The sequence below is a fragment of the Muntiacus reevesi genome, chromosome 4, assembly GCF_963930625.1.
Source record: "Muntiacus reevesi chromosome 4, mMunRee1.1, whole genome shotgun sequence".
NCBI lineage: Eukaryota > Metazoa > Chordata > Mammalia > Artiodactyla > Cervidae > Muntiacus > Muntiacus reevesi.
This window is the reverse complement of record NC_089252.1, coordinates 17,377,045-17,449,133: the sequence shown is the minus strand read 5'-3', so window position 1 is coordinate 17,449,133 and position 72,089 is coordinate 17,377,045.

Genomic DNA, 72,089 nt, shown 5'->3' with positions numbered 1-72,089 from the left:
GGCTGAGTCTGGAAATGAACCTGACAACAGCAGTTTTATAGGAGAAAAGATACAATTATATTTAATGTAAATTTTGCATAAGAGAGCAGACTTTATAAGGAAATGATGACCCAAATAAACAGTTAGACCTGAATATTTTATGAGGAGTTGGCAGTCATGGAGGCCCATGATGGGTTAAGGAGTATGAGGTGATTGTAATAAACTGGGGGAAACTTAGCAAGACCTGTCTGAATTCTTCTTGCTGTCCTTTTGTTTCCAGAGATGCGTGCTCTTTCTTCTTGGTTTAGGGGAGACACCTCTCACAGGAGGGTTCTAGGACCTGCTCCAAGGAAGAACAGCAATAGGGTGGGAAAGAGAAGGGCAGGTGCCAAGTCAGAGTGACCTTCTGGCATCTGCTATTTTCTCAAACTTTCTCGGCTTCAATATGCCAGGGACCATGTACTGAGGTAACATATCCTGAACTCCCTCAGAAGAAACAAAGACTCAGGCAGTTAGCTGGTCCATTCATTCATTTGAAAAATATTTACTGAGTCCTTACTAGGTGCCAGGCACTGTTACATGTGGAATACACCAGTGGAAGTCGGGATGGGGGAGATTACATTCTCTTTTGTAAGGGTCTTGTACTGTCATGGAAAAAGTCACCAATTATAGTCAGCGGCAGAGATAGGTTTTGAACAGTTTTTTCCCCCATGTTTGCTAAATGTTAACAGTTACCAATCAGTGATGCAAAGTCAGGAAGTTCATTTACTATTAAGCCAAGGTCTTTCTACAAAAATGGCCCAAAGGTCCATGATTCTAGTAATGTAGGATGGAGGAGGAAGCACATACATCTGTTTTCCCTGGCTCTGTAGGTCTATTTCCTTAGGCCTGGGTTTCCTCTGGAATCTGGTTCTAGATATTGAAGTTAATTTGCAACTGAAAGCAAAAGGGGACGGCCAGGGGAGCACGCCTGTGCTAATGGTCCAGGTCCTGCAGTGTTTGGGCTGATGGGAGGATCCAGAAGGGTCTGGTTCCCCCACTCAAAGGATGCCTCAGCCTTGACCTTCATTGTCACCGATGAGCTTCAGGGACTGTATTTTCTTCTGCTTCTGAGCAGCAGCACTAGGGAAAACTGTCCTGCCCCATTGGAAGGTTTTTGTGAGGAACTTCCAAATACTGCATTTCCTCTGTATTGGGGTGAAGCAGAATGGAGATTATTAGTAAATCAGGGGTGAATTGGAGTCTTGGAGCTGAATATTAGTGAGCCTGCTGGTGGGTTTTATAGACACAGGTGTGCCCAAACTCACTCACACCTACACACACATACAAACACACACACACACACACACTCTCACATACATAACCCTGGGTGGAGAGGGGAATTAGTCAGCGGAGGCCTGACAAAGTGCTTCCTACACATGCTGTTCTGTCAGGCGGCACAGCTTCTTGGGCTTCAGAGGTAATTACATGGATTTTCTGTCTTGTACTTGCAAAAACACAGCCCAGCACAGCGCTGCTGCTACCGGCTCGTCACTGACGAGGCCTTCGGCGCTGGCAGGCAGCAGGCTGCAGGAGAATGTTTACATGCTCTCTTTTAAGAATTGAAACCCTGAGAAAGCACGGGAGGTACCAGTGGAAGGAAGAGGGCAAGAGTCAACACAGTGGGGGAAAGATGTGAAGTTTCTTTTGGATAACCAAGAAGGACACTCCAGAGGAGGTGGGGGTGCGTAAAAACGGGGAGATTGCTGGAGAAAAGGCTGTGGTCATGAGTGTATTGATGAGTTTTATTTTCTTTCCCTTCATCCATCAACATAATTAGTTGACCAGTAATGTCCATTTTGCTTTCAGTGAATATACCCATCAATCTAACACTTATTAGACCTGTGCGTCCCAAATTCCAGGCTGGGCAATCCGTGCTTTCCTGTGGTGGGGATCAGGCATAAACCACAGCCCCTACTCACAAGGACCTTACATGGGAAATGGGAAGACAGTCACTCATTTCAGGAAAACCGAAGAAAAGGTGGTCAGGGATTTGTGAGCAATTGGAAATGGAGGGCAGACCTGATATCAAGTCTGTACCTGTTGTATGGAGATGTTTGCTCTACTAGTCTTTAGTTTTACACAGATTATAGCTAAGAAATAGAATGCAGAACCAGGGATAAATAGGAGGCAAAGGTATTTCATCTTATCATGAGCAAAAAGGAACAAGGTGTAGATCGCAATAAGTAGAAAAACATCCTGAAGATCTCCTAGGCACCTGAGAGATGGCCAGCTAATGCCGTGAGGAGTGTCAGAATCAGCGCGTGGTCATCCACAGGCACCTTCCCTGTAAATTGCGTCGGGGACTGACACATAAGATGAGTGAATGGAAGATCCCAGATCTGAAGCAGACCCATCTTCTGCCTGCAGAAATGACTCTGGCTATTATATCAAGACAAGGTCATAGATACGAATGTTGACCACGCATGGGTTTCTGAATTTCCTATTCCTATTGAGTTAAGTTTGGGGGCTTCTATGTATCCCTGCTTATCCTTGAAATGCTGACCTAAATCCTGTGGAAACCTTGAAATCATCCATAGCATAAAGAGTTAGAGGCTTGGATTTAAGGATAGGTTTAGGACTTTGCTAGTCATTGACTCTGTGATCCTGAACAAGACACTTTCACTCTCTGAACTTCTTTTACATCCTCAAATCATTTAGGCATTCTTAGCCCCCCTTCACATGTTTGCCATGACTGGTAGTCTTTTCTGACATAAACAACTTGTCAGTCTCTTGAATTTCCAAGTTCATAGCCCTCTCTGAGTCTTCTCTTAAAGTGTTCTCCTCAAATGCTTCCCACTCTTTCTTAGTCTATCAAAGCCTGGACATGTTTCTGGGCTTGACTTAAGGTCACTCCCTAGCTGCAGCTTCACCATCCCTTCCAGTCTGCATTTCCCTTCCTCCTCTGAACCCCTAAAGTGATGCCTTAGTTCAAGGACAGGAAGTCTCCTGCATATGAACCTTCAAGTTGTGAACTTTCAAATCTGTGAATGTGCATTTGCAAGTCCAACTGTGTAAGTTAGTTTACATGTTTGATGAACATTGTCATGTGTGTACATCCTCTACAAGTCTCTCTGCTTTTATGTACTTTACTGTTCAGAACTATATAAAATATAGTACAGTATCTTTATTTCAAACCCAGGATATTCGGAAGCAAGCATGAAAGTCAGTGGTGATGTAGCTGGTACTGTACCATACCTTTCAAGGTACTATACTGTAAGATTAAAACTGTTTTCTTTATTTTGTTAATGTATTATTTATATGAAACATATTATAAACCTATTACAGCACAGTACTAAAACCTGATTGTTCTGATTGTGCTAGTTGGGTACCTAGGCTAACTTTGTTGGATTTACAAACAAATTGGACTTACAAACACAGTCTTGAAATGGAACACGTTCACATGTAGGTGATGTACTGTAGTTAAACCCTAGAGGTCACATGATGTTATACTTTAATAGTTATACTTGTGATTTTTTCTTTATGCTTCTAAGAGTACATGGCATATTAAAGGACTGGGTACAGACTGAAAAAATTGTTATTGATGTTTTATATTGCATCTCTCAGGGGATGGGATGTGATTAGGAATAGCAACCAGAATTAGATTAGGAGATATTTGTACTGAACCAGGAAAAAAAAAATGAACAATGACAGAAGTCATGGTTTCTTGTTAAATGATTCTTCCCCAACCAGTCTAACAAATTCAGACTTCTTATTCATTCTCTTTCTCTGCTGATTATCTTGTCTTTCTCCTTAGAGATTTCTCAGCTTTATCAGTAACATAATTTAAAACAAAATGATTGAACCTCAAAGTTCATCGAAAGATACATGTTTTGCCTTTTGATAATTCGTCTATCTATCTATCTTTGCAAATTGAATCCTTAGAAACAGATTACTATTTCAACTTATCAAACTTTATGGATCATGATTAGTTAATGAAATAGTTGCTATTTTACTCCCATCTTAAGGATTATACAACTAATGCACAGGAAGATTAGGTAACAGCTTCAAATTTATGTGGTTAATAGGGTTTTTTTTTAATTAAAATCTAGGTTTGTCTGATTTCAGTCTCTTCATCACTCAAAGTTCATCAGTTTAATAAATATAAAAAGCAGAATTAAGTATCCCCTGAAATATACAAATAAAAAATCAGAAATACAATGGGAACATTTTATACAAAGATGGGCACATTAAAGGACAGAAATGGCAAAGATCTACCACAAGCAAAAGACATCATTCAAGATGCTCCTATTGTTACTTTTTCTGCACTTGATAAAATATTCTCAGATAAATGTTAATATATCTCACTATGATTATATATTTATTTTCCTTTATGTTTCTTCTGATTTTCACCTTATGTATCTTTGTTTCTTGGTTCTTAGGTGTCTAATGGTTTACAATGTTTATCTTCTTTGTGAATTGTGAATTGTACCTTAAATAATTAAAATATTCATCTTTGCTTCATTTAAAAATAAATGTTTTTTTTTAAAAAACTAGTATACCAAATCAAAGAAGAAAAAAAAAAAGATGTGGCAAAAATACAAAGAATATAGTTCATACAAAAAAGTTTAATGACATGGATAACCATAATTGTATAGTCACTCATCAAGTGGCCTAGTGACTAAGGCAAAGAGAGGGGAAAACAATGCAAACAGTAACAGACTTTATTTTGGGGGGCTCCAAAACACCGCAGATGGTGACTGCAGCCATGGAATTAAGACACTTGCTCCTTGGAAGAAAAGCTATGATCAACCTAGACAGCATATTAAAAGGCAGAGATATTACTTTGCCAATAAAGGTCCATCTAGTCAAAGTTGTGGTTTTTCCAGTAGTCATGTATGGATGTGAGAGTTGGACCATAAAGAAAGCTGAGCACCGAAGAATCGATGCTTTTGAACTGTGGTGTTGGAGAAGACTCTTGAGAGTCCCTTGGACTTCAAGGAGATCAAACCCGTCAATTCTAAAGGAAATCAGTCCTGAATATTCCTTGGGAGGACTAATAGTGAAGCTGAAGCTCCAATACTTGGGCCACCTGATGTGAAGAACTGACTAATTGGAAAAGTCCTGATGCTGGGAAAGATTGAAGACAGGAGGAGAAGTGAATGACAGAGGATGAGATGGTTGGATGGCATCACCGACTCAATGGACACGAGTTTGAGCAAGCTCTGGGAGTTGGTGATGGACAGGGAAGCCTGGTTTGCTGCAGTCCATTGGGTTCCAAAGAGCCAGACATGACTGAGCAACTGAACTAAACTGAACACTCACCTAGAACCAGACATGCCAGACTTCACACACCAGAAGTGTGAAGTCAAGTGAGTCGTAGGAAGCATCACTACAAAGCTAATGGAGTGATGGAATTCCAGTTGAGTTATTTCAAATCCTAAAAGATAGTGCTGTTAGTGCTGTACTCAATATGCCTGCAAATTTGGAAAACTCAGCCTAGTCGTAAGATTGGAAAAGGTCAGTTTTCACTCCAATCCCAAAGAAGGGCAATGCCAAAAAACATTCAAACCACTGTAAAATTGCACTCCTTTCTCGTGCTAACAAGGTAATGGTTAAAATCCTTCCAGCTACCTTTTAGCAGTATATGAACCAAGAACTTCTAGATGTATAACTTGGATTTAGAAAAGGCAGAGGAAACAGATATCAAACTGCCAACCACTATTGGATTGTAGAAAAAGCAAAGGAATTCCAAGAAACATCTACTTCTGCTTCATTGACTACACTAAAGGTTTTAGGCTGTGGATCACAATAAACTATGGAAAATTTTTAAAGGGATGGCAATATCAGATCACCTTATCTGTCTCCTGAGAAAGCTTATGCAGGTAAGAAGCAACAGTTAGAACCAAACATGGAACAATGGACTGGCTTAAAATTGGGGAAGGAGTACAGCAAGCCTGTATATTGTCACCCTGGTTATTTAACTTCTTTGCAGAGTACATCATATGAAATGCTAGGGTAGATGAATCCCAAACTGGAACCATGATTGCCAGGAGAAATATCAACAATCTTAAATATGCAGATTTGAGTGCAGATTCTGCACTCTAATGGCAGAAAGTGAAGAGAAACTAAAGAGCCTCTTGATGAAGGTGAAAGATGAGAGTGGAAAAAGCTGGCTTAAAACTCAGCATTCAAAGATAAGCTGTCCATAGGTTCGTGGATTTATCTCTGGGCTTTCTATTCTGTTCCATAGATCTATATTTCTGTCTTTGTGCCAGTACCATACTGTCTTGATGACTGTGGCTTTGTAGTAGAGTCTGAAGTCAGGCAGGTTGATTCCTCCAGTTCCATTCTTCTTTCTCAAGATTACTTTGGCTATTCAAGGTTTTTTGTATTTCCATACAAATTGTGAAATTATTTGTTCTAGTTCTGTGAAAAATACCGTTGGTAGCTTGATAGGGATTGCATTGAATCTATAGATTGCTTTGGGTAGAATAGCCATTTTGACAATATTGATTCTTCCAATCCATGAACACGGTATATTTCTCTAACTGTTTGTGTCCCATAAATCCACGAACCTATAGACAACTTATCTTTGACAAAGGAGGCAAGGATATACAATGGAAAAAAGACAATCTCTTTAACAAGTGGTGCTGGGAAAACTGGTCAACCACTTGTAAAAGAATGAAACTAGAACACTTCCTAACACCATACACAAAAATAAACTCAAAATGGATTAAAGATCTAAATGTAAGACCAGAAACTATAAAACTCCTAGAGGAGAACATAGGCAAAACACTCTCCGACATAAATCACAGCAAGATCTTCTATGGCCCACCTCCCAGAATATTGGAAATAAAGCAAAAATAAACAAATGGGACCTAATGAAAATTAAAAGCTTTTGCACAACAAAGGAAACTATAAGTAAAGTGAAAAGATAGCCCTCAGATTGGGAGGAAATAATAACAAATGAGGAAACAGACAAAGGATTAATCTCAAAAATATACAAGCAACTCCTGAAGCTCAATTCCAGAAAAATAAACGACCCAATCAAAAAATGGGCCAAAGAACTAAACAGACATTTCTCCAAAGAAGACATACAGATGGCTAACAAACACATGAAAAGATGCTCAACATCACTCATCATCAGAGAAATGCAAATCAAAACCACAATGAGGTACCATTACACGCCAGTCAGGATGGCTGCTATCCAAAAGTCTACAAGCAATAAATGCTGGAGAGGGTGTGGAGAAAAGGGAACCCTCTTACACTGTTGGTGGGAATGCAAACTAGTACAGCCACTATGGAAAACAGTGTGGAGATTTCTTAAAAAACTGGAAATAGAACTGCCATATGACCCAGCAATACCACTTCTGGGCATACACACCGAGGAAACCAGATCTGAAAGAGACACGTGCACCCCAATGTTCATCACAGCACTGTTTATAATAGCCAGGACATGGAAGCAACCTAGATGCCCATCAGCAGATGAATGGATAAGGAAGCTGTGGTACATATACACCATGGAATACTACTCAGCCGTGAAAAAGAATTCATTTGAATCAGTTCTAATGAGATGGATGAAACTGGAGCCCATTATACAGAGTGAAGTAAGCCAGAAAGATAAAGAACATTGCAGTATACTAACACATATATATGAAATTTAGATAGATAGTAGTGATAACCCTATATGCAAAACAGAAAAAGAGACACAGAAGTACAGAACAGACTTTTGAACTCTGGGGGAGAACGTGAGGGTGGGATGTTTTGAAAGAACAGCATGTATATTATCTATGGTGAAACAGACCACCAGCCCAGGTGGGATGCATGAGTCAAGTGCTCGAGCCTGGTGCACTGGGAGGACCCTGAGGAGTCGGGTGGAGAGGGAGGTGGGAGGGGGGATCGGGATGGGGAATACGTGTAACTATATGGCTGATTCATGTCAATGTATGACAAAACCCACTGAAATGTTGTGAAGTGATTGGCCTCCAACTAATAAAATAATATTAAAAAAAAATAAAAAAAATAAAAGATAACTTGAATTAAAAAAAAAAAAACAAAACTCAGCATTCAAAAAATGAAAATCATGGCATCTGGTTCCATCTCTTCATGACAAACAGGCAGGGAAAAAGTGGAAACAATGGCAGATTTTATTTTCTTTGGTTCCAAAATCACTGTGAACAGTGATTGCAGTCATGAAATTAAAAGACATTTGTACCTTGGAAGAAAAGCTATGACAAACCTAGACAGCATATTAAAGAGGAGAGACATTACTTTGCTTACAAAGGTCCCTATAGTTAAAGAGCCTGGTGGCCTATGGTCTATGGGATTGCAAAGTCTGACATGACTCAGTGACTAACCCACCACCACAGTTTATACTGTAGTAATGTACGGGGGTGTGAAAGTTGGATCATAAAGAAGGCTGAGCACCAAAGAATTGATGCTTTTGAACTGTGATGCTGGAGAAAATTCTTGAGAGCCCTTTGGACATTGAGGAGAATAAACAAGTCAATCCTAAAGAAAGTCAACCCTGAATAGTCATTGGAAGGACTGATGCTGAAGTTGAAACTCAAATACTTTGGATACCTATGGAAAGAGCTGACTCATTGGAAAAGACTCTGATGCTGGGAAATATTAAGGGCAAGAGGAGAAGGGAGTGATTGAGGACGAGATGGCTGAATAGCATCACTGACTCAATTGACATGAATTTGAACAAATGCCAGGAGATAGTGAAGGACAGGGAACCTTGGTGTGCTGCATTCCATGGGGTCACAAAGAGTCAGACATGACTTAGCAACTGAACAACAACAACAGCAGGCAGAATTCAATAATTTATTAAATGTACAAAAGCATGAGTAGAGGAATTAGTGGTTTAGATTTCAGAAAATGAATTGAAGTAGAAACAATGATTTGAGTGATTTGGGAAGAGTTTTGCAGAAGTGAGAACTAGGTTTCTATACTACCTAAACAAATATATAAACAGTACATTTTTGTAGTATAAAGACAATGAATATATTTAAGATACAAAAGAAAGTTCCTCAAGTTAAAAATAGCAACAACAAAATAGAAACTGCGGAAAGTTTCAAGTCGACACAGAGAATGCAAAGTTTTACAAAGAGGAAAAGATTCCCTTTGGGTGCTGTGATCAATCGGTACTCGCTAGAGTCCCATTTGTAGTACTGAAGAAGTAACCTGACATAGACTGCAATAGTAAATGACTTTGCTACGGAGCAATAATCTACGGGTATGTTCATTGCTTGCAATAGCAGTTTTCAAAGCAATTGTGTTTCAGGTTGTCTCCCCCTCCCTCTCCTCCCCTCTCCCTCTCTCCCACCCTCTCATTCCCTTCACTCTCTCTCTCTCCCTTGCCTTTCCTCTTAGTCTGTTTCTGTTTAAAATAGTTTCCCTGCAAAGGTGGTAGCTAAAACACAACCATTTATTTCTTCTCTCTGTTCAAAGTCCATTAAAGTGACAATTCAGGAATAAGTCGACAAAAACCAAAGAAAATTAGGCAGGATGAAATACCAGACTAGAACTGTCAACAAGATTTTTTGAATGAACAGATTGGCAGATCAGAGCACATTTAATAGATTTAGAGAATAAGCCTGATTACTCATATGTATTGTCCAATGCTTAGTCACTCACTCATGTCCGACTCTTTGTGACCCCGTGGTCTGTAGCCCACCAGGCTTCTCTGTCCATGAGGATTCTCTAGACAAGATTACTGAAGTGGGTTGCCATGCCCTCCTTCAGGGGATCTTCCCAAACCAGAGATTGAGCCCAGGTCTCCCGTATTGCTGGTGGATTCTTTACCAGTTGAGCCACCTGGAAAGCCCATGAATACTGGGATGGGTAGCTTATCTGTTCTCCAGGGGATCTTCCCAACCTAGCAATTAAACCAGGGTCTCCTGCATTGCAGGAAGATTCTTTACCAGCTGAGCTACCAGGGAAGCCCAATTCCTAGTATAAGGGGGAAAAAAAAACATATAAAGAAATTTGATTCACTCTGCAAAGCCCAGTTAGTAACTGGAGTCACCAGATACTTTTGAGGTTGAAGATTTCAGGCTAGATTTTAAAATTGAGTCAATTTGTTGGAATTTATAAAGTGAGTAGTTAGAAACCAAGGTTCCATCTCAAAATCCATTCTCTCAGGAGAATCTGCCTCCTCTAGTCAGAAGAATAAAGGAAGTTTACTCTTGATAAAAGATGCATAACAGTACACTTGGCTCAGAGATAACAGGCAAAGTTGAAGGATAAGGTCTGTCTTGAAAATGAAAAAAAAAATTATTTTTAATCTTAGATATATTGGGGTATTTCCCATGTCTACAGTTCTCTTCCCTTAACAAGCTTTCCAAATTGTGAAAGCCAGGCTTCTAGTCCACAACAGAAGACTGGAATATTATTCTAAAAGAAAAAGAATACAATCCTCAAGGAATATTATTATAAAGAGGCTCTCTAGCCTGAGAGAAAAGGTTTATAGATACTGACCAAGACAGTGGGACAGAAAGCTCCCCATCATATCACACGGTAGTGATAGCCACATCCAACAAACCCTGACCATGTCACTGATAGTTTTGATCAGGTGATTTTGGCCTCACTCTTGAGTATAGATAATATCCAAGTTTCACCATTTACTTGTTTTATTTTGGTTTTAAGTAAAACATCTTACATGAGAGACAAGGACAAAGAGAGAAAACAAATATCAAGACAAACTAAATGAAATAGAGACAAAGCAGGAATCAGCAGAAAACTTCAACTGAACTCTAATTGAGTCTTCCAGGAAGCATAATTTATTTATTCATTCAACAAATATTCATTAAATGGGAGCATAAAGCATCTATGCGGGTCAGTGTTCTCATTACTTGGGATATGTAGATGAATAGCCCTTGCTCTTTTGTACCTCATATTTGGTAGGTGAGAGACAGTATGAAAACCCATGAAAACGTGAATCAGATGTTATAAACAGAATTATTTAGAAAACAGTTAAATATGCTTGAAAATGCCTACATTACATAAGAACAATAAATAGAAGAGTTGGAATCAAAGTTAAAAAAGTCTCTTAGACACTTAAAATTATAAAGAGACAGAAAATATAGAAAGATGCAAGATAATGAAACACTCAAACCAGAAGGCGAACTATTCAACGGGAATACAGAAAGAGAGAAAAGAGAAAGTAAAGTATGGGTGGGAAAGAGGAGTTATCAAAATGATAATAAATTAAAATTTCCTAGAATGGAGGGACATGCTTCCAGATTGGAAGGAGTCATTACATCCAAGACAGGGCATATCTTAGTGAATTTTCTGAATACTGAGTATGGATTTTCTGAATACAGATCCTGTAAGCTATCAGCAAGTAACAGCTGGTCCCATACAAAGGACTGGGAGTTAGAAAGTATGAGATTTTGCAAATGCAGCATCAGAACTGGGAAGGCAAGAGACATGCTTTCAAAAGTCTGAGGGAAAACTATGTATAACTGGAGTTTACTCCTGGCCAAGCGATACATCAAAACCGAGAATGGAATGAAGATTCAAAAGTGAAAAAAACTCAAGTAATTTATTTCCCATGTACCCTTTCCTAACAGGAAACTGAAGTATGTGCTCATTTGACCTAAAGAAATGAAAACAGATGGAAAAAGATATGAGGACTGTTAAAAAGTAGACAATTAACAATTTTAAAATATCTTATTTAATTATAAAATAGTGGAATATGGCTCAGATAGTAAAGAATCAGCTTGCAAAGCAGGAGACTGGGATTCAATCCCTGGATTGGGAAGATCCCCTGGAGAAGGAAATGGCAATCCATACCAATATTCTAGCTTGGCAAATCCCTCTGACAGAGGAGGTTGGCAAGCTACAGTCCATGGCGTTGCAAAGAGTAGGACATACCTGAGTAACGAACACACACACATTTATCCTATAAGACATGCCTCAGATCAAATCACAGTTTTAATATTGTATATACTCTTATTTTCTGTCAAGTTAATCTTTCAAAGAAAGTCTCTGACTCAAAATCTTACTGGTGCACTGTTTGAGGATGAATCTACCCTCATCAAGGTGATTTTATAAAATTTATAATCATAAAAATTTATGGTTCACCTCTCTTTCCTTCACATCACCCAGTGACTACCTTTTGTTTAGTTGCTAAGTCATGTCAGACTCTTTGCGAGCCCGGGGACTGTAGCCTGCCAGACTTCTCTGTCCATTGGATTTCCCAGGCAAGAATACTGGCATATGGAATTATTAATACTGTGGCTTGTGAAAGTCACCCTGCTTCCTACCTTGCAGTTGCTGGTTCCTCTTCCTGGAGCAGCCGCCCTCCTTCCTGGGTGGCATCTTCTTGTCTGTTAGGCTCAAGACAAACCCCATCTCTCCCCGAGGGCCTCTGTCACCCTCAGCCCTGCTCAGCCCTGACAGTGGCACGTGTCCCTTCTTGGCTCTCATGACACACGTATTTCTTTTATCGAGGCATGCACTCACTTGGTGTTAGTTTATTTTTCTTCCTCTTCCAAAAGAATGCGATCTTCTAAAAGGCGAGACCCATGTTTTATTAGTTGACAAATTCTCTTTTCTCAGCATATTATCTAAGCTCCTAATAGTTTCTTATTTAATCCTCAAAATGATCTTGAGAAGGAGGAATCCTTTACCACACAAGGAGCCTGAAGCTCAGAGAGAACTACTGCCTTGCACGGTATGAAACTCTAATAAGTGATAAGATCAGATTTAAATGCAGATCAGGACTCTATAGTTTTGCCTTCACCTTGCTAGGACCTACTAGATGCCTGAGTAATGAATCTTTACAAAAGAGCCCCAGGGTGGAATACCTTGGGCCTAGTTTTGATCTGACAACAGCCGATTATATCATATTTAGCAGATCATTTTGTTTTCCTTTTACAGACTCCCCACCGGGTCTGAGGGCCATATTTCTCTAGCTTACATACCCGTTTCTTGTCAGTGGCATGCTACTTGACACAATGATTGTGAAAGCTCTGTGAAGTGTCCGAAGCACACAATATGAGGTGGTGGGTTTTAATTGCAACCTGATCTATATTTGGATGCTTGAAAAGGAATTATCTTTAATATGGGCCTTCATGCTTATATTCTTCCAAACAATTCACACTTCCTCTCTTTGACATCTGCCTTCTAGCCTGCCACATACTTCATTTTCACAAAGATAATGTTATGTTTCTGTGTTATTACTTCTTGACGGTTTGGATGAAAATAAAGGAAGACTACTATTAATATTATTAAAGCCATTCAAATTACATCTCCATCTTAAACATTGCACAGATTTAGTAGAGACAATCAATATTAGAAGATGGCAAGACGCAAAATTAGGCAGGCAAGATGTTTTATTTGAAAACTTTTAACAAAGGATCTTTAATAGGTGGGAACTGAAAAAATTAAATCATGTTTTGACAGTATTCGTTTAATACAAAGAAATATGGTGGAGTATATAGAAAAGTCATTTTTAAAGACAAAAGAAATTTGACACAATATAGTTTAAAAAGATTTATTTTTGTTGAAAAATGGAATTCTCTCTATATTATAGCTCTACATCCTATTACTTCCATTTGATACTGAAAAATGGAAAAAGATAACTCATATCTAAAGAAACATTGATTCCAATGCATTTTCAATTCAAACAAACAGTCTTCTCTCAACAATGAAATTCATATAAAAAAAAGTGCATTTTTTCTCCTTTCCTCCTTTTATTTATATACCCACAATTGGACAAGCCATAACACTATCTAAACAACTGTCTGCATTAACAAACAAACATAGATCAATAGCCATAATTTGACACACATGCACCGTTCTCTATGAAAACATCAATAGTCTAAAAGCTGAGTGGGCATAGCTGGAAAAAATATGCTTCACAGACACAATGTTGGCAGAAGATTAAATAACCAGATGTCAGGGAGAAAAAAAAAATTCAATGAAACTAAACACATATTGGAAATGTACAGGTATTCTGTAGAGCTAAACTGTTCAGGATTAATAATAAGAAAATTATCTTCTACTTGCAGTCATTCAATTACTGTGTGTGCAAATATTTTGGATTGGATGTTTCCTATTCAAATATATTATTATCTACCTAAGGAACCCTGTTGGGAGTCAAGGCGGAACTAGGATATGAGTTGCACAATGCAGTCCAATCTGAAAACAATATCTTAAGTTGCTATAGAGCTTTTCATAAGCAAAACTGCAGATGACTTGTGTCATTCAAATCTATAGTGCTGTGATGGAGCAATGAAAAGGTAATATATAACTTAGTAACGGGCTCAGGCAGCTGAGAGAAACCAAGTTTATGTAGAGCATTTGATTGAAAATAGATGAAATTCAAGAGTGTGTCAACTCAGCCAGCACCTACACAAACCAAAAAGCAAATAAGCCATTTGCCATTTTATTATAAGGCAGTATGGATGTGGATAGGGCAGTGCACCAGTAACAGGAGCCATACAGCATTTTTATCATTTTCCAATGCTATTATATGGAATAATTCATTGTAATTACACGTGGCAGAAGACAGTGTAACTCCTATGACAATTTTATTTTAAGGGTTGACTCTTAGCTTTCCAGCATGCTCAGATTGTCAGAAGTGACCATGGCAGGTGAAAATACCTATTTATCTTAGAAAACTTTTAACACACTCTTAAACAATTGCTGTATTATAGGTCTACAAGCATTTTTTTCCATGCACATCTATAGTTCTATGATTCCCGAAGTTGTTTAAAAAATGCAATCTCATTGTTTTCATAAGCTTCATACATATAAGGAGGGAACACAATACATTAAACCGATCCACTTGCTTATGTACATGCTAGATGTCAGATTCTGTCTAGAAAATCAGAGAATGAGGAGAGGAAATGGACTGTGGGATGGGATTTAATATTGGATGAAATTACATAGGTAGAAGAGGGCATGAATAGAGAGGCTATCTTCCCAGAGAAAAACAACTGAGAGAAAAACATAACCATCATTTAGGATAGAGCTATTAAGATATATATGAGGGATTCTGACCAGAACATAGAAAAACAGTAGATGTCTAGGAATGCATCAGAAAATCAAGGTTTCATACTGATAATATAGATTTAAGACTGGGTACCAAGGTAGAAAAATGGAAGGCGAAGATCATTCAGTTCAGTTCAGGTCAGTTACTCAGTAGTGTCCGAGACTATTTGCGTCCCCATCGACTGCAGCACATCAATCCTCCCTGCCCATCACCAACTCCCGGAGCTTGCTCAAATTCATGTCCATTGAGTTTGTGATGCCATCTAATCATCTCATCCTCGGTTGTCCCCTTCTCCTCCTGCCTCCAATCTTTCCCAGCATCAGGGTCTTTTTCAATGAGTCAGTTCGTCACATCAGGTGGCCAAAGTATTGGGGTTTCAGCTTCAGTATCAGTCCTTCCAATGAATATTCAGAATTGATTTCCTTTAGGATGGATTAGTTGGATTTCCATGCAGGCCAAGTGATTCTCACGAGTCTTCTCCAACACCACACTTCAAAAGCATCAGTTCATTAGTGCTCAGGTTTCTCTGTAGTCCAACTCTCACATTCATACATGATTACTGGAAAAACCATAGCTTTGACTAGATGGACTTTTGTTGGCAAAGTAATGTCTCTGCATTTTAATATGCTGTCTAGGTTGGTCATAGCTTTTCTTCTAAGGAGCAAGCATCTTTTAATTTCATGGCTGCAGTCACCATCCGCAGTGATTTTGGAACCCAAGAAAATAAAAGCTGTCACTGTTTCCATTGCTGCCCCAACTATTTGCCATGAAATGATGGGACCGGATGCCATGATCTTAGTTTTTTGAATGTCGAGTTTTAGGCAAACTTTTCCACTCTCCTCTTTCACTTTCATCAAGAGGCTCTTCAGTTCAAACTACTGCACAATTGCACTCATCTCACATGCTAGCAAAGTAATGCAAGACCATTGGGATTGGCATAATGTAAAAGGGGAATACAAGGACTAGAGTATATTCAGAAAGTTACCCAAATGTGTAATTCCCCTTGCTTAAAAAATATCATGAGCAAGGACTTCCTTGGTCATCCAGTGGTTAAGGATCTGCCTTGTAGTGCGGGGGCATGGGCTTGACCCCTTAGTTGGGAGCTAAGATCCCACATGCCTCAGCTACTGAGGTCAGTGAGCTCTGGGCTTCTGTGCCACAGCTGAAGAGTCTCTGCACCACAGTGAAAGAGCCTGCATGATATAATGAAGATCCCACATGCTGTAACCAAGACTCCACACAGCCAAATGCATAAATAATATATAAAAGAACACACACACACACATACACACACACAAACACACACACACAAACATATGGATATGGGCTTCCCAGGTGACTCAGTGGATAAAGAGTCCACCTGCAATGCATGAGATTCAGGAAGATGTGGGTTTGATCCTCAGGTGGGAAAGATCCTTTGGAGGAGGGCGTGCAACCCACTAGAGTATTCTTGTCTGGAGAATCCCGTGAACAGAGAAGCCTGGTGGCTCCATATATATATATATACACACATATAAAAGAATATCAGCAAAATATTAATAGCTTTAGGTAGATAGAGGAGGATAGTGGTGGTGGTTGTGGTGATGTAGAAGAAGAAAGACAAATAAACATTTTTTAACATAAATCAGTAAGAAAAGTGTACCAATAAAATTAATTGACAAAGGACAGGTACAGAAAGCAACTATCCAATAACCACTCATAACAGTATTCAACCTCACTTGTAGTAAACAAAGAAATCCTAAATAAGGTAAGCTAATTTGTTATCCATCATTTTAGGTAATGTTCTCTAAAGATACACCTGCACTCTTCCTATCAGTATAATACAGTAGGACATTTACAGAGGAAAAAATCTTAGAATTTTGCATCCTTATTAACTATCCCGAGAAATTCATTCTATGTAAACAATTGTGGGTTTATGCAAAAATTTAACTAAATATTTTAATTTTACAATACACACGGAGCATACACTAACCTCTCAACTGCTCACATATATTTAGCAGGGTGTTTCAGGGAATTAAAATGAGATTTAGGTCTCTTTCCAGAGAATTGGGGACGTGAGATCTGCTCCCAGCCCTCTTCATCTTCTTCACAAGTTTTAAGTACATGGGCAGAGAGAGAATTAGAGGTAGGCCCCACAGACCTGGTCTGAGTGCCGGGAGAAAGCAGGCTGTAAAGAAACGTCAAGACACGGATCCGAAGAAGAAGAAGATTATGTGAATCCTAACTACAAGCCGCACTGCTTGGGGTTTCTGGAGACAAAGTTCAATTAGTATTTAGATCAAATGTGAGAACTGGCTATAGCACAGAGGTACTTTTACGCAGCTTGAGGTTTTAGGAATGTTGAGGAACTTTAGAGAAAATCAGTCTCCGGGAAGGGTGGCTGTGTTGAAGGGGGAAGTCTGGTAGCAGGGGCAACAGCAAGACTGAAATGGTGAACACATGAAAGACCGTTCTGTGTGGACATGACTGGCGTCTGGGAGTTCAGATAGCCTTTGGGATTGAGGATACTCTTCTAGGTAATAGTGACAAAGAAAGGAAAAAAAAAAAAAGCATTGACTGAAAACATTGTCAAAAGCAGCAAAGAACTGTTCTCATAGCAACCCCAAATAGAGGGCATAGCCTAATGCCATGCTATTCCAAAGTTAAGGTCAAAGAAAGAAATAGTATTTCTGGAATAGGGAGAAGCAGTAACTTTGAGAATTCTCATGAATATCCTCCGATAGGGCCTTAACTGACTATACAGTGTTTTTTCCCCTGTTTTTAACAGATAAATTATAGAAAATAGGGAATATGGATGTATCTCTAATGGAGATGAAAGCTCTGACTCCAAACATTCAGTGGGAGAAACAACTCAGTGTGCAGAAAGGGTGAATACCTACCTCAGTAGGTTATGTGAGCCCCCCTAAAGAAACTATAGCATCCCAAAGGCAGAGGAGGAGATGGATGAGGGAATCGTGATAAACCTACTGGGCCCAGCAGACTGGAGTGGAGCCATGACTACAGTAAGAACTCATGTGGTTTTTTAGCTGGCTCACTCCTGCTGGGGTGGGTAAACAATTTTCCCCCACATATAGGAACAGGAACTTGGTCCCTTACAGAGCATAATAAACATCACTCTGTATGAACTCATGCCTATCCCAAGATATGTCCTTGAGGTATAAACAAAGTTAGTAAAGAAAATAAATACTCAAATTTCAAGTTCTAGCTCAAAGTAAAAACCAACCAGTTCTCCGGTCTTTGGGAAAGTGGTAAATTTCTCTCTCTTATACTCACACACACATACACACATGCACAGGAACACACGCTATATGAGAGAAAATGAAAAGTATTGACAACCTGCCCAAGTAAGAAGCCTCAAAAGAATAGACAGAAAAGAAAGAGGAGATTGTGGGGTTAAGAAATAATAGAAAAGCAGCAAGGAGATGAAAACACGTTTTAAAAGTTCAGATTACAGACATGGAAAGAAAGCATGAGAAATTTCCAGGGATGACAAATGAGAAAATCAAAATGCAAGATTATAGCAGAAGGAAAGCTGATATCTGATTTACTGGTGAGAGAGGTGAAGACACTGTGTACCCTTGAAGTGTATCCTTAACAAACATAAAAAAGGACACTCAAAAATAATGGAAAATTAGTTCCTTAACCTGAAGTAAATGACTCTTTAAATCTAAATATGCATAGTTAGGGATAATTTAAACATAATATTCAATAATGTGAAATATCTTAGATCAGTAATTCTTAAAATTCAAGCATAAAGGTAAAAGTATTTTGACTATCCAGAGAAGAGAAGCAAATTATAGACAAAAAAAGCGATGCTGCACTGGCCTCATGCACCTTGACTGCCAAACGTTTGTGATGAGAAGCCAGGGGAACAATGCTGCCAAATTTTGAAGGAAAAGAAGTAATATTATACACCAAGATTTACTTGAGGAAGGAAAGAAACAAGCAGTCTTTCAGAGAGTTTAACATACATGATCTCTTCTTGAAAACACAAACAATCACAGTCACAAAAAGAAAATGTCCTACACAGAAGTACAGAACAGACTTTTGAACTCTGTGGGAGAAGGTGAGGGTGGGATGTTTCAAAAGAACAGCATGTATATTATCTATGATGAAACAGACCACCAGCCCAGGTGGGATGCATGAGACGAGTGCTCAGGCCTGGTGCACTGGGAGGACCCAGAGGAGTCGGATGGAGAGGGAGGTGGGAGGGGGGATCGGGATGGGGAATACGTGTAACTCTATGGCTGATTCGTGTCAATGTATGACAAAACCCACTGACATGTTGTGAAGTAATTGGCCTCCAACTAATAAAATTAAATTTTAAAAAAATGTTCTAAATATTAATTTCAGCAAGTTGAAAGATGAATCAAAGATTTCAGTAATTATAGAAGACATACTTTTTTAAAATGTCATGGTTTCATTAAAGCTATTTAAATATATAAATAATAGTGGGAGCTTTTTTTTTTTTTTTTTTTTTTTTTAATATTATTTTATTAGTTGGAGGCCAATCACCCCACAACATTTCAGTGGGTTTTGTCATACATTGACATGAATCAGCCATATAGTTACATGTATTCCCCATCCCGATCCCCCCTCCCACCTCCCTCCCCACCCGACTCCTCAGGGTCCTCCCAGTGCACCAGGCCCGAGCACCTGACTCATGTATCCCACCTGGGCTGGTGGTCCGTTTCACCATAGATAATATACATGCTGTTCTTTCAAAACATCCCACCCTCACGCAACCTAGATGCCCATCAGCAGATGAATGGATAAGGAAGCTGTGGTACATATACACCATGGAATATTACTCAGCCGTTAAAAAGAATTCATTTGAATCAGTTCTAATGAGATGGATGAAACTGGAGCCCATTATACAGAGTGAAGTAAGCTCTAGTGGGAGCTTTTTGAATTAAAAAAAATATTCAAAATGACAGAAAGAAATTACCCTAAATCTCAGTAAATATAATCAAAATTAACACATCACATTACTATGTAGAAACTGGAGAAGGGAGGTATGATAAGTGAGACTGTTACTGCCCTTTTCTTTCTTGGCATGGAGGAAATAAATAAAACCACAAATTGAAACATGAAATTTTATTTTATTTTTTTAATTTATTTTAATTGAAGGCTAATTGCTTTACAATATTGTGGTGATTTTTGTCATACACTGACATGAATTCCCCACAGGTGAACAAGTGTTCCCCATCCCAAACCCCCCCCCCCCAATCTCCCTCCCCATCCCATCCCTCAGGGTCATCCCAGTGCACCAGCCCTGAGCACTCTGTCTCATGCATCAAACCTGGACCGGCGATCTATTTCACCTGTGATAATACATATTTCAATGCTATTCTCTCAAATCATCCCACCCTTACCTTCTCCCACAGAGTCCAAAAGTCTATTCTTAACCTCTGTGTCTCTTTTGCAGTCTCATATATAGGGCCATCACTACCATCTTTCTAAATTCCACGTATATGCATTAATATACATATTGTATATGTATTGGTGTTTTTCTTTCTGACTTACTTCACTCTGTATAATAGACTCCAGTTTCATCCACCTCATCAGAACTGATTCAAATACATTCTTTTTAATAGCTGAGTAATATTCCATTGTATATATGTACCACAACTTTCTTATCCATTCATCTGCCGATGGACATTTAGGCTGCTTCCATGTCCTGGCTATTGTAAACAGTTCTGCGATGAATGTTGGGGTACACATGTCACTTTCAATTCTGATTTCCTCTGTGTGTATGCCCAGCAGTGGGATTGCTGGGTTGTATGGCAGTTCTCTTTCCAGTTTGTTAAGGAATCTCCACACTGTTCTCCATCGTGGCTGTACTAGTTTGCATTCCCACCAACAGTGTAAGAGGGTTCCTTTTTCTCTGCACCCTTTCCAGCATTTATTGTTTGTAGACTTTTTGATAGCAGCCATTCTGAATGGCGTGAGATGGTACCTCATTGTGGTTTTGATTTGCATTTCTCTGATAACGAGTGATGTTGAGCATCTTTTCATGTGTTTGTTAGCCATCCATATGTCTTCTTTGGAGAAATGTCTGTTTAGTTCTTTGGGCCTTTTTTTTAATTGAGTCGCTTATTTTTCTGGAATTGAGCTGAAGAAATTGCTTGTATATTATTTAGATTAATTCTTTGTCAGTTGCTTCATTTGCTATTATTTTCTCCCATTCTGAAGGTTGTCTTTTCACCTTACTTATAGTTTCCTTCATTTTGCAAAAGCTTTTAAGTTTAATTAGATCCCGTTTGTTTATTTTTGCTTTTATTTCCATTACTCTGTAAGGTGGGTCATAGCAGATCCTGCTGTGATTTACTTCAGAGAGTCTTTTGCCTATGTTTTCCCTTAGGAGTTTTATAGTTTCTGGTCTTACATTTAGATCTTTAATCTATTTTGAGTTTATTTTTGTGTATGGTGTTAGAAATTGTTCTAGCTTCATTCTTTTACACGTGGTTGACCAGTTTTCCCAGCACCACTTGTTAAAGAGATTGCTTTTTCTCCATTGTATATTCTTGCCTCATTTGTCAAAGATAAGGTGTCCATAGGTGTGTGGATTTATCTCTGGGCTTTCTATTCTGTTCCATTGATCTATATTTCTGTCTTTGTGCCAGTACCATACTGTCTTGACGACTGTAGCTTTGTAGTAGAGCCTGAAGTCAGGCAGGTTGATTCCTCCAGTTCCATTCTCCTTTCTCAATATTGCTTTGGCTATTTGAGGTTTTTTGTATTGTTCTTGTCCTCAAAATTTCTGCTTTTCTTAAGCTTATGTTGTACAGTTGCTCAGTTGAGTCCGACTCTTTGTAACCCCATGGACTGTAGCATGCCAGGCCTCCCTGTCCTTCACAATTGCCCTAAAGTTTGCTCAGACTCGTGATCTTTGAGTTGATGATGCCATCCAACCATCTCACCCTCTGTTGCACCTTCTCCTCCTGCCCTCAGCCTTTGCAAGCATCAAGTCTTTTCCAAAAAATCAGCTCCACATAGGAGCTTCAGCTTCAGGATCAGTCGTTCAAATGAATATTCAGAGTTGATTTCCTTTAGGATTGACAGGTTTGATCTCCTTGCTGTCCAATGGACTATCAAGAGTCTTGTCCAGCACCACAGTCCAGAAGCATCTATTCTTAAGTGCTCAGCTTTCTTTATGGTCCAAATCTCACATCTGTACATGACTACAGATGGGACAAGATGCCATGATCTTAGTTTTTTCAATCTTGAGTTTTAAGCCAGCTTTTTCACTCTCCTCTTTCACCTTCATCAAGGGGATCTTTAGTTCTGTTTCACTTTCTGCCATTAAGGTGTGTCATCTGCAGGCTAATTCTTCTGACAATATTTCTTCTGACAATCTTGATTCCAGCTTGAGCTTCATCCAACCTGGCATTTCATATGTTGTACTCTGCATAGAAACTAAATAATCAGAGTGACAATATACAGCCTTGACATCAGTTCAGTTCAGTTTCTCAGTCCTCTCTGACTCTTTGCAACCCCATGCACTGCAAAATGCCAGGCTTCCCTGTCTATCACCAACGCCCAGAGCCTACTCAAACTCATGTCCATAGAGTCAGTGATGCCACCCAACCATCCCAGTCTCTGTCAGCCCTTTCTCCTCTCTACTTCAATCTTCCCCATCATCAGGATCTTGGAGTATAAAATGAAGCAGGTCAAAGACTAACAGAGTTTTGCCAAGAGAATACACTGGTCATAGCAAACACCCTCTTCCAACAACACAAAAGAAGACTCTAGACATGGACATCACCAGATGGTCAGTACTGAATTCAGACTGATTATATTCTTTGCAGCTAAAGATGGAGAAGCTCTATACAGACAGCACAAACAAGACTGGGAGCCAATTGTGGCTCAGATCATGAACTTCTTATGACCAAATTCAGACTTAAATTGAAGAAAGTAGGGAAAACCACTCAACCATCCAGGTATGACCTAAATCAATTCCCATCCCTCACAATTATACAGTGGAAGTGACAAATAGATTCAAGGGATTATATCTGATAGACAGTGCCAGATGAACTATAGATGGAAGTTCATGACACTGTAGAGGAGGCAGTGATCAAGCCTATCTTCAAGAAAAAGTAATGCAAAAAGGCAAAATGGTTCTCTGACGAGGCCTTACAAATAGCTGAAAAAGAAGAGAAGATAAAGGCAAAGAAGAAAAGGAAAGATATACCCATTTGAATGCAGAGTTCCAAAGAAAAGCAAGGAGAGATAAGAAAGCCTTCCTCAGTGATCAATGCAAAGAAATAAAGTAAAACAATAGAATGGGAAAGACTAGAGAGCTCTTCAAGAAAATTGGAGATACTAAGTGAACATTTCATGCAAAGACAGGCACAATAAAGGACAGAAATGGTATGGACCTAAAAGAAGCAGAAGATATTAAGGAGAGGTGGCAAGAACATACAGAAGAACTTTACAAAAAAGATATTCATGACCCAGATAACCAAGATGGTGTGATCACTCACCTAGAGCCAGACATCCTGGAATGTGAAGTCAAGTGGGCCTTAGGAAGCATCACCAGGAACAAAGCTAGTGGAGGTGATGGAATTCCAGTCGAGCTATTTCAAATCCTAAAAGATGATGCTGTGAAAGTGCTGCACTCAATATGCCAGCAAATTTGGAAAACTCAGCAGTGGCCAAGTGGCTGGAGAAGGTCAGTTTTCATTCCAATCCCAAAGAAAGGCAATATCAAGGAATGTTCAAACTACACCACATTTACACTCATCTCACACACAAAGTAATGCTCAAAATTCTCCAAGTCAGGCTTTGACAGTACATGAAGAATGAACTTCCAGATGTTCAAACTGGATTTAGAAAAGGCAGAGGAACCAGAGATCAAATTGCCAACATCCACTGGATCATTGAATAAGCAAGAGAGTTCCAGAAAAACATCTACTTTAGCTTTATTGACTATGCCAAAACCTTGACATATTCCTTTGCAAATTTTGAACCAGTCTTTTGTTCCATGTGTGTTTCTAACTATTGTTTCTTGACCTGCATACAGCTTTCTCAGGAGACAATTAAGGTGATCTGCTATTCCCATTTCTTTAAGAATTAAAAAAAAAAAAAAAGAATTTTCCAGTTTGTTTTGATCCATATAGCCAAAGGCCTTAGCATAATTAATGAAACAGAAGTAGATGCTTTTCTGGAATTTCTTTGCTTTTTCTATAGTTCAATGGATGTTGGCAATTTGATCTCTGGTTGCTCTGCCTTTTCTAAATCTAGCTTGTACATCTGGAAGTTCTTGGTTCATGTACTATTGGAGCCTAGCTTAAAAGATTGAGTATTACTTTGCTAGTGTGTGAAATGAGTGCAATTGTGTGGTAGTTTAAAAATTCTTTGGCATTGACCTTTTTTTGGGACTGGAATGAAAACTGACCTTTTCAAGTCTTGGGCCACTGCTGAGTTTTCCAAATTTGCTGGATATCAAGTGCAGCACTTTAACAACATCACCTTAACAACATTGTTAAAAAAAGTAGTATCTCTTTCATCAACTTTTTAATTTAATCACCATTGCAGTTTTAATTATACATTTTGTTTCTCCTAAATTCACGTGAAAGGAGATTAAACAATTTTTTTTTGTTTTAAAAGTTTTGTGCATTTATAAGGTCCCAGATTAATGAAACCAGAACTTGCTTATCCATTCTATCCCTGTCTTTCTCTCTGTCTTTGTCTCTCGTCTCCTCCCTTAAGATATTTGGTGATTACTTTAGGACATTTGCTGTTTTGTTTGTTTGTTTGTTTAATTTTATCTCTTTTTTAAATTATTTGACTTTTACAGTATATATGTATATCCATGTACATGTATGCTTGACATGTGTGTGTGTGGTTATAACAATCAAACTTGAATCTTTTAAGGAGGGACTTCATTGGGAAGGATTATGGGAGAAGGGCCTTGTCACAGAGGATGGAGACAATTGCAATGGGAAGAGTTCTGACCGTGAGATCTGACATTATCCCAATTGTTCACCACGAAGAGCTTTTCTTTTTCAAGTGGGTGCAAACAAAGGAGGAAGGAACTGGATGTGGGGAAGCATAAAAAAAGGTGAAGTGAAGTTGGGCACTAGATCAGAGAATGGTTTGCTCTGAGGCTAGCCCATCTCTGGAGGGTCTGGCTGTATTTGCTGCCCACTTTGAGAGTGGGTTAAATTTAGGAATGTAGAAAAGAGAAAATTTTAACCAGAATTTGGTTAACAAACTTTAGTTAGCAAGTTGGTTAACAAGCTTGTGGGGCAAGCAGTTCAATTAATCTTTTATGAAGCAAAAAGTGGCAATTTGGAAGGTCTCTATCTGGCCTTGTCATAGGTAAACAAGGAGACATCCATTAGTTTTATCAGCTTGCACAAGGAAGAGTGGTATGTTATCATTTTTCTGAAACGCAAAATGATGGGGGTATTTCTTAACCTTCTTTATTTTCCAATATCACAAGTTTCAGGTAAAATATAACACTGTCCATATGTGATGAGTATGTGTGTCTGTTTGTGTTACGTGTGTGTGTGTGTGTGTGTGTGTGTGTGTGTGTTCAGTTCAGTTCAGTCACTCAGTCATGTCTGGCTCTCTGTGACCCCATGGACTGCAGCACACCAGGCTTCCCTATTCATTGCCAACCCCCAGAGTTTACTAAAACTCATGTCCACTGAGTTGGTGATGCCATCCAATCGTTTCATCTTCTGTCACCCCTTTTTCCTCCTGCCTTCAATCTTTCCCAACATCAGGGTCTTTTCTAATGAGTCACTCCTTCACATCAGGTGGTCAAAGTGTTGGAGTTTCAACTTTAGCATCAGTCCTTCCAATGAATATTCAGGACTGATTTCCTTTAGGATGGACTGGTTGGATCTCCTTGCAGTCCAAGGGACTCTCAAGAGTCTTCTCCAACACCATAGTTCAAAAGCATTGATTCTTTGGTGCTCAGCTTTCTTTAAAGTCCAACTCTTACCTCCATACATGACTACTGGAAAAACCATACATAGCTTTAACAAGATGGACCTTTGTTAACAAAGTAATGTCTCTGCTTTTTAATATTCTGGTGTGTGTGTGTGTATGTATTTGTTATGGGGTGTGTGTGTGTGTGTGTGTGTATACATATATATAATCTTACTAGATTATATAAATATAAAACAAAACTTACATTATAAAAGCTACTTTAAAAGAATGTGAGAATTAAGTCACATAAATAGTTACAGAGTCAATAAAATCAGAGCAGACTTCTGTTTCTGGGTAATTTTGAACATATAATACCCAAAAGTCAATCTCACGGATGAAATTCAGCTAAAGAGTTGATATGGATATTGTTTAAGTATTTCTATTAATAACTTTGTTTTAATAAAGGTATAACTAAAAATGCTACGTCATGAAGTTCTTAGTGTCCAGAAACATGCACTCTGGCAGCCACCCACCTTAGGAGTTAACCATGCCTAGATATTTATGGAACTTCCATAGGATAAAAAATAAAATATTGAAAAATTTATTTTTTCATTCATGCTTCTACTCTTCAAAGAGATATTTATAAAATATCCCTTTCTCTTGTGTCCAGTGAAGAGTATAAAAATGAACATGATATATGCTATTCTCTATAGGGGTCTTTGACCTCCTCTTTGATTATAAGCTCCTGAAGCGTTAATGATTTAAATAAGAATACAAGAAGATAACATAAAAATGCCACAGGAGAAACAAGTGTACAGGACAAACTAAGTGTAAAGAAATTATTTACTATTAGGTTGGGGTAATAAAAAGAATAATGCAATGTGAGACAAGCCAGTACAGATTCTGCTTCCTCTATTGAGACACATGCAGGAATTCAGTTGAGAGAAGAAATGCAAGTGTAATATATGATTGGTGGCAGGTAGGATTAAAAAAAAATGAGGGAGGAGTAGCAAATATAATAGGTAAGGGATCAAGTTGTCTCCTATAATAGAAGGGATCTCAGACTATGGCCCACGTCGGGGCATGCCTTCACTGACCCCAGAGTGTCATTTCCTTCCAGTGATTCACACATGCCGCCATGACTGTCCATGGCTGGAGGCAATTGCATGCCCACTAATCTCAGCCAGCACTTTCCTTTTTTCTCTCTCATAAGGTCAAGGATAGACTCATTATCAGGAGGTATCCACAGACATTTTATCACAATGTGGCCCTGCCAACTGCTGCCTAGCTCCAGGATGAAATAGCCATCGTATTCATTGTATAACAGTATCTATTTCAAATCAAGTTTGAACTGTTATTCTTTACTTTGTCATTTGACTGAGGCTTGATGCCTTTTACCTTGCTTTCCAGCTAATCCATTCTTCATTGTCTTGGTAAGACCTCTTACTTGTATTTACTGCTATAACTATGTGTATGTTCGCATTGCAGATTGGAGTCAACCGCAAATAAAAATGCACAGCTTCTACAGATAAAACCTCTAAAACAATCAATATCTGGTTAAACATATCTCCTTATACTAGTTATTCATTTACACAGAATTTTATATCAAGCAAACTGATTATAATCATATTTTTTCCTTCTTTCAGTCTAGTCTCATGGATAATTAACCCAAAGCACAGAGACATTTGGTGACTGATATTTAACTTCACACAGGAAAGAAAATGATATCTATGTCATCCATCTATCTCTCCTTCTACACGTTTACATTTGTACTACTCCTGTCTTTACTGAAGAATGTCCCTTCCCTGCCATACTATTAACATATTTAAGTTTCCTCAATTTTAAAGTATCATTGACCTTTAAATGCTGAATCAATTGAAATATAGTTTTTAGATGCTAATGGAAGTTAGAAATATACTTGCTAAGCTTTTTGTTCTTTTAATTATAGTTGGTTTACAATGTTGTGTTGTTTTCCACTGCACAACAAAATGAACCAGACATACATATACATCTATCCCCTCCTTTTTGGATTTCCTTCCCACTCAGATCACAGTACATTGATTAGAGTTTTCAGTGTTATCCAGTATGTTCTCATTAGTTATCTATCTTATATGTAGCATCAATAGTATATATGTGTCAATTTCTTAAATATACACTTTTGATAGTCATACATATGTAGATTCAGATAATGTTAAGTGTCAAAACTCAGTAGTTTATAATGTTACAATTGCAAAACAGCATATCCTCATCCTCATAACTACCAGTCTTTCTAGGCCAAATTCAAATGTCTGCATATCCAGGAAGCATTTCCTCTTAGCCTCACCTGGAAATGATTTCTCTGTCCTTAAAAATGCAATCACACCTGTTTATTTATTCTTTACATGACATTTAAGTGCACTGCTTATCTAACCAAGCTATGCTGTTTTCATAGGAACATTAGCATAGAAAATAGAATAGCTTACATCCCCAAGCACTTTTACATGAATGCGATAGATACTCAATAAATATCTCTTGCCTGTCTAAATAGAACCACAATGGCAAATTAATTTCTGCCAGTTAAGTAAACAAATGTTTTGCTTACACAATGTCATAGGTCTTTTCTACTGATGTGACTCTTTGGGTGTTGTAAATATTTGGTCATACCAAAGTCTTTTTTTTTTTTTTTTTTTTTTTATCAGTTACTGTTCATTATGTTCTCACAATACGTTTGGGTTCTCACAAGTAAGCAGTAATTATAAACTTAGAGTTAGCTCTAATCAGAATCCTTTCCATCAGAAGGTACCACATGTCTTCCTTTCAGAGAGCTTCACATTACTCTATCCCAGGGGAGTAGTGAGCAGAGAGAAAGATTTGATCTTCTACTGCAGTCTCAGAAGGAAAGTGGAAACAGAAATGAAGATTTGTAGTCCTGGTTCACAGGACTATATTTAGATGGGGGAAAATTGTCTGGCACATCCTTAGGGTGACTGATCTCCCTTTGGCCCCACAAATGAACTAGATCACTTGACTTTCCAAGTCTCTACATCTGGTTTAGAAGTTTGATTCATATTCTTTTAGACTCTCTACTAGTAGCTACTGTGTGAAGTTGCTATTGTAACTTTCCCTAGTATCATCCTTTCACTTAGACAGTCTAAATGGAAACAAGATAACTGAGTGTTTTTAATGGCAAAAAAAAAAAGAGCAAATGAGAATTCTAAAACCTGAAGATACTTGAAACTTTCCTCTGGGTTTAGTGGGTGCATTTAGTTCATGATTTGTGTCATGTGGTATTTACTTTCCTCTTTCTTTGTGGTACCCTCTGTTCCACACCAAGCCTATCCTGACAGCCCCCAGAACTCCTGCTGTAACTGATATTCTCAGTACCTCTAGTGACTTTGTTGTTTAGTAGTTAAAAGAGCCAGTAAGTATCTAAGAGTCAGAAGATGTTTTCCATTTTTCACTATTCATTATGTCTGTTCCCTGTGTCCCAGACCATCTGCACCCCTGGCCAGCTAATATAATAAACATATTCTTGTAAATGATACTGTTTGTTAGTGAAATGGTACACACAGTGCATTGTAGGAGTCTTCAGTGTATTCACATGAGGATGGACTTCAGAGAGAATCATCTTGGGTAAAGAGTTAATTCTCTTTGCTTTCAGGTTCCACTTCATCCAGCAGTCCATGGATCCATCCTGTTACAAATAGAATAGAAGGGGAAATACAGCTCAGACCTAGTCTTTAAAGATGTTACTTATAAAGCTACAATTTTTTCGCCTTCTCAATCAGTCATTGCCCTGCCCCTCACTGAGTACCATAGTTGTCCACTCTGCATTCCTTGGTGCAAACTGATACTAATACATTCATAATTTACTATTTTCTTAAAAATAAATCATAATTTCTAATTTTTGTCTTTTTAGTGTTTTGTGTCTCTTACTTCCATTCATATTCATTGACTCATGGAATTTTAAAGCTGGAAGGGACCTATAGATCACTTGGTTCAACTTCTTTCTTTCATAAGCTAAAAAAACAGGCATATTAAATGGTTTATTTCAAGATCACCTGCTAATCCAACAAGCGAATGCAAATAAAACATAGTGAATAGAATGCTGGGTCCAATAGAATTACTTGAGATCATTTTATTTGATGTATGTTTTCTTTAAGAAGTTGCCTTTAATGATCCCATATATAATATTACTGCAAATATTTGAATAACTTTCTGCTTCTTAGCCTTCTAAAATTTACAGGTTATTGCAAATATTAATGGAAAAGAATTCCAAACTTGGGTACCAGCTTATTTGAAGGCAAAACGATCTACATATTCATGCTGGCTTTGATAGCCTGGCGTGTCTCCAGCACACAGTAAACAGATGATACCGAAGACCTTTATTCCAGATGCTGCATTTAGCAGGGTGGTATCTAATACATTAGAGATGTTTTCCCAAGTTTCTCCCTGTTAAAATAATTCATAATGATATCAAGGTCAGTGCAAGCTGAGGCTATTTGTTCTGAAGATACCAGACATGCAAGGTAAACCTCCTTGGAGACTATTACAAGCCATCAACAAAACGCCCACTAAGGATGTAAATTTTCATTCTCTCTGTAAATCTTCTGCTTACATCTCTCATGGCAACCTCTGTCCATTCATACCCAACACTTCCTGACTCAGTCCTTGCATGGACTTCAAGACAGAACATTTACTGTATAATTTACAAAGCTGTTTAGGACTCAGATCCACCTAGGGATTTCTATAAAGCTAGAAAATAAATATTTCTTCCATTATCCAAATATGAGATGCCAGACTCAAGGCATCAGACCTTTTCACTCAGAAGTGTCAAAGCAAAGGATGCGAAATAAGTGGAGTACGTGTACTAAAAGCTGTTATCCAATCTCCTTGAGGAAATTAATTTTTATGTCCTTCTAAGTTGAAGAAAATTAAATCCATTTGATAAACTTCATGGGATATGCCCTTGTTCCAGGGTCAGATTCTCCAAGGTTGTATTTATTATAAAACTTTAAAAATCAACTATAACCACTGGAAATGTGATAAGCATCTGACATTGCATGTGGCAATATAATTCCTATGAGAATAAAATATATATGCACTTCTTCTAAAAATATCATATATATGAAGTTTATATATGAGTATATGTGCATTATGGATATGTGATGGAGTTATCTATTCAGTTATCTCTGTAGATGAGACCATATACAAGGCACTAAGTTATCTGTGAGCTTCTGAGAGGATGGTCAAGGAGGTGTGAATAGTGATGAGGGTGGCTTGGTATCCATTCTCTGACCAACCTTATGTAGAGAACAGTCCAGCTATAATGAACAGTAAATAGTGGGTAGAAGAACTGTTTTCATGATGGCTTTGTAAGTAAGACCAAGGAGATTTCAGGTGACAAAGTAGAGGCATGCTTGGATTCTAGAAGGCTTTGCTGCCCTGCCCCTGTTCCATTATGTGATGTGTGCAGAATGAGTGATGAGTGAATTTTTGCAGTGTTGACTTACCTCAGTCACCTTGCAGTTTGGGGGGCAGAGATGCACCCCAAGAAGGAGCAGGATGGGCAGAAGCTGCCCAGCTGAGGCTCCACCCCCAATGGTGGGCAAGCACATGCATGTGTAAGAGGCAAGGGCAGGTATTAGAGAGAGAAGCTTGTGAATGTACTTGAGACACATCTGTGGAGTCCCCAAAATGACTGTGTGGGCCATGTATCCATGACCTGACTGATAACATGCTGGCACTGCAAGAAGGCTGGATAGATTGTTTCCAACAATTCCAGTCCTTATTCTTCCTTTCCTTGACTAGTGCCTAGAAACTATATGAGCAATGGTGTTTGGCATGCTCTCTGAGACCCCTCTCCAGCTGTTTTCTGCCTGTAAAACTTCACCCCCAAATCACCTTTAAATTGTAACTTTTAGTTTTCTTTTCAATGGATAAATAAAGCTTATTCCACAAGTCCAAATATTAACAAAAGGGAAAGAGTGAAAATTTAATCACCCCTTCTTCCCCTCTGCCCTCTCACAAGTACCTATTATTATCAGATTTGTACATGTCCCTCTAAAGAAATTCTATGACTATCACAGATTTTAAAACATCTCTTGAGTGTACCGTGTACCATATTGGTTAGAAATAGCCCAAACACATATATGGTGCTCAATATATTCATATTGATTAATTGAAAAGAGAGATTATTTCTGTGCTTATCAGGATCATAGAATCCCATGGACAGTTAAAACTGCAGAAGTGACAACACTGACCACAGACACTCAGGGAATCTATATAGCTATACACAACAACACACAGCTTCTATGCTCCTAAAGGTAAAGAGTTAACTGTTGGGGAATTCAAGATAAATTATGCTATGGTGAGTAACAGACCCTGAAAAAAGAAGCTGAGCTCTGGCATTTTACACCTTGCAGAGACAAATGCTTTGCAATGTGTATTAAAAGCAGTCTTTGTGATCAAGATTTGGCAAGTCACCCAGAATCCTTAACTTGCCCACCATAGCAGAAATCTCATTATGTATAACCTTTTAAATGGGACCAGAGAAACATTTTCGACTTGATTCTCATTGAGCACAACCTCTACCTGGAAGTGCAGTCCAAATGGAGACAAAGTGTATATTATTTTTGCATTGGACATGTAGTGCCAAGAATACTGTTTCCACTGTTTCTTTTTTTTTTTTTTTTGAGAGCCAAGTAGCTAGCACATACACTCTCTTTCTCGATCCCTCCCTTGATTACACACACACACACACACACACACACACATCCTAGAGGCATTTTATACACTAACTGGGCAATGATTTTTGCAAGCATGGCCCCAGTATGAAGGTCTGCCACTCAGTTTGACCACAGTGGATGTGGTAAATTCTAGTTCTTACCTCCTGGGAACCCTATCTGTCAGGTGTACTTAAGAACATGCAGAGACAACTTCAAGATATTTTGTGGTGATAATTTTCATGGTTTTTTGTGAATTTATCTTGTCTACCACCCCAGATTATCTCATTTGTTCATGCTCACTTATCGATAGACCTAGCGTTCTGTTCTAATGCTTGAAACTCTGTTGCACTCTTTCACTTAAAACAGTCTTACAAACCACTGCTGGCTACTTTGTCCGGGCTTAGTGCTAGGTGTTGTGAATTAATATTCTAGCCATCATCACAAATGTCCCATAAGAGGCCTGATAATGACCATTTTGCATACAAAGAAATGAAGAAACAAATAAAGCCATTTGATAAGATGTAGTACACAAGTCGAAATCAGTATTCAATCCTTGCAACTCCAACAAGGAAAGTTCAGTCTAGTTCAGTTGCTCGGTCATGTCTAACTCTTTGCAACCCCATGGACTGCAGCATGCTGGGCCTCCCTGTCCATCACCAACTCCCAGATCCTACTCAAACTCATATCCATTGAGTTGGTGATCCCATTTAATCATCTCACTATCTGTCATCCCCTTATCCTCCTGCCTTCAATCTTTCCCAACATCAGGATCTTTTCTAATGAGTCAGTACTTTGCATCAGGTGGCCAAAGTATTGGAGTTTCAGTTTCATCATCAGTCCTTCCAATGAATATTCAGGGCTGGTCTCTTTTAGGATGGACTGGTTGGATCTCCTTGCTTTCCAAGGAACTCTCAAAAGTCTTCTCCAACACCACAGTTCAAAGGCATCAATTCTTTGGCACTCAGCTTTCTTTATAGTCCACCTCTCACATCCATACATGGCTACTGGAAAAAATAAAGCTTTGACTAGATGGATCTTAGTCAACAAGGAAATGTCTATGCTTTTTAATATGCTGTCTAGGTTGGTAATAACTCTTCTTCCAAGGAGCAAGCGTCTTTTAATTTCATGGCTTCAGTCACCATCTGCAGTGATTTTGGAGCCCAAAAAGATAAGGTCTCTCACTGTTTCCACTGTTCCTCATTTATTTTCCATGAAGTGATGGGACCGGATGCCATGATCTTAGTCTTCTGAATGTTGAGTTTTAAGCTAACTTTTTCACTCTCCTCTTTCACTTTCATCACTCTTTAGTTCTTCTTTCTGCCGTAAGGGTGATGTCATCTGCATATCTGAGGTTATTGATATTTCTCCCGGAAATATTGATTCCAGCTTGTGCTTCATCCAGCCCAGAATTTCTTATGATGTACTCTGCATTTAAGTTAAATAAGCAGGGTAACAATATACTGGCTTGGTGTACTCCATTCCCAATTTGGAAGCAGTTTGTTGTTCCCTGTCCGGTTCTAACTGTTGCTTCCTGACCTGCATACAGATTTCTCAAGAGGCAGATCAGGTGGTCTGGTATTCCCATCTCTTGAAGAATTTTCCACAATTTGTTGTGATTCACACAGTCAAAGGCTTTGGAATATTCAATAAAGCAGAAGTAGATGTTTTTCTGGAACTCTCTTGCTTTTTCAATGATCCAACTGATGTTGGCAATTTGATCTCTGGTTCCTCTGCCTTTTCGAAATCCAACTTGAACATCTGGAAGTTCATGGTTCACATACTGTTGAGAAGGAAGAGGACCTGATAAAACTAAATCACTATTGTGTGTGAACAACTGATTGTATGAATACATCTCTTCATATGCAGACATGCATGTATACATATGCTTTCTTTTAACATATGTAATGTTAATCATCTTAAACTTTTGTACTGATTTAATATAGAAAAATATACATTACCACTTCTTTCCACAAACAACCATTTGCATTAGTAGGTAAACAAAGGATGGTGAGATGGGGGACCGGGATGGGGAATACGTGTAACTCTATGGCTGATTCATATCAATGTATGACAAAACTCACTGAAAAATAAAAAATAAAAAAAAAGAACTCTTAAAGAATAAAGAAATCTTAAGCAGTTTAGTATAATGCTGTTGAAAGAAAAAAAAAAAAAAACAAAGGATGGAAGAGTTCTTGGATTGGTTGACTTTAGGATTATGTAATCAACACATTCTATAACAAATTCTTATGTAGTGTGTACCATGCTGCTACTAGGCAGCTAATAGTGGGGGATGTTGAAGATTTCGAGGTGAAATAAAAGAAAACAAAAATTTGTCCTTATAGAGCTTCTGGTCTTGAAGGGTTGAACAAGGAGTTGGCAAATGATTTTTTATGAAAAGCCAGATAACCAATATTTTTTGCTTTGTGGATCATATGATCTTTATTGCAGTCTCTGCCCTTGTCCTGCAAAAACAGTCTTAGAAAGTGTGGAAAAGAATGGGTGTGGCTGAGTTCCAATAAACAAATAGTTATGAACATTGCATCTTAGTTTCATGCAGTCTTCATGAGCTACAAAACATGATTTTTCTTTAGATTTTTAAAAGTATTTTAAAATATAAAATGCAAACCTACTTTCCCAACATGATGAAGTTCACTTATGATAAACTCCATTCATGTATAATGTATGTAATATTAGTAACAATGACATTAACTAACATCATTCTCAATGGTGAGAGATGGAAAGATTCCCCACTAATATCAGTAGCAAGACAGGGATGCCCATTTCATTACTGTTATTCAGCAATGTACTGAAATTCTACTTAAAGCAATTAGGCAATATAAAGAAATCAAAAAGTATCCAAATTGGAGAGGAAGAAGTAAAACTATATCTCTTCTCAGATGCCATGATTCCATATATAGAAAATCCCAAAGAATACATATATCAAAATCTGCTAAAATTAGCACACAATTCCGTAAAATTTCAGAGTACAAGATCAACACACTAAAACTAATTATGTTTTCATACATCAGTAATGAACAATCCCAAAGAGAACTTAAGAAAACAATTACATGTATAACAACATTCCAAACAATAAAATACCTAAGAAAAATTTAATCAAGGAGGCAAAAGATTCATGTAGTGAAAAAACTACAATATTCAAGTCAATGTATGGTAAAACCAATACAATGTTGTAAAGTAAAACAAATAAATTAATTAATTTTAAAAAACCCCACAAAATTGGTAGTATACAAAAACTGCTGGCAGTAATAGAAGATCAGTGGAAAGATATCTCATGCTCATGGATTGAAAGGTCTAATATTAAGAAGTCAAAACTACCAAAATTTATCTACAGATTCAAAACAATTTCTATGAAAATTCCAATGGCCCTTTTGGGCAGAATTAGAAAATTCCAATTCATTTTAGAATTTCAAGTTGTCCTAAATAGCCAACAAATTTGAAAAGGAGAACAAAAAATCACGCTTTTTGATTTCAAAATATCACAAAATGACAGTAACTCTGCATGGTACTAGCATTAGAATAGATATAAAACCAGACCAATTTAATAAAATGAGAGTCCAGAAATAATTCCATATGTCTATGGCCAATCAAGTCAATAACTCAACAACAAAATGATAAGCAACCCAACTAAAAATGGGAAAAGAACTTGAAGGGCCAAAGGAACTATTTATCCAAAAAAGATATACAGTGGGCCAATAAGCACATGGTAAAATGTCAACACCATCAGTCATTGGGGTTCTCAAGGCAAGAATGTTGAAGTGGATTGCCAGTCCCTTCTCCAGTGGACCAGCTGAGATTTGTCAGAACTCTCGTCTATGACCCACCATCTTGGGTGGTGCTACACGACATGGTTCATATGACCCATCCATCTTGGGTGGCTCATAGTTTCCTTGAGTCAGACAAGGCTGTGATCCTTGCGATCAGTTTGGTTAGTTTCCTATGATTGTGGTTTTCATTCTGCCTGCCCTTGATGGATTAGGATAAATCTTTTCTAAATCTGGATTTCTAAAAGCTAGAGGAATCAGAGATCAAATTGCCAACATCTGTTGAACCACAGGAAAAGCAAGAGAGTTCCAGAAAATATCTACTCTGCTTCATCGACTATACTAAAGCCTTTGACAGTGCAGATCACAACAAATTTTGGAGAATTCTTCAAGAGATGGGAATACCAGACCACCTTACCTGCCTCCTGCAAAACCTGTATGCAGGTCAAGGAGTAACAGTTAGAGTTGGACATGGAACAACAGACTGGTTCCAGATTTGGAAATGAGTATGTCAAGGCTGTATATTGTCACCCTGCTTATTTAACTAATATGCAGAGCACATCATGAGAAACACCAGGCTGGATGAAGCACAAACTGGAATCAAGATTGCCAGGAGAAATATCAATAACCTCAGACACGTGCAGATGATCCCACCCCTATGGCATAAATTGAAGAAGAACTAAAGAACCTCTAGATGAGGTTGAAAGAGGAGAGTGAAAATGCTGGCTTAAAACTCAACATTCAAAAAAACTAAGATCATGGTGTCCAATCATTTCATGGCAAATCGATGAGGAAATAATGGAAACAATGACAGACTTTATTTCCCTGATCTCCAAAATCACTGCATATGGTGATGGCCACCATGAAATTGAAAGATGCTTGCTCCTTGGAAGAAAAACGATGACAAACCTAGACAGTGTATTAAAAAGCAGACATTATTTTGCCAAAAAAGTCCATTTACTCAAAGCTATGTTTTTTCAGTAGTCAGGTATGGATGTAAGAGTTGGACTATAAAGAAGGTTGAACACTGAAGAATAGATGTTTTTAAACTGTGGTGTTGGAAAAAACTCTTGAGAGTTCCTTGGACTGCAAGGAGATCAACCAGTCAATCCCGAAGGAAATCAACACTGAATATTCACTGTGAGGACTGATGCTGAAGCTGAAGCTCCAATAGTTTGGCCACCTGATGCGAAGAGCCAACTCATTAGAAAAGACCCTAATACTGGGAAGTTTGAAGGCAGGAGAAGAAAGGGTTGACAGAGGATGAGATGGTTGGATGGCATCATTGACTCAATGAACATGAGTTTAAACAACCTCCAGGAGATAGTGAAGGACATGGAAGCCTGGTGTGCAGCAATTCATGGTGTCACAAAGAGTCGGACATGACTGAGTGACTAAACAACATCAGTCATTTAGGTAATGCAAAGCAAGACCTCAATGAACTTCACACTCACTTAGATGGCTGTAATATACATACATGTACATATACATATGTATATACAGATATATAAATATGCATGCAAAATAGCAAATATCTGAGAGTATATGGTGAAATTGGAATTGTTGTATATTACTGAATGAAACATAAGATGATTCAGCTATTGTCAAAAACAGTTTGACAGTTCCTCTAGTAGTTAAATGTAATTTGCTATATGACCTCATAATTTTAGAATTAAAAATAAATATTCCACGCCAGTCAGGATGGCTGCTATCCAAAAGTCTATAAGCAATAAATGCTGGAGAGGGTGTGGAGAAAAGGGAACCCTCTTACACTGTTGGTGGGAATGCAAACTAGTACAGTCACTATGGAGAACAGTGTGGAGATTTCTTAAAAAACTGGAAATAGAACTGCCATATGACCCAGGAATCCCACTTCTGGGCATACACACCGAGGAAACAAGATCTGAAAGAGACACGTGCACCCCAATGTTCATCGCAGCACTGTTTATAATAGCCAGGACATGGAAGCAAGCTAGATGCCCATCAGCAGACGAATGGATAAGGAAGCTGTGGTACATATACACTATGTAATATTACTCAGCTGTTAAAAAGAATTCATTTGAATCAGTTCTAATGAGATGGATGAAACTGGAGCCCATTATACAGAGTGAAGTAAACCAGAAAGATAAAGAACATTACAGCATACTAACACATATATATGGAATTTAGAAAGATGATAATGATAACCCTATATGCAAAACAGAAAAAGAGACACAGATGTATAGAACAGACTTTTGAACTCTGTGGGAGAAGGCGAGGGTGGGATGTTTAGAGAGAACAGCATCGAAACATGTATATTATCAAGGGTGAAACAGATCACCAACCTAGGCTGGATGCATGAGACACGTGCTCGGGCCTGGTGCACTGGGGAGACCCAGAGGGATGGGATGGGGAGGGAGGTGGGAGGGGGGATCGGGATGGGGAATACATGTAAATCCATGGCTGATTCATGTCAATGTATGGCAAAAACCACTACAATATTGTAAAGTAATACAATAATAAAACTAATAAAATAAATACATAATAATAAAAATAAAATACATAAACTAATAAAAATAAATACATAAATATTCAACTATATGCATATTCATGTTCGCAGCAGCCCTATTCATGATAGCCCAATGGTGGAAACAGCTCAAATATCCATGACTGAATGAATAGGTAAATAAAGGGCAAATATACACTTAATAATGAAATAGCTTAATAATGCGTGTGCATAAGTCACTTCAGTCATATCAGATTCTTGGCAATTCTATGAACCGTAGCCTGCCAGGCTCCTCTGTCCATGGGATTCTTCAGGCAAGAATACTGGAGTGGGTTGCCATGCCCTTCTCCTGCGGATCTTCCTGCCTCAGGTGTTGAGCCCGTGTCTATTATGTCTCCTGCATTGGCAGGCAGGTCGTTTACCACTAGTGCCAACAGGGAATCCATAAATAAATATCAAAATAATGTAATTTAATAATAATATATTAATATATTAAAATAAAATAATAAAATTTTCCCTGTATATTACTTCATAATATAAAGGAAAGAGGTCCTGATATGCTACAATATGGATGGAACTTCAAAGCAATATGCTAAGTGAAAGAAGCCAGACATAACAGGTAGCACATAGCATGGCTCCATTTTTATGAAATATCCAGGATAGATCGTCTATAGCAAGACTGCACATCAGTGGTTACCAGCAGCCAGGGAGAGGGGAGAACAAGGTCAAACAACTGACTAGGTAGTACTTTGGAGCGCTGGAAGTGTTTCAGAACTAGATGGAGGTGGTGGTTATGCAGCTCTGTACATTTATTAAATGCTACCAAATTGTCCATTCATGTTATGTGAATTTCACCTCAATTAGTCATTTTCTTAAGTGTGCTGACCCCTGACTACACGAATGGTTCTTAATTCCGCTGCATATTAAAATTACCAGGGGAGCTTTTAAAAATGCCAATGGCAAGGCTATATCTGAAACCAATTATGTCAGAATCTCTAGATTTGGGACACAGAGATCAGCATTTCTCTTTTTAAGATTCCTGCATTATTGCAGTGTGTGATCAGGTTTGGAAACAAGTGGTCTAGACCTGTGATTCTGAAATATTGTCCTGGGACCAGTTACATCAGCATAAACTGGTAACATGCTAGAAATTCAGACTCAGGGCCCATTCCAGAGCCACTGTATCAAAAACTCTGAGGAAAGAGTCAATCAAATTGATGTTTTTATAAGATCTCCAGATAATTCTGATGCAAGGTCAAGATTGAGAACTGCTAGTCATCCTAGAGTCTGTCTTATCTTGGCCTTTGATGTGTATAGAATCATTTAGGTATCTCTTAAAAGTGGAATCAAGATTCAGTTGTTGTAACAGGAACTGAGATTCTGTGCTTCAAGTGAAGTCTCAGATAATAGAATATTTTTTATGACTCTCTAATTGCTTCCAACATGCACCCAAGGTTGGAAACCACTAGTCTAGAAAGGGAAATGACCATTAAACAAATAACAGCACAATTCATCAGTTAATCATAATTGTGCAGTACTTCTCATTTATTTCTCTATTTTGTAATCAGCAATTGAATCAGAGTTACTAAGTGCCTATTTAAAGCATGTGCTGGCTTTTGGGAGTAACATTTTGGGACTAATTCATATTGCCCTCAAAGGTTTACAGTCTCCTCAGTGAGACTGCAAAGTAAGCACAGGCATAGGAATGCACCAGATAAGCTCGCCAATGTGGAAAGAGGATTCCACACAGCCCTCAGGGAGCATTTTGTCACAGTATTGTTTAATGAGCTTTTATGCTATGGTAATCCCTGATGCTGGGAGGGATTGGGGGCAGGAGGAGAAGGAGATGACAGAGGATGAGATGGTTGAATGGCATCACCGACTCAATGGGCATGAGTTTGAGTAAACTCCGGGAGTTGGTGATGGACAGGAAGGCCTGACGTGCTGCGATTCATGGGGTCACAAAGAGTCGGACATTACTAAGCGACTGAAATACCTAACTAACTAATTCCTGGTGGCTCAGTGATTAAGAATCTGCCTGCAATGAAGGAGATGCAGAAGATGATGATTCAATCCCTGGGTCAGGAAGATCCCCTGGAGGAGGGCATGGCAACCCACTCCAGTATTTTTGCCTGGAGAATCCCTTGGACAGAGGAGCCTGTTGGGGTGCAGTTCATACGGTCACAAAGAGTCAGACACGACTGAAGTGACTGAGCGCGTGCACACACACACACACACAACCACATGTAGATACATACGTATACCACAATCAAAGTCAAAACATACTTTATAGACTGTTGGATTTAAAACTGTACTCTGCGGTATCTTCAGGTAGGATTAGAGGGACGTGTTGGTGCTTCAGTGGCTGTTGGAGAGGAAGAAAAGAGACAAAAAAAAAAAAAAGTGCAGAGCAAAGGACAAGAGACAAGACGTGAGACTCTGGGTCCTTTACACCAATTTGTGTAACTCTCTTTTGCCCTAGGTAATGTAGGGTATCCTTGCTGAGATCTGCTTTCTTTTTTCTTTGTCAAGTAAAATATATATATTTATGAGTGTGTGTGTGTACATCTTAAATATATATGTATATATTATTACAATTATCTCAACTTATATGTGGGTACAAAGATTTAGTATGAAGCAATGGATTTCAGTGAATTCTCAGCCATTTTGCTCAGCGTTGGTGCATTTGAAACATATTGAAAAATAATATTCCAGCCAACCTATTTGGTCCATGTTGGACTAAGCATCATTGTGCACATTTCTCATGCGGTTCTCATGTGCAGTCTTGGGTAGAGACTCCTAGCAGAAGCCGTGCCATTCTCTGGAGGCTGAATGGACATGATTATGGGATGCATTCTGGGACCCCGAGAACACCAAGAGGCTTCGAGTAAGCAGTTTGCAGACAGACTAGGGAAGAAAGAAAAGGGAGTCTGGACAGAGCCTTTTAAACAAAGGAACAGATCTGACAACACAAAAGATTCATTTGAAGAATCAAGCCAGGGATTTTGACCAAAGGAGAGCAATAGCAAAAGGAAGAAATACTGGTTTGAATAATAGATAGGGGTGGTATTTTCTAAACAGCCTTTTAAAATAATACCCACAATACTACTCTCTTCAGAAGCCTGTGCCATGAAATTCTCATGGAGCAACTGTTCTGCCATTGGAGCCTCTGATTTCCATTTTCTTCCAATGTTTTTGACAGAACCACTGTGGATGACTTTTCTCAAGTCCCATGGTGATTTAGAGACTTAGAATAAACACAGGACTTTAGTTTCCTGTCTGCCACTTTTCATAGACATGACATCCATTTTGAGATCTAAAAACAAAAGCAAAATAATAAGAGCTATAAATTAAACTCTTCCAGAAAACTTTCTTGAAAGGAGCATACAACTGATAAATATGTCAAGATATAAACATTATTTGGCCTTCAAATGAAGCAAAAATTATAGAATTTCTTCAGTAATTTCTAAAATTAGAGTAAATATATATATATATTTTTGCTATGACTTTCAGTACTCTAAAGCAGCTTTCACATTAAAAATTCACTCATATTGTTCATGGCTGATTCATGTCAATCTATGGCAAAAACCAATACAATATTGTAAGGTAATTAACCTCCAACTAATAAAAATAAAATTAAAAAAAATTCACTCATATTGTTCAATGCACCTATAGATTTTCTTCCTAACCTAGAGCTGCTGGACCCTTCAAGATTATTCCCTCTTAATGGATAGGAAGAGGATTTTTTTCATGGATTACTTCTGATAAATCTAATTTTTAATAGTGTAACAGAAATCATAATTCCTTAGAAGTCTTCATTTTTAGAAACTTTAGTATGTAAATCCTTAGATTTATGTGCTGGTCTTACAGTAACAAATTGTAAGAAATTCACCATAGAAGATACCTATGGACACCATGGAAACAACAGGAAATATCTAGCACAAAACGCCTCTAGGCCATAGTCAATCACTGATCTACTCATTCATTCTTTACACCCTTCAGCCGCTTCCAGTTCATAGTTAATTTTCTATGCTCTCTATGGGCAGAGATTGCAAGACACACTGGCTCTCCTTGAGTTCACAGCCTCTAGAAAGTCTGATACTGCTCGTTTAGTTCACACATCGCACTCTTCAAATTTTGTTGACATGAGTTACTAGAGCCTAAGGATGGCTCTAAGTTTCACTAGAGCAAAGCAGAATTTGAATCTTAAAGGAAATGGGAGACTAGAAAACCAACTGGAGTAGAAACTCATATGTAGATTGCAAAAGGTTCAACAGAAAGAATGAATCAAGAATTTCCAGATCAGAAAACTCACATCCTATCTGTCTCTGACTAGGCAGCATCTCTGACAGTACTTAGATGTTGAATTTTCATTTGTTGTTCCAAAACTCTTAATTATTAATATTGTGTACAGCATTTTTCCAGAACCTGGAATGGAACTACACCTAAAATTATTCACTAAACAAAAAACACACCATGAAAAGTTTGATATGGTACATAGAACACGAGGGTAATGTGACAGAAGAGAGGTATGCAGTATTAGGTTTGTGCCATGGTTTAGAAACTTCACCCTGCATGGCGCGAGTTGAAATTTAGTTTAACTGAATGTTCTCTAAAATTTGCGTGTACTTTATCCAGTGAAGGTAGAAACAGTAGAAAAGATTGACTGATTATTCCAAGTGCAAATCTGATCACAAGATTGATGTTCAATAAATGTGAATTATTATTACATAGTTGTGAGTATGTAGAGGAATTATATAAGATTAATTATGTAAGATTCACAGTGTTTCAGTTCTAGATCCAGAATCTAGTAAAAGTGTTGTCAGCTCCTTGAACAGCAAAATAATATTCCATTTGTCTACTAAATTTGACTGCTTCAGGAAAATGGCCTTACATATTTTTAAAAAACTTGAAAGAGCAAAAAACAAACAAACAGACAAATAAATTCTGGTTTGAGATATATTTATATTTGACTATTAAACCAGCCAGAAGTCTCACTCCTGGGGCATTCTAATTATGTGAGTTTTAGTTCATTTAGGTAACTTATGCTGCTTAACTCAGCTCTGATAAAGGTAGAACATTTTGTTATTGTGTGAGAAGGTAAACTAACTGATAGAGACTTGATTCTGAACTAACTGTGGAAGCAAAGTCTTCAGTAGACAGTTCAATGTATCTCCTATTTGCCAAGGCCGATGAAGCATGTGGGTAAGTTACCAATTATCTCGATCATCATTTAATGAAACTAGGAACAATTTTCATTCATAGCTGTGACAATTTTGTGAATCTTTGCACTGTTGGGAATGTATTTCCAGAGACCACTCCTATGTACCTCTCTTGATTCAGCAGAAGTCTACTCTGTTTCAGGGCTGGAGTTGAAAAATTACTTCTTGGGGTGGGGCTTATAGGTATCAGGGCAGACACATGGACCAGGACCATCACTTTGCAGTCAGACCAGACGTGCTGCCAGCCACCTGTCGTCTTTCACTTTGACAGTGTGGAGGGCGTTTTGCACTTGATCTTTGGAGAAAATTCAGTTGGGGCCACTACCCTCTATGTCTCTCTAGTGCTCTGCTCAAGACCTTTAAAACCCCACTGTTTGAAGAAACAAGAAGTGTAAAGGAATAGAGTTTATCTAGCATCTAACAAAAGAGAAATGTAAACAAACACGCCTTGCGTCACCGTTTCAGATGAGGAAAACAAGTAGAGGCATTTCCTGCAGTGGCAAGAGCAAAGCCAGGTGAAGGTCATGCCCCAGTTTTTACTTTTGCTTTAAAAGCTGTGTTTAATTGTTAGTCACGATGCACTGTGGGCAGAACAATTAGTTGTATCTATATTAGATCTAAGCTGTAATTATTTGTTACATTAATCATGGCTAGGGTGAGAATTTAATTAGTCACGAACATTAAGAGAATTTTTCTGAAGTGCAGGAAAAATGTTTTCTGTTGTTTGGCGATCTGATTAGAGGGCACCGTAGCCAGCTGGTAGAGCTGGAAGGGCCAGGACCTTCAAGGTTTGCGATCTAGTGACTAAGAAATTTGAATCCAGCTGACCTCCCGTCACTTTGTGTTATGCCTCCAAGTGGCAAATCCGCGTGCAGTTTGCTCAATACAAGTAAGGGACCCTGGATATCATCTAGCATTTCAGATGGGCTGTCTGATGTCAATTTTACTCAGTTCTTCTTTTACTCAGTTCTTCTTGGTCTCCTTTATTTATTGTATATCTCTGTTTTCATGATGATGAAGATGTTATCAGAGAAATTCCAGGAAATGGGGAAGGAAATGCCCAGAGGCAAGTCCACATGGATTTAGCTAAGTATTTATCTCTGTGTAGTATTCTGAAAGGAGTAGTTGGACTTTTGGCATTCACCTAATCATACATAGCTAACATCCAATGTCTCAAAGCTCTGCAATCTGTCCATGCTTTTCAAATTAGAAATATAAAAACTTTGGTGGGGGGTCCTTGGGGAGGAAACAAATTGTAAATGTGGTGTCTGTGATAGCGTGGGCCACGATGTTTGATAATGTGGCACATTTAATGAGTCACATACCTAGAGCTGTTATCGCCCCAAACAGCTCTACCCTGCTGATTCCAGTGAAAACTTTTAGACAAACTCAGCGTTCTTTTGCTCATTACACTGACCTGTCAGAAATGACAACTTGGCCCAGCCTGGTTATTCCATGCTGACAAGGTACCATTCAGGCTTCACGGCAATAATGTCAGCTTTTAAAGGTGCAATGTACTTAAGGAAGCTCATTTCTATGATTTGGCCAAAAAGAGCCATTTTCCTTGTCAGTGGTGAGGAATGCCTTAGTTTTCTTTAAATTAGGAGTCGTTTTCATGGAGATTGTTCCTGGGAAAACCTGCAGAAAGGAGAAAAGCTATTTTTTGAAAGGTTTAAAATAATTTAGCCTACTGAGCAATGGTGTGATTACCTGGTGGTGTGTTGAAGATGGCCAGGGATGCTCTGGTCTGTCTAAAGCATGCTTCAAAACTACCAATAATGCAAGAAATAAAACTTCAATTTGGACTTGAAGAGTAGGCACCGTTCCCTGCAAGCAGAGAGTGGTAAGTTGGAAACTTGTTTCTATGCAGTTTGGGGCATATGCAGATTCTATTCAGAACCTGGAGCAAGACCAAAGGGACAGTATGACAAAGTGCTATACTTCTGGTCTGGAAGCATATTTCTCCCTAGCTTTCCCCAGGAAGAAGGGACAGAGAGAATATTAAAGTTAGTATTGAGCTTTATTTTTACAGCAAATCCAGAATAAATGTAAAGAAAACTGGTGATGAGCTACCAAATTGGAATAGGAGACAGGAAAACAGAAATAAACTGACAATGCCTTCTTTGATTTTTCCCATCAATGCAATGTTGTATTTGAGTCCACTTATATGCCAAGTCCTTGGCGGAACTGCAATTATATTTTGACATTTAAATTTGAATTGTCTTTATTAGTTTAACGTAAGTAGATAGGTAGATAGAGGGAAAGAATTGCTTTTGTATCGAGGGTGCCTAAGCCTTCACCAACACTAGTGGATTCAAATTCAACTCTACTGCCTTGTGTTTTGTTTTTGATTTTGCTCCCTGTTTCAAGTTCCATGATTCATGCTAGGACTGACTGATGTCAGTGTCCAACCAACTCCTAAGCAGAGCTACACTGAGGAGTCAAAGAAAACTCCAGAAGCAACATTTTGATTTTGGTTAGGGTTTTTGTTGGTTTGTATCTTTTAAAATATCCACTCCCTATTTTAATATAAGAAAATTTGGGATGGTCTCTACACTCACGTCATACTTAGACTCTAAGTTTCTGAGTATGGCCACCCAACTATTTTCATGTGATGACCCAAAACTCCTTTCCAATCCCCATGCTTTCTTTTATTTTTCAGTTCAGAAACTAAGAGTCTTCCCAAATATTCATGACCAAAGTATATGAGTCACAACTTCTACAAATATGCATGGTAAGATTATATTCATTACCTGAATAACTGAAGGTACATTGGATTGTAGAATTAGGTTCTGTAATTGTACTTTTTATTATTTGGACCTAGTAATCTGTCAACCAATACACTTATATTAAGAAGTCAGTACTCCTGTGCTCTAGAAAAGAGTATATTATCCTCAAAACCTTATTACATAGAGAAGGCTCTACTGAAACATAACAAATACAAGAGGAAAACACTATTTGATGAACAGACGCCTATGACTGTTATAGACATCTAAGTATAGGAGGTTAAAAAAAATGTGGAGGAAGATAATGGTGTTAGTGACTGCCTTAAAAACACAAATAAATTTGCAAATGTGTACTCGAAGACATTTCAGGGAAGTGCTACTGTGAGTAAAAATTCATGTGACTTGTATCTGAGTTTCCCTTGTGGCTCAGTTGGTAAAGAATCCACCTGCAATGCGGGAGATCTGGGATTGATCCTTGGGCTGGGAAGATCCCCTGGAGAAGGGAAAGGCTACCCACTCCAGTATCCTGGCCTAGAGAATTCCATGGAATGTATAGTCCATGGGGTCGCAAAGAGTCGGACAAGACTGAGCAACTTTCACACATGTATCTGGGGTGAGGGAATTTTGGTTGAATGGACTATTTCAGTTTTGAAATAGACAATATTGAAAGGAAAATGCGGAGCTTCCATGGAGGCTGCATTGAGTGATAGAAAAAAGATTTCCTTGTGAAGTATGGTCATTTTTAACAGTATTAATTTTCCAACCAATAAATATGGTATCTATTTCCATTTGTTTGTCATCTTCACTTTCTTTCCTTGATGTCTTACAGTTTTCCAACTACAAGTCTTGTATTCCTTGGTTAGATTTTTTCCTAGGTATTGCATTCTTTTTGATTCACTCGTAAGTAGAATTGTTGACTTAGTTTATCTTTCTGACAGTTTCTTGTTAGCATAAAAAATTAAAATAGACTTAAGTATTTAATATTAGACTCTTCAACTTTACTGGATTAACTTATTCTAATAATTTTTGGTGGCACGTTTAGGATTTTCTATACATACAGTATCATGTCATCTGCAAACCATGACAATTATACTTCTTCCTTCCCAGTTTAGTCCTTATATTACTTTTTTTAGTTTGTTGCTACTTCTAGGATTTTTAATACTGTATTGAATAAAAGTGATGGGAATGGGCATCCTTGTCTTATTCCTGATCTTAGAGCAAAAGCTTTCAGGTTTTCACTATTGAGTACAATATTTTCTCTAGTTTTCTCACACGTTGTCCTTATTAAATGAGGCATGACCCTCCACAATCATAGAGAGTTGAGAGTTTAATCATAAATGAAAGTTGAGTTTTGTCAAAAGTTTTCCTGTATCTTTTGAGATATTCTTATAATTTTATTTTTCAATTTGTTAATGTGGCATATCACATTCTGTTGATTTGTGGATATTAAACCATCTGCAGCTCTAGGATAAATTCAATTTGATCATTGTGGATGTTCCTTTTAGTGTACTGTTGCTTTGCTAGTATTATCTTTCAGATTTTCATATCTATATTTATCAATGATACTTGACATTTACCTATCCTGTGGTATCTTTGTTTGGTTTTGATAACAAGCTAATCCTGGCCTCATATAATGAGGTTGGAAGTGATTCTTCTTCAGTTTTTTTGAATATTTTGGAAAAACAAGTCTTAACTCTTCTTTATTCTTTTATTTTTTTTCAGAATTCATGTGTGAAGCCATCCGATCCTGAACTCTGGTCTGCTGGGAGATTTTTATTTTTAGCTAATTCAATTTTTACTGGTAATTGGCCTGTTCATATCTTCTATTTCTCCTGGTTCAGTCTTTAGAGATTTCACATTTCTGAGACTTTGTCCATTTCTTCTAGATTGTACATTTTATTAGCATACAGTTATTCATAATAATGAGCTTCCAGTCTGCACTAGTGGTAAAGAAACCACCTGGAGACATGAGATGCAGATTTTTATCCCTAAGTGAGGAAGATCCCCTGAAGGAGGGCATGGGAACCCACACCAGTATTCTTGCTTTGAGAATCTCATGGACAGAAGATCCTAGAGGTCTATGGTCCATAGGGTCACATAGTTGGACACAAACGAAGCGACTTAGCATGCATGCATTTATAGTAATACCTTATGATCCTTTGTGTTTTTGTGATGTAGATTGTAGCATCTTTTTCATTTCTGATTTAGGTATTCTCTCTCTTTTCCTTGATGAATCTGGCTAAAGGTTTATTAATTTCGATGATCATTTCAAAGAATCATCCTTTATTTTTATTGATCTTTTCTATTGTTTTATAGTCTCTATTTCAAGAATTTTTGTTCTGACTTTATCATTTATTCCTTCTACTAACTTTGAATTTTATTCTTCTTTTCTCTTCTTTTTATATTTCCTTTATGTGTAAAATTAAATTACTTGAGATTTCTCTTATTTTCTGAGGTAGGTTTGTATAGCTATAAACTCTGCCCTTAAAACTACTATGTCCTATAGATTTTGAGTCATTTTGCTTCTGTTTTCATTTGTCTTCAGCTATTATTAATTTTCTCTTTGATTTCTTCAATTTCCTATTAATTGTTGAGTAGCATATTTTATAACCTCTATATGTTTGTATATTTCATAGGGTTTTTTAAAATACTTTATTGCTAGCCCCACACTTTTGTGGTCAGAAAAGTTGCTTCATTATAGTTCTAGTTTTTTTAACTTTATTGAGACTTAGTTTGTAGCCCATCATGTGATCTATCCTGTAAAATATTCCATGTGCTCTTGCAAAGAATGTGTATACTGCTTCTTTTGAATAGAATGCTCTATCAATAGATAAATAGACACATAAATTCTGTCTATCTAATGTATCATTTAAGGACAATTTTCCTGATTTACTTTCTGTCTGGATGACTTGTCCACTGATCTGAGTGAGAATTAAAGTCTCCTGAAAGTGAAAGTCACTCAATCATGTCTGACTCTTCATAACCCCATGGACTAAACAGTCCATGGAATTCTCCAGGCCAGAATACTAGATTGGGTAGACTTTCCCTTCTCCAGGGGATCTTCCCAACCCAGGGACTGAACCCAGATCTCCAGCACTGCAGGCAGATTCTTCATCTGAGCCACAAGGGAAGTCCAAGAATACTGGAGTGGGTCGCCTATTCCTTCTCCAGTGGATCTTCCCAACCCAGGAATTGAACCGAGGTCTCCTGCATTGCAGGCAGATTCTTTACCAACTGAGCTATCAGATAACTAAAGTCTCCTACTATTGTGTAATGGGCTTCCCTGATGGCTTAGTGGTTTAGAATCTGCCTGCCAATGCAGGAGCTGCAGGAGACACTGGCTTGATCCCTGAGTCTGGAAGATTCCCAAGAGGAGGAAATGGCAATCAACTCCAGTTGATAAATGCCAGGATAATCCCATAGACAAAGGAACTTGTTGGGCTAGAGGCCGTGGGATTGCAAATAGTCAGACATCACTGAAAGACTGAGCATGCACATACTATCGTGTAGTCAATTTTTCCCTTTATGTTTTTGTTAATATTTGCTTTACGTCAATAAATGCTGGAGATACTTTGGAGACAAGGGAAACCACCTACATTATGGGAATGTAAATTGGTACAGCCACTAGGGAGAACAATATGAAAGTTCCTTAAAAAGTAAAAATAGAGCTACCACATGACCCTGCAAGTCTACACCTGAGTGTATATCCAGAGAAAAACATGGTCTGAAAGGTGTTCACTGCAGCACTGTTTACAATACCCAAGACATGGAAGCGACCTAAATGTCCATGGACATAGTATTATATAAAGAAGATGTGGTACATATATATAATGAAATATTACTCAGTTATTAAAAAATAATTAAATAATGCCATTTACAGCAACATGGATGAACTAGAAATTGTCATCCTGAGTGAGCTAAGTCAGAGAGAGAAAGATAAATACTGTATGATACCCCTTATATGTGGAATCTAAAAAGAAATGTTACAAATGAGCTTGCTTACAAAGTAGAAAGAGATTCATAGACTTAGAGAATGAACTTATGGTTGCTGGGGGGAAAGAATTTTTAAAGACTGTGGGGTGATCATGTACACACTGCTATATTTAAAATGTATAACTGACAAGGACCTAATGTATAGTACACAGAACTCTGAACAATGTTATGTGGCAGCCTGGATGCGAGGGGAGTTTGGGCGAGAATGGATACATGTGTATGTATGGATGAGTCCCTTCACTGTTCACTTGAAACTATCACAACATTGTTAATTGGTTTATCCTAACACAAAATAAAAAGTTTTAGAAAATATTTGCTTTATGTATTCAGGCTCCTATATTGGGTACATGTGTATTTACAATTATTATGTCTTCTTGTTGGACCGATACCTTAATCACTATATAGTCATTCCTTGTCTCTTGTTACAGTCTTTGCTTTAAAGTCAATTTTGTCTGTCAGTTTTTCCATTTCCATTTACATGAAATATGTTTTTTTTTTTTTCTAACTCTTCACTTCTAGACTATGGGTGTCTTTAAATCTGTATTTAGTCATTTATAGGCAGCACATAGATGGAACGTGCTTTATTTTATCCATTTAGCCACTCTATGTTTTTTGATTGGAGCATTTGCTTTACATTTAAAGAAATTATTGATAGGTGTGCATTCATTGCCATTTTGTTTTTTGTCCTCTGTTTCATAGCTCTTTTTCATTCCTTTCTTCTTCTTTTACTCACTTCCTTTCTGATTGGTAACTGTCTTTAGTGTTATGTTTGGATTCCTTTAGACTGTGTGTGTGTAGTCATTATAGATTTTTGCTTTGTGCTTAATATGATATTCATACATATTTTACTTATGATTATTTTAAGATGATGATCTCTTAAGTTTGAACACATTCTAACAGCCCTGCATACTTATTTCCCTCCTTCTAAGTTCGATGCTTTTGCCACCATATTTTACATTTTTGTTTTGTGTATTCCTTAACTACTTATTGGAGATATGGATAATTTTGCTCTTTTTGTCTTTTGACCTTCGTGTTGACTTTATAAGTGGTTGCTCGGCTCACCTTTACTGTATATTTGTTTTTACCAATGACATTTTCCTTTTGTAATTTTTTTATATCTCTAGCTGTAGTATTTTCTTTTCCACTTAGAGAAGTTGCTTTACATTTCTTATAAAGCTGGTTTAGTGGTGACAAACTCTTTTAGCCTTTCCTTATCTATAGTTCAGATCAGTTTAGTCGCTCAGTCGTGTCCGACTCTTTGCCACCCCATGGACTGCAGCACGCCAGGCCTCCCTGTCCATCGTTAACTCTCGGGGTGTAGTCAAACTCATGTCCATAACAATAAGACTGTTTATATTTCTGCTTCCAATCTGAGTGAAATCCTTGCCAGGTACATTATTCATAGTAGCTTTGTTTTCTCCTTTTACCACTTTGACTATATTGTTTTACTCCCTTCTGGCCTATAGTTTTTTAATAAAAAGTCAACTGATGGTCCAATGGCAGTTCCTTGTGTGATGTTGTTCAGTCGCTAAGTTTTGTCTGACTATTTTTGCCAACCCATGAACTGCAGCAAGCCAGGCATTCCTGTCCTTCGCTACCTCCTGGAGTTTTCTCAGACTCATGTCCATTGAGTTCGTGATGCCATCCAAACATCTCATTCCCTGATGTCCCCTTCTCCTTTTGCCCTCAATCTTTAACAGCATCAGGATCTTTTCCAGTGAGTCAGCTCTTTGCATAAGGTGGCCAAAGTACTGGAGCTTCAATTTCAGAATCAGTCCTTCCAATGAATACTTAGGATTAATTTCCTTTAGGATTGACTGGTTGGATTTCCTTGCAGTCCAAGAGACTCTCAAGAGTTTTCTCTACCACTACAGTTCTAAAACATAAATTCTTTGGTATTCAACCTTCTTTATGATCCAACTCACATTGATTCATGACTCCTGGAAAAACTATAGCTTTGACTACACAGACCTTTGTCAGCAAAGTGTTATCTCTGCTTTTTATTATGCTGTCTTAGTTTTTTGAATATTGTTTTAAGCCAGCTTTTTCACTCTCCTCTTTCATTTTTATGAAGAAACTCTTTAGTTTCTCTTTTCTTTATGTCATAAGGATGGTGTCATCTGCACATCTGAGTTGTTGATAATTCTGTAGGCAATCTTGATTCCAGCTTGTGATTCATACATCCTTTGTATGAAACTAGCTGTTTTTCTCTTGTTGCTTATAAGATTATCTCTCTATCTTGAATTTTTCCATTTTAAGTATAATTTGTCTTGGTATGGTACACATGCTTAGTTGCTCCAAGGCATGCAGGGATTAACTCCATGTCTCCTGCTTTGGCAGGTGGATTTTTAATGACTGAGCCATTAGGGAGGCCACCCTGTGCATTTTTTGGCTTCTCTGGTGATTCTAGATGGTAAGGAGTCCACCTGTGATGCAGAAGACCCAAGTTCCATCCCAGGATTGGGAAGATTCTCTGGAGAAGGGAATGGCAACCCACTCCAGTATTCTTGCCTGGAGAATTCCATGGACAGATGAACCTGGTGGGCTATAGACCATGGGGTTGCAAAAAAGTCAGACATGACTGAGTGACTAAAAATCTTTCTTTCTTTCTTCTCCATCTTGAATCTTTCTATTTTAATTATAAGTTGTCTTTGTGTGGACCTCTTTAGATTTATCTATTTGAGAAACTTTGTGCTTCCTGGACCTGGAAGCCTGTTTACTTCCTCAGGTCAGAGAAGTTTTAAACTATTATTTCTTCAAATAAATTTTCTGCCCTTTTCTCTCTTCTTCCTTCTGGAACCCTTATAATGTGAATGTCAGTATGCTGAATGCTGCCCGAGTGATCCCTTAAACTATCCTCATTTTTATTTTTTTTTATTTTTTTTTATTTATTTATTTTTTTAACTATCCTCATTTTTAAAAAAATATTCTTTATTTTATTGTTTAGTTTAGGTTATTCTCACTATTCTTCCTTATCTTCCAGTTTGCCGATCCATTCCTCTGTATCATCTACTCTATTGTTGATTCATTTGTGTGTTTGTGTGTGTGTTTTAATTTCAGTTATTTTATTCTTCAGTTTTATTTGGTTTTTCCTTATATTTTCTAACTCTTCTTAAACTTCTCAATGTGCTGAACCATTCCTATCCAGTCTTTATAATTATTATCTTGAACTCTTTTGAATAGATTGTTTACATCCACTTTGTTTAGTTTTTTTGGTGGGGTTTTGTCATCCCCCCCCCCCCCTCATTAGGAACATACTCGTCTGTCTCTTCATTTTGCTAATTCTCTGTGTATTTCTATGTATTAGGTAACTCAGTTACATTTCCTGACTGTGGAGAAGTGGCCTTATCTAGGAGATGTCCTGTGATGCACAGAAGTTCATCCCCCTCTGGTCATCAGAGCCTTAGGGGTACTCCTTATGTAAGCTGCATGGGCCCTGATGTTGTAGCAGACCCAACTACTTTATGTGTCCTGGTAAGTGAGTCTGACTTCTCATTGGCTTCTAAGTCATGGTACGAGGTGGTTACTGACCCACCAGGGGCAGAGCTGGTTCTAGTGTATCTGATTGCAGGGCTCAAGTGTTCCTGAGGCTCAAGCTGGGTCACTAATGGGAGGAAGTCCTCAACGTTAATTGGCTAGAAGGAGCACTTCAAAATGATTCTTGCCAGGGGGACATTTGTGTTCTTGTAGATAAATGACTGCCCCCAGCATTTATGTCCTCAGGGGAGTTCCACTGACATTTTGTTCTTTAGGAGTCCCTCTAAGATCTGTAAGTGGGTCTGACCCAGGCTCCTTTCAAATTACTGCCTTTATGCTGGGATTTGGAGTATGTGAGATTCTGTGCATACCTTTTAAAATTGGAGTTTCTCTTTCCTACAACCCTCCAGCTCTAGCTTATTCAAGCCTCACTGGCCTTCAAAGTCAGATCCTCTGGTAACTTGTCTTCCCCCTGCAGTAACCTGTGGTGTTGCTCAGACCCTTTGCTCCTTGGGGAGAACATTTACTATTATGACTACTGCCTTATTTTTAGGTCACCTACCTGGGAACATGGATCTTGACTATGCTGTGTCTCTGCCTCCAATACATCTCCTTGTAGTTCTTTCTTTATGTCTTTTGTTGTGAATAGCCTTTTCTGCCCGTCTTCAGGTCATACTCATAGAGAGTTTTTCTGTGAATCGTTGCAATTTTCTGTTCCTATGGAAGGAAACGAGCTCAGAGTTTTTCTACTCTACAGGCTTGGCCACACCTCTCTAGCACTGCCATTTACTATACTGTCTGTTTACTTTCCCTTACATTGTTGAGAATACTGAGAGTTTATGTTTAATTATTTTTAATGCAAACACAATTCTGTGGCTCAACACAGTTTCAACGTTCATTATGTGTCTTTGCTTCTCATCTTTTTAAAACCTTTGATTTCTATTCAATCATTTTATTCAAAACCACTGAGAGATTGTGTTGTTGCAAGATGCAATAGTGATGCTGAAATAAAATGGATGATTTCTGTTCACTGGGCGCTTATAATTTAGGTGACTTGCAAAAGTTTGTCTCTATTAATGTTTGCTTAGAGCTGCCATTAGGCACACAAGTCAAGATAGCAGAGTCAGTGATCAATTTGTAATCTCCAGAAGGTGTTCCACCTCTTTTGTGTAAAATCATGAAATTAATATTACTTGTTAGTACTGTCATTAATAATAGCAGTGCTTCTTTATTGCATGTAGGGATTCACAGACAAGAAAACATTTTCACATATTTTACTTCATTGAGTGGCCTTATTTAAAAGAGTCACTAGACATTTCTAGGCCTTGTCCTGTCCCTGCATCTTGGGACACATGAATGCGTTATTTATGACCCATGGCTGTGGAAAAGAGTGTTTCAAAAATTTTAAAGAAAGAGTTAGGATTTCACATCACAGTATATTCCCTTTTTAAATCATGCATTTAACTTTTTAAGCATCCTTCCACGTATTTTCTCCCATTTGATCCTCATAAGTTTATTTTTATCATGAAGTATATTTACATATTATTCATATTTCCAGTTCTTCTCTCATCAAATGAAATCAACAAAACTTCCACAGGCATTGCATATCAATTTCTTATAACCCAATACTGTCAAAATCATTGCTCCACCTAACCTATCTCACCTACATTTCTATAATAATAGTTCACCATTCCAGATCCTTCCTTGGATTCTTACTCATGGATATGCATCAATAATTCTCAAATAATCTGTCTTGAAGATGGTGCTTTCCCCTTTTCTCTTTTAGTGAGAAATATAAAGATCTTTTTCCCCTACTTATATCTTGACAACTTCCTATTTTTAAAAAGAATAATTTTTAATAGCTATTTTTAAGCTTAAAAAAATATGCCATGTGGAGACCAAGTATGGATTTATTTTCTAGTGGACAGGCACAATCTTTCCTTACGTGGAAACTTCTTTAGCTAGCTATGGTATCTCTGCTGTGTTTGATTTATTTTGCCTCCTTCATTCTTAAAGAAATTTTTTTTTTAATATCTTTTCTTAAGAGAGGTCCAGTGACCAGGAACCTGCCCTGCAGTGTGGAGGACACTGATTCGATCCCTGGTCCAGTAAGATCCTACATGCCATGGAGTAACTAAACCCGTGTGTCTCAACTGCAGAGCCTGTGCGCTAGAGCCCTTAGGCCACATCTACTGAGGCCCATGTGCCTAGAGCCCAAGTGTCAGAACAAGAGAAGCCACCGCAACAGGAAGCCCACGCACCACAATGAAGACCCAGCACAGTCAAAAATAAAAAATAAATTTAAATAAATTTTTAAAAAAGAGTTCACAAAAAAAAAAAAAAAAAACAAATAAAAGAGTTCACTAAACTGACATAAAAAAAAGTCTCTTCTCCTGGAGAGAACATGATCATTCCATCATGGATAGAAGAGCTCCTAGTTATTATACTCTTCTATCTTCAGTTTAAACACAAAATAATAAATAACTCTGAATACTATGGTTTGTTATTTTTCTCCTATAGTTGATTCATATGATGCTTTCTAAATGTATCCCTGTGTTCCATGAAGCCTTATATATTGGATGAGCTCTTTTACGAACTGCACTAAAATCAGTGGAGTCATGATATGCATTAAAAAAAAAAATTCCATTGACACCACATATAATATCATTACATAATATCTCTATATGGTTTTCTGTTTATGCTTTGTTCTTTAAGTTTAATTTATCATTTCTTCTTTATAATTTTATATTTGAAACTATATCCAAGAAGTTCTGATTTACCTTACATATTCTTTTTTGCATTAAGTCCTAGGCATATATTCTATTTTATTCCTTCCTTTGTTTCTTCTTCCTATCCCTCTTCCTCCTTCTCTTTGTTTATTCCTCTTTTTTTGTTATTCTTTCCATTATTATGAGATTCTTCCTTTATTCTCCCTCCACTTTACCTTCTTTCTCACTTTATCATGGTTTCATGGTGATTTCTTTTCCTCTACCCCAGTGATTCTCAACAGCTTTGCCCTCAAATGACATTTGGTGGTATCTAGGGCTTCCCTGGTGGCTCAGAGGTTAAAGTGTCTGCCTGCAATGTGGGGGACCTGGATTCGATCCCTGGGTCAGGAGGATCCCCTGGAGAAGGAACTGGCAACCCACTCCAGTATTCTTGCCTGGAAAATCCCCTGGACGGAGAAGCCTTGTGGGCTACAGTCCACGGGGTCGCCAAGAGTCGGACACGACTTCACTTTCACTTTCAGTAACTTTTTTAGCTTCCCAGGTGGCACTAGTAGAGAAGAACCCTCCTGCCAATACAGAAGACACAGGTTCAGTCCCTGGGTTGGGAAGATCCCCTGGAGAATCCCATGAATAATGAAACCTGGCAGGCTACACCATCCATAGGGTCACAGAGATTTGAATCATGACTGAAGTGACCTAGCACTCATCCTGTGACTTATTGGGATTTCTCTAGTGGCTCAGAGGTAAAGAATCTGTCTGCAGTACAGAAGACCTGGTTTTGATCCCTGGGTTGGGAATATCTCCTGGAGAAGGCAATGGCTATCCACTCCAATATTCTTGCCTAGAGAATTCCATGGGCAGAGTAGCCTGGTGGTTTGCGGTCTATGGGCTCACAAAGAGTTGCACCTGGCCGATCGACTAACATACACACACACAATGACATTTTTGGTTGTCATGATTAGAAGACGGGTGCTGCTGGCATCTAATGTATAAAGACAAGGGAACCACCAGAACAAAGGATTATCCAGTTCAAAATGTCAGTAAAGTCAAGATTGAGAAATACATCTTAACCTTATCACCATTCAGTGTCCTATCCACAAACTACAGCTGCTTCTAGCTAACACTCCACTATTCCTTTTTAAACATTTTCAGTGTAGTTTTCTCAAATGTAGCATCCATTTGGTGAGTGTGTCTATACATAACACATAAAATGAAAGCTTCCATAAAACATTCAGGTTGGCATAAAGTTTTTATTTTTATGTATCATGTTTGCTGTCCTGAATCTATCCAGGTACTGATTTTAATGTGATAAAGCCACTGATTATTGGTATAGGACATAAAAGAAGACTGTTACACCATAAAATAAACATGCAAAAGTAAAATGAAGAGTTTAGAAAATCCATGCTTAGCCTCTGGTTCACTCCCTTTGCCCCTGAGTTATAAAAACTCTTGTGCTGGTATTTGGGGAGTATAAACCTGTCTGTCTCCCTATCTATAAGACCGCCTTTGAGCCCTAGATCTCATTTACTGTCATCCTCTGGCTGAGTAGGACTTTATAGTAATAATTCTGAATAAACATGTTTTCAAATAACATACCATGATAGTCTCTGACTCATTATCCTTGTGACTTAATCTCTTTCCCAGTCAACTACTGATTATGGTGGTTTAGTTGCTAAGTCATATACAAATCTTGTGTCCCCATGGACTAGCCTTCCAGGCCCCTCTGTCCATGGAATTCTCCAGGCAAGAACACTTGAGTTGGGTTGCCATTTCCTTTTCCAGGGAGTCATTCTGACCCAGTTATCAAACCTGAGTCTTCTGCACTGCAAGCAGATTCTTTACTGACTGGGCTACGAGGGAAGCCCTGCAACATTTTACATGGACTTGTCTGACACACCACATAATTACAAGGTCTTAATGAGAAAATTACCTGGACAAATAAAAGTTTGGTTTTTTTTTCTAATAAATATCCACATCACTTCTCTCTTTCATCATCTTCCATTATTTATTTTGGGACCAATAGAAATTTTCCACTTCTTTTTGACTTACAGCTGGGTCTTAGCATTTCCAGAATTTTTATTAGTATTTGTTGTCTCCAGTCTCTAACACTTTCTTCACTGTAAAACGTAATTGTTAAGTGTATTTATTTTAATGTTCTAGTCATTTCATTTCTTTCCCATGCACAGCTGCAAAGAAGCATTCACTTTTTTTCTCTATGTTCTTTCAAAAATGTCTCAAATCACCAACACTTTCCCTTAATCAACTATATAATACTTGATTTTTAGTGATGATTTTTAAAATTTTTCAGGTAGGTTTTCTGTGTGAATCCATAATTTTACACTTCTCCATAATGATTTTTCTTCCTTCTATAAAGATACTATTTCAGCAATGTTTTAATCTAGGACTTTTTTATTCCCAAACCAACAATCCTTTGTTCTATTATGATTGCAGTCTCTAAACATTTACTGGCTTTGCTTTTTCTTTTCTTTTCTTGACTTTTTCTTCTTTTTAAATCTTGACACTGCCTACATAAATTTCTCTTATCCTTTCTTGTTTTATCCCCACATCTATGTTTTACCTATGTGCTCTGTGCAATATTTCTATACTTTGGAATATTTATTTTTTCAGTAAAAACTGTTTTAATCTCATGTTTGCAAATTACTTCCATGTTCAACACAAACTTATTTAAGTATCTTATCAGTTCCTTAAAAAAGAATAGCTATTATAAAATACCATAGCTTTCATTTTATATTATAAAATATTATAGACTTGCTGCTTGCCAATTCAAAAATTATTTCCATCTTCTTCCCCCTTAATGACAGAATTTGTCTTCCAAAATGGTACAGAAAATGCCAAATGCTAGCTGTTCCAATCTTCAGATCTTCATTACAGCTAAGGATGCTTCATAAGTCATTTCTAGCCAGAGATGGATATGAGGGAGTCAGCTGAGAAGATTCTTGAAAAGGCCATCTTTTATAAAAATAGCAGAGAGATGTTGAGGAACCCCTTCTCACTGTCACTCTTCTAATCTTGGATATTATCTTGTGAAGAAATGATGCTTGGCACTAATGCTCCTTTGGCCACTGGGAGGTTTTGTACTCCAGAGCAGCAGAGTACAGTGCTGTGGGGGGAAAAAAAAAAAAAGCTTGGTTCTTATTGACATTGTTGTGCTTCAGAACAAATAATTTATGATGATACTTATGATGCTGGCAATAATGGCTGACAATTTTTGGAGGGTTGACTAAATGTCAAGCATTTTATACTCTTTACACATATTATCTAATTCTCTACATAACCCTAAGTGCTTTTAAGATCTATTTTACATCAGAGGAAGATAAAGAACAGAGGGGTTAAGTAGCTTGTCCATGGTCACAGACCTAGTCAGTGGCACAGCTGGAATTTGAGCCCTGACAGGCTGGCTCCATAGTTTATATTCATAACATTACGTTGCACTTTCTCATCAACCCGGGGGTCATCTGTTCCAGACTTTGTAGTACATGAGATAATTGTGTCTAAGCTGTATAAGGCACTGTCATCTAACACTCTTCTTTTAGTGAAAACTCCTTAACACAATGGTTCTTCAGTCTAGTACAGATGTCAGCTTTCCTACTCTACACACCTTAACTAATTAGTTCATTGGAAATCATATTCCCTAACGCAACTTCTATAAATGAGCCATCTTAAAGTCTGTCTTTCTACCTCTTTCTGTTACATATACTGTCTGCTACTTACCCATTTTTCTACTATCCTCCTTCTGTCACCCAATTCCACCTACTTTTGTACAATTGTTTTTGTTTTCTTCCTCCCTACATGTTACTTTCTGACTATTTTCCTTATTTCCTCATTCTTAAAATTCAGACAAACTATCTCCTTGGGAGGACATCTGGAGGGGCTCTCTCTTCATTGCTGGCTCTTCTCAGGTTCTTACATTTGTTTGTCTCTGACTACCTGGCCTTTTCCCCCATCTTTCACTACACAACTTCATCCTCATTACCCTTCATTCTATTTTCTGAAATTCTCATAAATTGTTTTCAGTAGCGTGCTATTAATAACCAGTGACGTCTTAAATGCAGGATCTATTTTATGTACTTACTTCTTTGTTATTTAGTGGGGAGGGTTTGCATCCCTAGAGAAGCCAACATCTGCCAAGAGCTCAGTGATGCCCACGGAGAAGGCAATGGCAGCCCACTCCAGTATTCTTGTCTGGAAAATCCTAGGGACAGAGGAGCCTGGTAGGCTGCAGTCCATGGGGTCGCAAAGAGTCGGACATGACTGAGTGACTTCATTTTCACTTTTCACTTTCATGCATTGGAGAAGGAAATGGCAACCCACTCCAGTGTTTTTGCCTGGAGAATCCCAGGGACAGGGGAGCCTGGAGGGCTGTCGTCTATGGGGTCGCACAGAGTCAGACACGACTGAAGCGACTTAACAGCAGCAGCAGTAGCAGCAGCAGCAGTGATGCCCATTAAAAGGAAAAACAAATGAGTGGACAAGTTAATGAGACTAAGAAATTTTCCTGCATTAATTTTAGCAGATGCTTCCAACTCCAACTTTTTCTCTCCCACGAAGAGTCCTAGCGCCCATCCGTTGTCCTTAGTTCTTTCTTATTATTTTATTTTCTTGTGTAGTGTCCTTTTTGTCCCCAGAAGCTATCCAGAGTTACTTTTACAAATGATACTTATTCTCTGGACCTAAAACCTTTTACCTGATTGTACCTTTGACTTAAATGATTTCCTGAGCTTCATCAGTAGCTGATCGTTAGATGTCCTCAGTGCAGCTATAATTCATCTCAGTTCTTAAATGAAAAGTGCCCATAGGCACTGCTTCATCCTCAAGCCAGTGAACAGGGTCTTTAGCCTTGGCCTATTGAGTGGAATCATCACCAAGTTCTCTGAACAGTATTGGTCCTTTTTACTTCTGATGTTGTCTCTATAAGAAATTCAATTTATCTTCTCTTCTAATGCTCATATCAAATTTCTTGTGTCCTAGATTTTGAATTGCAGCAAATATGTCCTTTGGTATATCTAATAGAATTAGTAATCAGAGTCCCTACCAAGTGATCTCTTGCCAGGCCTCTGCTCTTATCTCTCATGTCATTATTTTTCACAAATCTTCCCACAAAATGATTCGTCTCCATGCTAGAGATATTTTTGTATGTTGATCTTCTCTTCTTCCTCTTCCTCTTTTAAAGGACACTCATAAAGCCTGTTTTATTTCTTTCACTATCATCTTTTCCTTTTTTTTTTGTACTTCCTCTCTACTTTTTTTTTCTATCACAATTATTTGATTTTTTCTGTTTGTATTTTTTTCTAATATTATCAGTAGTTTTATTATGTAATAATTATAATTAATACTGCTACTATTATTTATGAAAAATCAATAGTAAGTCAGGGCTTTTTTAAAAAATATATATATTTATATGTGTGTTTGTGTATTTTAAACTTAGAATGGCTAAATAAAATTTTAAAATGAGAAAACTGAGATTTAATATTTAAGTAACTGACTCCAGACCATATCTGATGATAAATGTGTGTGAATGTATATATTTCACTTAGTTCTCATATTTAATGTACCTCATAACTGACCGATGAGATGTTATTTTCTTAGTGAGAAAACAGATCTGGTGAGACTGACCTGTAGACAGCATAATGAACACTGAGTGTTTAGTCACTCAGTTGTGCTCAATTCTGCAATGCCATGGACTGTAGCCCTCGGGCTCCTCTGTCCATGGGGATTGTCCAGGCAAGAAAACTGGAGAGAGTTGCCATTTCCTTCTCCAGGGGTTCTTCCCAATCCAGGGACCGGACCCAAGTGTCCAACATTGCAGGCATATTCTTTACCATCTGAGGCACCAGGGAAGCCCATACTGAACACTGGATAAATGTAAACATGTGGATACATAGAGTCCAGGAAATAGTTTCTGGCTGAAACTTGAGGATACAGATAATAGACATCCACTCCCATCTTGCATTTTTCTACCCATTATGAACCTGAAGTCAGATATGTAAACTTTGTATGTGGTACTACCTGCGATTCTAAAAAGTGAAGAAATCCTACTCAGCTCTTTAGGTGAAGTCTGAACTGACAGGGTGTGAGCATCAGCATAATTATACATTAATGTTCATTTTCTAAGAAGAGACTCCAAGGGTGTCTTGTTCCAAGGGTGTCACTTGCTCTGGGGTTTGGAGGAGTGGTTGTTAGATGGTAATTTAGGGGATTTAGGTGCTGGAGAAGGAAATGGCAACCCACTCCAGTAGGCTTGCCTGGGAAATCTCATGGACAGAGGAGTCTGGCCAACTACAGTCCAAAGGGTCACATGAGTCAGGCATGACTTAGCAACTAAACAACAAGGTGAAAATCCCAGAGTTCCCAAATATTAACTTTTATATTCAGCATCTTCATAGACTTAATGTACGTGGTTGCCTTATGACCATCAGAATTCTTTCAAGCCCACCTGTCTTTACTTTGCTTCCTGATATTTGTGACTTGTCTCAGCAATTCCCAACTTACTGTGACATTAGAGCATTATTTCAGTGGGTTAATTCTACTTTATTAAAATTTAATGGGGGTAAATTGCCTACTTACTTAATACATTATTGGGCTTCCCTTGTGGCTCAGCTGGTAAAGAATCCACCTGCAATGCAGGAGACCTGGGTTTGATCCCTGGGTTGGGAAGATTCCCTGGAGAGGGGAAAGGCCACCCACTCCAGTATTTTGGCCTGGAGAATTCCATGGATTGTATAATCCATGGGGTTGCAAAGAGTCGGACTTGACTGAGTGATTGTCACAGGTGCTTCTTCACAAAATATAATAGTGAAATTATAAATAGTTACTGAACGAAAAGGCCATATGTATCGCTGATCTTGTTCATGACACCAATTGTCTTGCTGTATCTCACTGTGCACACTGCTAACTGTACCCGTGAGAAGCAAGGCATGAGCTAAGGGGCTGGAAGAAGATTCATGGATGATAGGAACTGCAGATGCATTTATTCTTTCCTGGATGGTGCAGCAGCTGTAGCAGCAGACATAACACAACAAAAGTACACACAGCTCTTCAGGGCTTTTCCAGATGAAACTTATACAGGAGTACCACACAAAGTAACCTGCAACCAAGGGAGTACCTCATTATGTGCATGTGCAGTGCCATAAGTGAGCTCAGCTGTTACACAATCATGCGAAGTCATTATTTACAGAACATGGAGCAAGGGGCAATAGGGTACCAGAGTGTGGGGTGAGAGAGCCTGACTGGCATCATCTTGGTAATTTCTCTACATTCCACCCCATCAGGGTCCCTTGCCTCATAGTCTGCACACAGTCCATCTTCCGTGAAACATCCTCAGTGAGTAACTCTAACACTTGAAGTTATATCTTGCAACAGCAGTAGATGCTATGACAAGAGTTATATTCTCATCACATAGCAAAACCAACCCAATGCCAGGTATCATCTGGAACTCATGTGGTGGTACTGGCCCTCACAGGGCTAGAAGAGACACCTACTGCATGTGGAGTGCCTTTATCTTTCATGGCCAAATCCAGTTCACCTTCTGTCCTTGTGAAGTTACAGGAAAGCTTCCACAGGGGCAACTCTACCCCTGATGGGCTTTTTATTAAGGACCTGCAAAATCCCCAGAGGTGCTGGGCCCACCCCTTCAAGGAGGTGATTTTTGTGGCATATACAGCCCACACAGATGGTCTCAAATGCTTTCACAGTGTTCTAACTCAGCAAGAGAATCAGAGGTTAGAAGCATATCATAGGATACAGGCTTCATGTACTATTTTTACCCAGTCTACACGACAGGACACAGCCTAAATCTACATTATTTGGCCGCCCTAGCCATCAACGTATGCACTAGGACAGGGAAACTGCTCCAGCTTTCCATAATCAAAGCTTCATTCAGCACCAATGTCAATGAAGGCCATTACTCTCTGTACATTAGCTAGTGACCAGTGATTTGCAAGTTCTTTATAGGGCCTCCAGTCCTTGCCTGGACTTTTCAGGAGGGCAACTTGATCTGAGCCCCAAATCGCCTAGCATTCTGCAGACTTTGTCTCAATGAGGGGTGAGTGATTATAGATGTCAACCATTCTATTTTATCCCTAGAATATAGGATACTGTCCACCCCTGTGTCCCAAAGTCTCAAGAGAGACTCAAGAGTCATTCTGCCAAGGTTTCCCTTCCTTTTTCTGAAATTGCATACCCAAGTTAACCAACTTCACCTGAGTATACGGTCGATGTGTCACGAACTCAGTCACACTGGGGGCCCCTTGAGGATGTCCCCCCTGGACCATAGGCTGCTCATACTTCACTTTCTTCTGCACAGTGGGCCTTGCTGCCAAGAGGGGACCTGCAGTCTGATAACATCCACCATCACTGTTAATAACCGCCTCACTGTCAGAGTAACTGTGTTCTTCAGGGCCTTGCTCTAATGCCACTATACATTGCTCTAGTTCTTTCAAGCGTCTCTGCACATTGTGCACCAGTGTGGCATCACAAAGAGCAAGATCCATATTCACCTTCAGGGCAGTCAGGGAAATTCACCCCACGGTGCCAGTGGCCATCCGTGCCGCCTTGTTTGGCAAATGGGAACTCACCATCTGTAACATCTTTTCAATGCTATCTGGTGACCACTGCTTCCCAGTCTTCCACTGGAGCCCATGCCAAGAGAATCACAGCCACATGGTACCATATGCTATTTGGCGGCCACTGGCTTTCTCCATCCAGTGGAGCCTCAGGCTCCTCTGCCTGCCTGGTATCCTGAGGACTATGCCAGTTGTATTTCTGATCCTGTTTGTGACACCAGTTGTCTTTCTGTATCTCACTGTGCCCACTGTTGGCTGAACCCATGGTAGGGAAGGCGTGAGCTAAGATGCTGGAAGAAGTCTTGAGGAACTGTAGGAACTACAGGCCTGTTTATTCTCTCCTGTCTGGTGTATAGACATAGCAACAGGCATAACATAACACAACATATCCCTTCAGGACTTCTCCAGGTGAAGAGTATGCAGATGACTGCACAACGTAGTCTGAGACCAAGCGAGCAACTCGTGACACACATGCACAGTGCCATAAATGCTCTCAGCTGTTACACAATCACGCAAAGTCATTATTTACAGAACATGCGGCAAGAGGGCAAGGGAGTGTGTGGTGAGAGAGCCTAACTGGCGCCATCTTGCTGATTTCCCCACACCATAGTATAAAATTTGACCTGTTCAGCAATTAAAACAGTGCGGAAGTAAAAGCTGATAGGAACAAAAGGTTGCAGAAGGAAAATTAGGCCTGGAGTCAGCATGAAAGTTTCTGTATGGTTTACATTCTCATTAATAGGAGAGATGAGTGTCTGGGATCATGAACTGATTTATAATCTATATGGCATCTGACCTCCACTTAATACAAACTAGCACTCTATTAGCCCCTCATAACCATTTCTGAGATGATTTTAACCCTATATTACAAATCATTAAAAACTGTTGCTAACTGACATCTGGTAATATATTTCTGAGACAGGAAAAATCTTATTGTAGGATACATACTGCAGTGTATATGTGTGTGTGTGTGTGTGTGTGTGTGTGTGTATTTGGCTGTGCATGCCAGCTTTCTCTAGTAATGGAGAGTGGGGACTGCTTTTTGTTATGGTACATAGTCTCTAAGCTGTGAAGGCTTCAGTAATTGCAGCACACAGGCTCAGTAGTTGCAGCTTGCAGGCCCTAGAATGCAGACTTCTTATCTGTGGTACATGGGGTTAGTTGCTCCATGGCATGTGGAATCTTCCCTGACTAGAGATCAAACCCATGTCCCCTGCACTAGCGGTGGATTCTTAACCAGTGCACCACCATAAAAGTCCCCAAAATAAAAATGTTGAGTCTAGAATTTCATCTGAAAACAGCATCCACTATGAAACTGTTCATCTGAACATTTGGCACAGTGTACTCGCAGTGCCTTTTGTACTGTAATTTGTTTTTCCTGGATTTAGAAATATCTAGATGCAACACTGACCCTGAGACAGAGCCTGGAACACTTGGTTTGGCATCCAAAAGTTAGACCAGTAGCTTGCAATTGAACATCAATGTTACCCTATCACATGGGCTGCTCTGAAGTTGTCCTCTAAACTTATGTTTCTTCACATGACATTTTTCAATAGAAGACTATCTCCTAAGTGTGGTTAAATGTGTGATGTTTATCTAAAGACTATCTTAATAGTTAGGATTCACATAATTGAAAAGCATGGTGAAGATTTAGTGGTTTTTTGCTGTTTCCCACTGTAACATATATAGGAAATTTAAAATTCAAGAAGGAAACATTATGTACTAAAAATCATATAAAATGTTGGTAGAAGTCTGCTCAAGAGGGTTGAAAGAGCTCTTTCAGTTTTCAAGCAGTAAATTTACCCTCATTTCTTTAACAGTTGGATAAGTTCAGTTTTTCTCTTAAGGAGAAGCTACTATTGCTTTCTCCAAAATCTGAATTGGTTCTTGTCAGAGAGATATGAGGAAAAGGTGAAAAAATGAACAGAGTTCCAAAGATAATCACAGCCATTACAATTATCTGTTTACCAGAAATTCCTGGTTATAACATGGAATGGCAATGATAATAGTATTCAGCTTGGACATAGAGTAGGACAGCTTCAAAGTTTATAGAAATAAGGCAGCTAGCCAAAACAACTCAAACTCTTGGGATTGATCTACATATATATCTCTCTATCATCTATCTATCTGTCTATTATCTATCCGTCCATCTATGTTTGTATCTATTGATCTACTAATACCTATCTATATCCTTAATACATTTATGAACTAACAAGCAAGAGAGTCTTAAGAATGATGAAAGATAGAAATCCACAAATTAAAGACATCAAAAGAACATCAAGCAGTATATATATAAGAAAAAAATCTCCAAACACTTCCTCATTAAGCTATAAAACACACAAAAAAGAGAAAATCAAGGAGTAAGCATAAAGGAGAGAGAGAGAGTATGACTAGTTTTAAAGAAGCAAGAATGACAGGTGACTTATCACCACCAAAGAGAAGCAAGAAAATAAGAGAATGAGGTACTGGGTGAATATAACTCTTTCATATCTGATAAATACAATGACTTGAATAGAGGAAGTCTTGAGTTCAAAGTCCTTGAATTAAGCCACGGTGCTATTATGCCTTTATTTCAGCCAAAGGCAACCAAATATGAAATTTACTAATGAAGGAAAGAAGGATGATGACTTTTATCATTGGCTGTAAGACTTTAACACTGCATTTATTCTCTTTCCCTCAGGATTAACACTTCTCCTACCTTTATCATTTTTGTCTGTACCAAATTTCTACTCAATTTCCCTTAGTTTGGATTTTGAGTAATCACTCATTTATTTCTATTTATCACCATCTTCTTCCTTTGTATCAATAACTTATTAGCAGTTATTTCTCATGATGCAGTAAGAGGTGATCTGTGCTCTTCAAGTCAACAGTGATTAACACATGCCAATGCCACTATTTGTCATCTTATCACTAGAAAAATAAATCCCATGTAATATATTTAATATTTCCTATAATCTCACTACAGATTCTTTAAAAAAAAAAAAAAAACACAAGCTAAATTTATTCTTTTAACCTGCAAAAGGAAAATATAAATTAAAAAATAAAACAGTTTTTCCCACCACACAATGCTTTTAGGGACATTACCTAACCTGATCCTCATAATAATCTATCCTGTGAACCAGATGTTGTCTTTATTTTCATTTGATCAGTTAAAACATTGACTTCAGAGAGTTACATAATTATCCCAAGTCACACAATAATTGAATTAAAGTTAAAACTTAAGCCATTTGAGTAAAAATTCCATATACTTTTTAACCTACCAGTGAAACTCCTTGATTTATGTTCAAGGAGTTGGTTTTCTAAGGAACAGTCAACATATAAAAATTACAAGCTTCAGTAGTTTTTTTCCAGAAACTTAGAAATGGAACTTGTATTAATATTATAGCTCTCCCCCTCCTACTTATAAATGCAACAAGCTGATTATTATGATGATACTTCATTCCACTAAGAACTGAAATAGGACAATGAAATCATGATACTTCGCACTTATATAGCACTATTCATCTTTTGAGCTCTTTGCAAACAGTAATTAATTAAATCAGGGCAACAGAGAGTTCATTGTTCAGGTGATGCACACTTTAAAAAAAAAATAATTTCAAAATTAAGATGCAGATGGAAAGTGACTACTTGATATCCAGACGGAAATTGTACAAGGTGTGGTAGTAAGGGATGAGAAGACATTTTAGGAAGCCAAAACCTCTTCTTCTGAGTTGTCAATAAAATCAGCCTTTGAATACAAGCTGCTGTCTTGTGAATTATAAGGGAATTTCAAATAGGGCAAGAAATGGAAGCTAGTGGAGTGAAAAGAAAGATCAGATAAGAAAAGTAAACTCTATGTTGAATTCCACTGCTAGCAGATAGTCCTTAAGATGGGAAAAGTAATGATTTGATTATCAAAGAAGGAGAAAATGCAGCTCATTTGCTTTTGTGTTACCTAAAGTTTCTCCCTTGAATCTATTGTTCAGCAAAATGTGTCCTGGTGACTGAATGGGACTGCTGATTGCTCTCTTCTTAGGAAGACAAGTTGGGGCAGGTAGGGACAAAGAAAAAAAAATCAGCCTCAGACTCATGATTTTTTTTCTTTCCTTTGATTCAGACTACTCCAAAAAGTAGCCATGAGGCCAGGTCATTTGTCTTCAGAATTACTAAATGATAATCATTCCTCATCATGCTCTATTACAACAAAACACAAGACTCATCATGATTGACATTTATAAAACGATATACATTTTTTCCCTTCTCAAATAGTTGGCTCTAGTTTTATACATTTATCTTCTTGGTTCAATACCAGAGGCATCATAAAAATACTAAAACATAATCAAAATTCTCATCTTTATTGCACAATTTGTCGGTAATTAGTAGGAATTCCAATAGTGATAGTGTCTTTGTCTCTACAACAATTGTTATAGAAAAATGGGATTTTGGTATTGGAACTTCTGTCTCTCTGCCCAGGGCTGAGCAACCAAGACTCATAATGTAGTTCAAATTCTAGCTCTGCAATTTACTAACTGAATGATGATAGTAGGCAAGTATCCTGATTTTTCTGACATTCAACTTCTCCACATATGAACTGGAGACCAGGTGTCATTTAACCATGACATTTATTTAAAGCTCTGCATTACATGTGACAGTACAAACATGGAAGACAATTTCTCCTCTTTAGGGGCTCACAATTTGATGGAAATGACAAATAAACAAACACATCAAAACATGGTTCAGTAAACTGTTACTGGGTTCTACAAAGCCCAGAGGAGGTAACTCTGAACTGAAGTAGAAGGTGAACTAAAGGTATGCCAACAGATATTTAACAATCAGCTTATGCTTTATATACATGTTTGCTTTTATTATGATTCTTACTGATACAAAAGATATACAGTAAACCATAAGAAAAAAAAAAAGTTTACCAAAAATTTCTTAAGTTCTTTGATTCTAAGAGGAGAACCTACCACCCCAAATGAACCTCTTTGGCATTAGGATTACCTTGTCTGTTAACTGCAGGTTTAAAATGAGTAAAAGAATGGATGATAGAGTAATAAGAAGACTAAAAGAAGAATGATAGAGTCCTGTATAACCAAGATTCTAAGAGAGATACAAAAGTGATAGCATAGGAAGAGAAGAGAAACAAGAGAGAAGAGACAAGTGCCTGTGGACGGGAACCCAGAGAAAAAAGGAGACTGTATGAGCAGACATCTCTCTGTTCTGGGGAGTAAGCAGTTAGAAGCACAAATAGGTTGCTTCAGTCCTGGGGTACCCTGTGGGGCAAATGAGCACTCCTGGCTGTTAGAGTACTATTTGGATAATCTGAATGCCGTGGGAAGCCTAATTCCACACATGAGGAACTCATGCACATGCTTGGCCTTAAGGCAGGGCGGAAAGACCTATACTCTAGCAGCTGCCGAACTGCTAGAACCTGAACAGACCCACATCAAGAAATATCATAATCAAAATGACAAAAGGTAAAGAGGAATTCAAAAATCAGAAAGATAAAAATAAAGCCACACAAGGGAACCCTTAGGAGGCTATCAGTTGATTTCTCTGGAGAAACTTAGCAGAATAGAAAAGAGTGTCATGATATAGGCATCATATATGCAAAGTCCTGAAAGGGGAAAAATCTGCAACCTTGGATTTTCTAACTAGAACAATTATTATTTAGAATAGAAGGAGAGATGAAGAACTTCTCAGGCAACAAAAATTAAAGCAGTTCATCAATAATAAATAAATGATAAATGGTCTTCTCTAGATGGAAAAGAAGTAAGAATCTATAGAAAAGGAGACTTCCACTAGCAAAGGCAAATGTATAGTAAGGAATGAAGATCAACCACTTATATAAGTCATTACCAAGGTTAAAAGACAAAATGATTGAAAAAGCAATCATAACTACATTAAATACTTAGGTTTAAGCATAAGGCTGTAAAATATGACATATGACATATGACATATGACATATGACATATGACATATGACATATGACATAACTACATTAAATACTTAGGTTTAAGCATAAGGCTGTAAAATATGACATATGACATTAAAAGCACAAAACATGGAGGAAGCAGATAAAAAGTACAGATCTTTTAGAATGTGTCTGAACTTAAAGGACTATCCACATAAAAATGAGTAGATAGGGCAACATATATAAACCCTATAGTAACCAGAAATAAAAAACCTACAGTAAATACACACACACACACACACAAGAAACAGATAAAAAGGAAAATCATCAAACTTCAAAGAAAGAAATTAAAAAAAAAATGAACAAAGAGCTACTAAAATAACTGGAAAACAAGTAAGAAAATGGCATCAAGTACATACCTATTAGGGCTTCCCTGTTGGCTCAGTGATAAAGAATCTACCCGTCAAGGCAGGAGACACACATTTGATCCCTGAGTCAGGAAGATTCCCTGGAGAAGGAAATGGCAACCCACTCCTGTATTCTTGCCTAAGAAATCCAATGCACAGAGAAGCCTACGGGATTATAGTCCCTGGGGTTGCATAAGAGTCAGACATGACTTAGTGACCAAACAACAATAA